This window comes from Anthonomus grandis, chromosome 14, assembly GCF_022605725.1.
Source record: "Anthonomus grandis grandis chromosome 14, icAntGran1.3, whole genome shotgun sequence".
Classification (NCBI taxonomy): Eukaryota; Metazoa; Arthropoda; class Insecta; order Coleoptera; family Curculionidae; genus Anthonomus; species Anthonomus grandis.
This window is the reverse complement of record NC_065559.1, coordinates 19,067,068-19,139,156: the sequence shown is the minus strand read 5'-3', so window position 1 is coordinate 19,139,156 and position 72,089 is coordinate 19,067,068. Positions and strand designations below refer to the sequence as shown.

Sequence of the window (72,089 nt, the reverse complement as noted above, 5' to 3'; positions counted from 1 at the left end):
GCAGTCATATCTTCAAGGGAATCAGTTGAAGATTGAAAAATATTTTAAGCAGACAATAGTAACGCATTTTTAACAAATCCTTCTGTACTTTCCGCATGAAGTATAATGACACATTTGCCTATTGAGCATGGCGTATTCAAAACACAATACGTGGAATTATCAACCCAACGGTATTTAATTACGTCATGCGTAAAACCATGTTTCATCTAAATATATTATATTATTAAGTTTATTTAATTTACGATATAACTTAATACTACGCCAATGTTTTAAAATAATCCAATTAAAATAAATGCAATTTTTTTGCTGCGGCATGGGCATTGATCTGCTATTGAGGACCGATGCTGACGCAGACCTGCATCGGGCGGTCTCTTTGCAAATCCGCCGCGGCATAGTATGCTGCCAGTGTACCGCCATCTTATAATTCTACCGTCATCAGATAATTCTGGGAAAGAAGTAGGCTTAAAACTGGCCTCGGTCTATCGGCCAGACGCTATATTTTCGTCGGCACGCTTTTATCGCTTTTATCGTCATTCAAATAAGATTAAAAAGACTATTGATTGGGTACAGAATTAAAAAAAAATTTTAATAAGTAGTAATTATAATAATTATAGTAATTATAATAATACATAATTAAAAAAAGAGACTATTAATTGGGCATATAATTTTGTGTGTACACGTTGTGTGTGCACATGTGTGTACACGCTGTTATTAATTCCGATTATAACGCTAGCATTTTCAGTGCCAATACCAACCAGGTTGTTTATTGGAAGATTATACTGCTTAATTGTTTTGACAATACTTTCAGCATTTCATTGTTCCAATTCTACTAAGGCTAAGAATGTAGAAATCCGTTTATTCAATTTTTCGTCATAATATATAATCGATATTCCTAATAATTTAATCACGCTTATGTCAGTGGACTCATCAAGTAATAAACTAAATTGTGGAAAGCCTGTTACTACTGATTGTAATAAATCTTTTTTAAAGTAAGGATACACATATGCTTTATTATGCCGCTGCATTTTGTAGCTGCGTTTAATAGATTTTGCAGTTTGGTCTTCAAAAATATTCTTGCAAAGCTCGCCAAGATGATCAATGGATAAAATTGCAGTATGAGCACAAACTTGTATCTAGCACGGTTTGGATGATCAGGAATTTCTAGCAACCATTCCTTTCGAAATTATTGCACATATTTACCTTTTCTTTCAGCCATTTTTTCACTAAAAAGGAAAAAAATATGCAAATTACCATACTATCGATCACAATACTTTGTAGTGTATAGCATACACTATTATGTACTTGAGAATATTCTAAAAAACAAAATGGCAAGCAATTGGTTTCAGTGCATAATTTTTAATAAAATCTTTAAATAATAATTTAAAATATATTGTCATAAAGCTATTTATAGTAGAATTCACTTACCTACGAATATAATATGTAAACTGATTACAAAAATAATAGAAGATAAATAAGCCACAGTAAACTTACACGTTTCTTAAAATTGAACAAATATTCTTAGTTCTATCTCAAAATCAAAAATATTAAATATCACGTGCACATCGATATTGCCCCAGGCACGTTTCAGACACTAAAGCAGACAGAACCAAATAATAAAACGAAACGGCGATTATGACAGAATAAGTTCAGCTGGGATTCCCCGACTTTAATTCCGGAGAGTCGGCGGCGGTTGACCAAAGTGGTAGGCGGTAGGCGGTGCCTAATGAAATTCACTTGTATGAAGTGTGCACGCTTCGACGTACGAAAAATGTTTTTTATAGTTTGTAAAATTATTATGAGTCTAGCATTAATTAATTTTTCTTTGGCTGTAGCAATTGTCAATTTTTGCTAAAAAATCTGCCATCTGCTTTTTAATAATTTTTCTAGCTAAACGTTGACAAAATTTGCTAAATCTAGCAGAAAAATAGCTAAGTTGGCTGCGCGTAATTATAAATAGATTGATAGATGAGCGCTGTTGTCACTATACATAAACTAATTATGAAATTAGGAGAAAATAATACTGTAACGAACACCTTTATTATCTAACAGCCTTACAAAATAGGCCTGTACATTGTCAAGTCCCAATGCTTGTTTGGTGTATTGGCTGACTAAAAACCTTGGCAAATACTTACTGAGACACAAACTTACATTACTTACTGAAACTAGGACTGAAGTTTGAGTTACTTTTTATTCCACCAAAAATTGATGCTGAGAAAAATGAGATCCCATTATCAGACCCAAAGCGCAAACTGTCTGTTCCTTCTGATGTAAACAAATAGCTAGCACAGTACCACTTAGTTCGCAGAGCACGTATTATTATGTCGGACGTTTCTGAAGTCAAAAAAGAGTCCGGAAACTCGGTCAACGATGTCAATTTCAAAAGCTATCAGCTTAAAAGGCGGAAACACATTATAGTCACGTCACGTGAACTCACGTGCTATCATGTTAAGTTAACCGTCGCGTGATATTACGCTAGGAGACACACTTGGGTACGCTAACGTTGGACACGTTGTAGTTCACGTTTGAACTTAGCGTAGTGATGAAGCGAAATAGAGATTCTTCTTCGTTAAGTTCATCAGACTGGGAAGAAGATATAGAAAACGCAGCTGCTTTTATAGTAGCCAATGATGGTATACAGCGAAGTGATTGGATTCACCAAATAATCAGCGTAGAGAAGAAGTGGAAGAATTTCATCAATTAGTCCACGAATTATTTAATGAACATCCAGATCGATTTCACATGTATTTTAGAATGACCAAAGAAGAATTTAATTATTTGCATGGACTTATTAAAAATGATATTAGTACCGAAGAAAGATTGGCGGTGTGTTTAAGGTAAGCACTTACCAATAACTGAAATAAATATTTTATTTTGGTTAAATAACAATAGAAAAGTTTAATGATATTTAGCTAAGTCGACTAGAGACACAGAGTTCATATCTAATAACGTCGGTCTCCATTCCTCGCGAGTTGCCTCTGCTGTAGGGTAGTTGCTTGTTTGTGAAACATTTGTAAATTGCCCATGTCCAGCTTTATCATACTCCTGCGGCGGGAGAGCCGATTGCATGTTAGAGGATTCTGATGATGGTCTAGAATATTCATGAGGTGACGGCAAGGGTTGCACAGAATATGACGATGAAATGTGAAAACAATGGTTGCAAAGCATATGACAAAGATGGTGCAGGTATTGGAGCACTTTGTGCTTGTGCGCTTCTCAATTCAGCTTGAAGGATTGCAGTGCTCACTGTTACTTTAAGTGCAGCTTGTTCGGCTTTTGTTAATTGTTCCGTCATTCTCGCCAAACTTAAAAATAATAATAAAAAAATATATCAGTTTCGTCCATATCTTCAAAACATGTATGTTCATTTTGCGCTGTTAATTTCTCTTCGATTTTTTTTCTGAGAGCAGCATTTTGTTCCATTATTGCCGCCATTTTCTCGGCTGCAGTATTTTTTTTTGTGAACACGTTTTGTTTCTCTTCATGTGCTCTAATGTTTTAGTATTTTCGGCGAGTAATATATCGTCTTCCGAAGGTGTTTGTTGTTGTATAACTGCAATATGTTTTTGGTTCCCTTCATCAGCTTTATCTTCAGCGTCTGTACTGCGTTCTTGTATTTGCTGTTCATCTGCGTCAACGTCATCGTCATTAATTTCTCTTTCGTCGGGAATGCAAATTTTATGTTCATTTTGAGACTTCTGCAAATTGCCGCGCGTCATACAAACACTTACATAAAATTGTAATTAAAACTCAAAAGTTATTTACCTTCGACCTTCTAAATACGGCAGCAAAAATGTCATCTGCTGTTTAAATTTCTATGGCGTAATTTTTTTGGTAGCCTGGCCACTTTGTGTAGACAGGCGTCTATTTCTTGCATTACAGAAACATCGTCTAAGTTTGTCTCATTTTGTCTTGACGTTGTCCGCTAGAAGTAAAATAAATGAAATACATATTACACTTTGTTTCAGATTTCTGGCAACTGGAAATTCGTTTAGGAGTATGGGATTTAATTACAGAATGGGATTCAGTACAGTTCGTGAAATAGTAATCGAAGTGTGTGATGCCATATGGAAAAATTTAGGGCCTATTGTACTGCCAAAACCAACGGAAGAGTTAGAGTTTCGAATTGCGTTGCTGCCATAGACGGCAAACACGTTAATATTCAGTGCCCTATTAATGCAGAATCCACATACTACAACTACAAGGGATGTCATTCAATAGTTCTGTTGGCGCTGGTTGATGCAGACTACAAGTTTATTGCCATGGACGTTGGCTCCTACGGCAGGAATAGCGATGGCGGCCTATAAGAAAAGTCCGATATTGGAAAAATGCTTGAGAACAGAACACTGAACATGCCAGCACACTCTCCACTGGACTCAAATGGACCACCTCAGCCTCATGTCATCGTGGGTGATGAAGCATTCCCACTGAGAACATACTTGCTTCGTCCATACAGCAAATATCACTTACAGGGAAATGAAGCTCATAAAATATATAACTACAAGTTATCAAGAGCTCGACGCGTTGTGGAAAATGCGTTTGGCATTTTGGTAGCGCGATGGAGAGTGTTTCGTAGACATTTGAAAGTACAACCAGAATTGGTGGATAAAATTGTTCTTGATTGTTGCTGCCTCCATAGCATGTTGTGTTCCGATGCATACGAACCTGATAATGTCACTTTGAATATGCCTGATGCTGCCTTTCAGTATCTTGACGGAATGAGACGGAATTGCACTAATGAAGCTTTTAGAGTTCGAGAAGCCTATACAAAATTTTTCAATTCACCTTCGGGTAGCGTACCTTGGCAGATAGATATGGTTCGCAGAGGCAGAGTAGACCGTGATAACAATCAAATGTCTACAGCATGGAACTTTCTAATAGAATAAATTGGTAAAAAATTAAGGACTAATACGTGATCAAAATTCATTCATTTCATTAGAAAGTTCCACTCTGTATATACTGTGTATGTCGTCTACTAATGCGTTTATACATATTAATAATAAAAGAACAAAATCACTGAATTTATCTGTTATTTGTAAGTGTCTACCAATTTCTTTCCAAGCTTCTTGCCGAATCGTCTAGTCCCTGTACTCGGCTGATGAGTGATTGTATAGCACTTCATGATTTCTTACAAGTTCAATTAACTTCTCGTCCATTTTTCATATACTTATATGATTTTTTTACACCAAAAACTTGTGTCAAAACACTAAACGTAATGTCACGTTCCACAACAAAATGTAAATTGGCGGGATAACAGAGGCGTGCGATCATGTGAGAGCAGACGAACGCGCCGTGAATACTTGAGGTGACAACAGTATGATTCTGATACATAAAATTCTACGTGTAAGTGGACTTGCACATACAGTGCAAGTCACGTCAGCTCACGTGATAGCACGTGACGTGATAATAGTCTGTTTCCGCTTAAAAAATTGTCAACCTAGTGGAAAAATTAGATGAATGATCTAAAACCAAACTCATCATTAATTGAAAAGAATATGTTGCATTTTTAAGAAGTTAATTATGCAGATGTAAAGAACCCTCTCAAAAATTAATATATTAAAGTGAAGGGATAAGAGAAGTGGGTCGATAGTTTCATAGATCCTGTTTATCACTTATTTTAAAAAATAAGCTTATTTTTAATATTCGAGGAAAAAATTAATCAAAATTTTTATTTAAGCAAACAAACTGTAAATCTAGTTAACCATAAAACTGTTACAGAAGACAATACTACTACCTCGCCGCACTTAAAATTTAATTACGAGGTTTTACAAAATTCCATGAATAAAACAAAACAGCGGTTTTCACAAGCACGTATTATTAAACTTTCCAGAAAATTTACATGATAAAGTGTCGATTCTGGCGATTTAATTTTCGACGCTTCGACGCGATATATTATACGTGCAACTTAAGAGATTTGTGGTTATTGAATATTAAATCTCCCTTAACCGCCACTTTAAAATGTATCTAGATCCAATATTATTTTGTAGAGGTATATGAAAAGGCCATATTTTGTGGATTGTTACGCCTTCATACTCATTAATAATTTCTGGTTAATGTATAGCTGCTATAACACCGTGTTAACCTAAAAACACTTGAGCGTATATGGCAGCTTTCGACGGCCTCAGCTGTAATTGACTATAAGGCAAGCGTCCGAAAACAATTGGTCCATTAACAGAAATGGCGTAGTTTTGAGTGCTTTCGTTATTACCTAAGATAATGGAATTTGTAACAAGGTATTTAGAATAGTATGGTTTTGAAATATTCAGTACTGTGGGACTTTATCCACAATTTGATTACAGGACAAGCTGGATATGCTTAATGTTGTTTATATACCAGCATAATAAAACTTATTAAGTTTAGAAATATATAATAATTTGAGAGAGGGCTAAATTAATTAAAGAAAGTATGAATATCGATGTGTTCGATTAATGGCATATCTAAAAATTAGGTTCTTAAAAAATCCTGTTACAAAAAGAGAGGAAAGAGATTTGTTACACAAAAAAAGAGATGACTATTGTTAACCTGTTTTATCTCTTAACATCCTTAGGGTCTTTTGTGGGTCGGAAGGGGTGATCGAGTTACCACAGCAATAAAACAAGTGTTGTCATTAAAAGGTATATCACAATTTATTTATTTATTTATCACATTTGTACTCTCGTTTATATATTATTTACCAATAACTGATAAATTTAAATATAAAGTGAATAATTTAATACAGGACTCAAGTTCTGAACTATGGCAATGATTACTACCCCCCAGCACACATATGTGCGGTTTACATAGACTTAAACTATAGAAAATAGAAAAATATAGTACTTATTTTTTTGTAGTTATTTGAATCATTGTTATGTTGTGTTGTTAACTTTAAGAAGTTATAGTTTATACTTAATTTAAACAATTCTGTACATTGTTTTTCGTAATACTGATGTCGGCAAAATAAAGGGTAAAATACAGCTTTTTCAGCAACCATACAAGCAAGTATTGGTAAGTACAGTAAGTCAATCTAGAATAGCAAATGCAGAAGATAGTCAGCATCGGCATATTATATCAGGTACATTTGATTAAATTGCATCGCAATGCAGAAAGTGAAAAGTACAATAGAGATGAATAAAACTAAGGGAAATAGTAGTAGACTTAAAGCTAAAAACTATGACCACATTACCGGAAACCAACTGAGAATTCTAGAAAATGTGGAAACTTACCACCATCCTCAAATAAGTTTCAAATGTGCAGTTAAATCTTTCAACCATTCCATCAGACTGAGGGTGTAGTGGGGTTGTACGGGTCTTATTGATTCCCAGCAACTGGCATACTTCTTGGAATATTTGTGACTCAAAGTTTCTTCCTTGGTCTGAATGTATCTCTCTGGGCGCACCAAATCGACAAATCCAGTTCTGAAACAGCACTTCAGCTACTGTCGTTGCTTCTTGGTTTGGAATCGGATAAACCTCGGGCCACTTACTAAAGTAATCCATAGCAATAAGAGCATATCGGTTTCTGGAGCTACTAGTAGAAAAGGGTCCTGCTACGTCTATGGCAATTCGTTCAAAGGGTGCACCAACAAGATACTGCATCATCTTTCCTCTTGTCCGGGTTCTTGGGCCCTTGCTTGACGAACACTGCTCACACTGTCGGCACCAGCATTCAACATCTTGATGACTGTTCAGCCAGTAAAACCGTTCTCTAACTTTTGCCAAGGTCTTACTAACTCCAAAATGTTCTCCGCAGACACCGCCATGAGTAGCTTCAAGGACTTCCGGAATCCGTTTTCGAGAAAGGACTGTCAGATATGTCTTTTCTTTTCCATCTACGCTCTCCCAGACTCTTTTTAACAATCCATCTTTTATAACCAATGAATTCCATTGAGACCAATAAGCTTTTAGTTCTGGAGATTTGTCAGAAATATCTTTCCATTTTGGTTTTGAAATTTCTCGAGATTTCAGTTCGTAAATAAGTCCAAATACTGGGTCATCACACTGATCTTGGATTAAACTAGCTACATCCCCCACTCTTTAGAACTGTGAAGGCCAATACGATTACAAGTAAATATCCCTGGATACTGTTTTGATTCCTTTTTAAAACAATGTTGACATGTTTCAATACAGGGTCTTCTCAATAAAGCATCGGCATTTTGGTGATATTCGCCTTTCCTATGTTCTATTGTAAAGTCATACTCTTGTAATCGTTGAAGCCACCTTGCTATTTGTCCTTCGGGGTTTTTAAACTGAAACAGCCATTTCAACGAAGCACGGACAGTTCTAAGGATAAATCGTTCACCATACAAATATTTATGAAAATGTTCAATAGCTTTTACTGCTGCCAATAGCTCTCGTCTGGTGACACAATAGTTTCTTTCTGGTTTTTATAACGTTTTACTGAAATAAGCTATCACTTGCTCGCCATCTTCATATTTTTGTAATAGAACGGCCCCAATTCCAACATTACTTGCATCGGTATCCAAAATAAAAGTTTGTCCAGGAATCGGATATGTTAAAATTGGAGATGTGCATAGTGCTCTTTTTAACTGTTGAAATCCTTCTTCACAGTCTGTTAACCAACTAAATATCTGCCACCTAATAAAATTTTTCTTCTATTCTAAATATTTGCCACCTAATATTTTAATAAATAAGGAAGCAGACTCCCCTAGTAGAATCTAGCTCAGTTTTGAAAGAATTGTGTCACATAACGATGACCATTTTTTACATGATTATAATTATTAAATTAGTCATAAGGTATTCTCATAGACATATAAATAAGGAGAGACGCAACTGTTTACATTTTCGGCCGCACATACATCTTTTTAGCAACAAAGCAACGTTGCCCGCCTTCTAAAAACGTCCTAGTATCCATTTACGCGGTACTCTAAAACGTCGATCAATATTTCGTTTACAGATAACGACTTGACAACATAGCGCGGTCGTCACTCCTCCCCTTCGTAATAAAATTTAGGGTTTCATTCATGTTTGGCGTTGCAGTGTTGCTTTGTGTTTTGTTTCCCTTTTAGTGTTTTTTCGTGATATTTGACATTTTTATATTAAAAAAACTATTGAAAAACAATTTGTGATGGTTCGGCAGTGTGTAGTTTGCAAAAAAATTGACTATTCTGATCCAGAACTTATATTTCGGAGGTAAGTGAAATCCCGTTCGTCCCCATTATCTTTTTTTCTCAATGCCGTAACAGTGACGTGCCTACCAACTGATCTTTATTTATTGAATTTTAAAAATGAGAAATTTACATGAAATTTAACACTTTAGTATTGCCAATTATAAGCTATATAATTTATAATGATTAAAAAAAAACATATTTCAAGGGTATATACTTAGTAAATAGCTCTTTATGTAAATAATGAATATTTTTTATGATTCATGACTTTTTAAGTTAACATCAACCTTTATTTAATTTCATTGATATTCCTACTTATATTACCCTAATTCTTGGTAAAATATTAATTATTGTTATTAAGTAATTCCATATTGCACTAGATTGTCAAAATTGTTTATACTTGGTATACATGACATTTTATATTTTATTTTATATAAAATTTTTGTTTATTTTATATAAATATTTTAATTTTTAGTGCTGATTGGGAAACTTTTTCCAATGCTGTCGAAGATATAGTTCAGTTCAGAGATCTATTAGAATCTTTGATGTACCGCAAATAGTCCGTGTGCCGGTGTTGCTTGTATTGTCACATGACATGCATCTTTAAACCGCAAAATTTTATGTGGAAAGAGTCATAAAGTATTATTCTAAGCGATATTTAATCATTTCATTAAATAAATAAATGTTTTAAGCATTTTTTTAAGAATTTATACATTTGATTCGTAAAATGTGCCCACGTACTATTTTGTTAAACGCCTGACCTTAGTCACAGCCACTCAAGCGTGAAAAGTTGCACAGGTCCGGCCTTAAAATTTATTTGTATTTAAAACTTTATTATTCGGGATTTTTGGGTTTAGTTTTATTAAGTTAGAAATTCAGGATAGTTGATATCAAGATAATATTTAATTTAAATATAAGATTTAAGTACGTTAAATGAGTTTAACCAAAAATTTTAATTTCATAAGTTTAGTTTTTAGCGTCATCAGTCCCTTATAACAAGTCAAGTCTATTTGCTTTGCAATATGTCAAGTTGGAATAATGTATTGACTACTAATAACCCACTGCATAGCTTTCATCAAATAGTATTAAACAATTTTAACACTGCTTTTCCTGTTGTCAATATTAAGAAACGAAATAGAAAACCTTGATATACTAAGGGTTTACGAGTATCTGGGAAAAATATGTGCTTTCTTTTTTACATTAGGAAATACGCTATGAACAATGCAACATTTTTAAATTATTATAACAGATACGGCAAGATTTACAGAAACTCAATCAGAATGGCTAAGTGGACCTACTTTCAAAGGAGGATAAATAATTCCTCCAACAGAGCAAAAGAGTCTTGGAAGATTTTAAATGAGCTTAGGGGTAAAAATAATGTCTTGGTTATTCCAAGTACCTTAGATTCCAATGTCCTCAATTCCTTCTACTTTGATATTGCTAGTAACCTTGCAGCCAATCTCTCACAAAAAATAGATCCCAGGAGCTATCTCAGCAATGCGGTAGTAGCCGAATCTTTCTTTTTTGCCCCCACAAGTGTAGAAGAGCTTAAACAGTTAATGGTTAATATTAAGAATAAGAGTTCATCAGGTTGGGATGGGCTTTTTCTTAAAATATTTTCTGTTTTACCTCTTGTTGCTTTGCAAGTCTTGGCCGAATCCATTAACTTTTCATTTATGTCTGGAGTTTTCCCAGAGTGCTTAAAAAGAGCAATGATTGTTCCTCTTTACAAGGGTGGCGATCGCGACTGTCCTTCTAACTTTAGACCTATAGCGTTATTGCCTACTTTAGCCAAGATAGTGGAACGGCTCATTAAGGTGAGGATGGTTTCATTTTCAAATAGATTTGGCCTATTGAGTCTTCAGCAGTTTGGCTTTCGTGAGTCTGTGAGCACAAATGATGCTATCTTTCGCTTTCTAGAGCACCTGTACAACCGACTGAATGTTGGTGACGTTGCAGCAGCGGTATTCTGTGACTTGTCCAAGGCATTTGACTGCATGAGTCACAGAGTGCTGCTGATGAAACTGAAGCTCTATGGTTTCAGGCGAACTGCCCTTGAGTGGTTTCGTTCCTACTTATCAAATCGTGTCCAGGCTGTCAAATTTAATGGTGGTATGTCTAAGGAACTTAATATAAATGTGGGTGTTTCGCAAGGATCAGTACTTGGTCTTTTAATTTTTCTCATTTATGTGAACGATCTGCCACAACTGCAACAAATTTACATTGTTTGCCGATGATACCACCATCCTGTGGCACGACTCTGATGTTTCTCAAATGGAGGCCAATATACGTGCAGATTTGTTAAAAATAAAAGACTGGTGTGATGCAAATTTTTTGACATTTAATGAAATTAAATGTCAAAAAATTAAAAAGAAATATCCTTAAATGTAATACAAATGATATATGTTTAAATAATGAAGCCATCAACATGCCACCGTTCAGTAAGTTTTTGGGTCTTTCCATAGACAAGTTCCTTAAATTTGAAGACCATATTGTGAATGTATGTAGAAAAGTCTCATCAGGCTGCTACGCCCTAAGGGTTATTGCCACCAGTCTTAATTTCTCCATCGCCAGATCTGCATACTTCGCGATTATCGAGTCGCACCTTCGATATGGAATTTGCTTTTGGGGTTCATGTTCAAATTCACTTTTTAGTTCAGTGTTTGTACTCCAGAAAGGGGCCATTAGATATCTATGTGAGGCCAAGCCTCGTGATTCATGTCGCCCGCTTTTTGTAAGTCATAATATTTTAACCCTGTGTTGTATTTTTATTTTGGAAACAGTTTGCTTAGTTTTTAGAAAATATAAACAGGAACTCCACTTAGGAAGCCACTATAATACGCGACAAAACTATTTGTTGAGGCTACCATTCCTCATTTTGAACTTGTCCGTAGCTCTATCATATATGGAGGTAGAAAGTTGTTTAATAAACTTCCACTAGAAATAAGACAACTTAAGACTGAAAAAAGCCTACATACAAGGAAGAAAATATTTCTTGCTAGTAAAGCGTACTAAACTATGTAGCACCTAAACTATGATGAATTTTTAATGATTAGCATTTAAGTATTTTTCAAAGTTTTATATAATTTTATTTTATTTTAAATTAATTTCTCGTTTTTATTCCTTTAATGTACAGTCTATTGGCTTTGTCTACAACTTCTATGTTTATATTGACAATAAAGCATTTTTGAGTTTAATGAGAGAGTAGGTGACAAATTACTTAGGCCCATTTATTCTGTGGATTAAGGCATTAAATAGTTACTTTTTGACACAAAAGTGTAAAATGTTTTGGTTTGTCTTCAAATTTTATATATTTCCTTTTTTTGGGAATTGAGATTTATTTTTACATGGTGGTGATTATTAATGGGGATTGTGGCTGCCATATTCAATGTCCTTTATTATAGTTTTTTTTAATTAATACATATTATGATATATTATTATAATAATATACTCATGAAAACCCCCCATATCTATATTTAGTACCAACTTCTTTTGATACAAAGTAATTATGTAGTCAGAAAATTGGAAGTATATTTTTTAAAATAAACTTTTATATTAAAAATTATCTGGCTGTCTATACTTTATGCCTTTAAAAGACACAAGTTTTACTTATAAAAAAAAACACACTTTACATCCTGAACGTATTTATTAATTTGTTTGCCTCATATTTAGTTATTATGCATATTAGGAGAGATTAGATAAAAATTAACAAAAATAAATGCTTATACTAAAAACTAAAAATCTTATACAAAACACTACATTTTAAGTATACTGGATCCTAAAACTACAGTGAGGATACTAAATACTTTTATAAATTTAACCACTCTTTTGAATCTGGCCCAAAAAGTTAATACAAATTTTGTAAATTCTGTTTTTTGCCATTGTTCTTTAGCAGTTTCTTCCATTAAGGAAGGATTCTTCTTCTGGATCAACAGTTTCTCTGTTGCCGCCATGGATTCCAACTTCATCTCGCACATCAGCATATGGATTCTAAAGCATTACATTATATATACTTTATTGTGTCGCTGAAGGACAAACAGGGGCAGTAAGCTGAAAAAAACAAAACTTTAAACTTGTTTAATTAATAAAAATAGGATTTTCTTACTATGGCAAAAAAGGGACTTTTTTCCAGAGAATGGAGGAAGAAGCAGTCTTCATTGTGTTGCTGAAGGACAACAGGGGCAGTAAGCTGTAAAAAACAAAATTTTAAACTTGTTTTATTAATAAAAATATGGTTTTCTTACTATGGCAAAAAAGGGACTTTTTTCCCAGAGAATGGAAATCATACATCAATCATAAATGTATCATATCATGTTTCGGCTAAATAATATATGGATCTTTCTTCCTCCCAAATTTTTTTAATTTTCCTCAAATATTCTATACACCACCTGACAATTCCATTACAGCAGCTCTTTTGTTAACCATCTTAAGTTTAAATCCAAGTTTTATCAGGTATCTCCGCAAGGTTGAGACTGAGAAATGTTTGTCCCTTGCCGATAAGGTGTCTCTATGGTCAGAACCTCATTGTTTTTGTATTTAGAATACACACCTTTCCTTAGCAATTTGGCAATATCCATGTCAAGTCCCTTTGATTGTCCTGCATCTTTCCTTTTTATTCTGTCTTTAATCCTTTTTTTTACAGGCATGTTGTACTATAGTGAACCCCTGTTAAAAACGCTATTTTTTGCAAAGCACTACAATCATTTGTGAACTGAGTATCATTTCTTAGATTGTTATAGATATTTAGATAAATTTGTTCTTTTAAAACTGCTTGATTTCCTCTGTAGCTTCTACTTCTTTTTGCTTTCTCAATACTAGAAAATGAACTATCAGAACTATGTAAGTCTAAATCACTGCCCAGATCACTCTTATTGTTTTTATCACAAATGTTATTGTCTTTCTTGTACACCCACGGTCTCCATAAGCCCGCACAAACACTTTCCTCTTCATTTGCCAAATTTTCCTGCCTATTTTTCCAGGGTCGAAACATTTTAAGGTCTTTAGGTATAAAACCAAAACAAATCCACAAACACAAATAAAAAAACACTGTTCCTCACAGTAAAAACTGCAAAAAATTTACAGGAATACAGGCCAAATTCTAAATTCTTTACTTTCATAAACGTGTAAAAAGCATAACCGGCAAAACACATCAAATAATAACCTCACATGGCCCCCCCTCCCAACTATTAAAGGTGATAGACCCATCCAACAAGTATTTTAAAGGCGATAGACCCATCCGTAAAGATCTCTTTAAAAACACGACGGAAATAATACAAAAACCCTCCAAAAATTTATTTGGGTACGGCCCCGTAATTCTTAAATTCAGTGGGATAGAGAGAGATACACAATCACTTGCACAGCCTAAAGTAGGAATTGTCAGAACGCAGGTGTTTTATCTTTCTTTAATAGACTGGCTAAAAAGAGGTGACAAGTCTGTGAGTGCTGGAAGTGTTTAAAATATTTTGTAAGATGCTTGGATTTTAGTCCGCGGTCAATTTTTTGATATTATTTTCTTGTGATATTATTTTCTTTCTAAAAATTGACATTTTCGAAAGAAAAATAAAAAATAGTATAAAACATGGGGTTTTACGTATATTTAAAATGATTTCATAGATAGACAATATAAAATTTTGCCATTTAAACATATATATCATGCAACAATAAATATGACATAGGCGCACGGACTAGTTAGTGCGGCATCTGCGACACATCAAAGATTCTAATAGATCTCTGAACTGGACTTTAATACTAAACCCAAGTAGTCTTCCAAATATTGAATCTTTTAATTCGTAAGTATGGCTTCGGTTATTACTATGTTATAAAGACAGGGTGGGGACTTTAAATGGAAAGATGCCTATTATGGCTCTGAAATTTAGTTTTTTTAAAATACGATTTTAAACGTTTTTGGTAAGCCAATGGGCCATATTAGGCACCATTCCATTTAAAGCCCCTGCCTGTACATAAGTATACTAACATAAGCAAGTTTGTTTATTTCTTTTTGTTTTAGTAAGTTGCCTACATTTATATTTTCGTTTTTACGTGCTTCATAATTTGTATATTTTAAGTAGAAAATAAAATGTTACAGTACAAATTGTATTTTATTTTTTTATATTCCGGTTTGGATCTTAAAGATATTCTGACTTATAATAATAAATTCTTATTAGTAATAACTTTTAGACGCCTTTAAACGAATAGCTTTAAATATGTTATATCGCATGTCACGTGATGAGATATGTAAATATGTATGTAATTGAACGTCTAATTTTCTTAACAAAGCATCTATTAAGATTTTGTCTTTATAGCAATCAAATATATTTGCCGTAGCTATTTTTTTTTTGTAATCGTAAAAATCTATCATATAATGACAGATTTTTAACAAAAAATCCATTAAACTAAAAATACAACAAATAACAAAATGGTAATGGCAAGTGGCATGTTTTTGTTAATAAATATCCAAAATATTAAAGATACAAAAAGGCTTCAATAAACTAAATATTTTTAAGAATATAATAACTCACAAAGGTTTTAAACATAAAACACTTAATAATTATCAAAAACTTTAATATTATAATACGTGAAAAAATAGCCACATCGAGTCAAGAGCCGACTTGTTTACCCCCCAAAATCGCAACGACTGCATGCCATCGTTTTTACTTGAGCAGGCACGGTTCCACGATGATTCACCTACGTTCTCGGGTCATTTTTCGGGTGGTGTGATGATAAATTCCCAGGTCTTCGACCAGCCGATATATTCGTGATGCTACACTCGGCCGTGCTACCATCTTTTCCGTCCCGGAAAACTTTTCCCATAGTTACCTGTAAAAACAAACACATACATATTATCAAACAAATTACACTTTGGAGACAGGAACGTTGGAGTCAACGTAGATGCTAGCTAGACATCCCACTAACATCACAAATTTCCTCAGTCTCCTTTATTTATCTAAATCATTTGTCATTAACTAAAACATTTTCCTCAGCTTTCGTGTCTGAGTCACTACTACTACTGCTTTCACAAGCAGCCGTAAAAAGCTTCATACGGTCGACCGAACTAATACCTCTGTATTTCTTTTTTGAACCTGGCAGGTCTTCTACTACGTATCTGTCATTATCAAGTACTTTTACTATAAAGGGACCCTGATACTTGGGCACTAACTTTGCACTTTTACCGTCATTTGCAAGATTTGCCCGTCGTAGGACTACTAAATCCCCTACTAGGTACTTGTGCCACTTCTTTCGTTTTTTATCAAAATAAGCCTTTTGCCTATCCTGATCATCCTGGAGTCGTTTTCCAGCTTCTTCTCTAGTTTTATGGATATCGTTATCCACTTTTTCGTAAGATACAGCCCCACTTAGAAATGAATCGTGCATTCCCCTAGGCTTGTACCCAAATAGCAACTCGTAGGGACTTTTCCCTGTCGCTTTATTAGTCGAAGAGTTCATACTAAACGTAATAAAACTAATTGTGTTATCCCACTTCCTCTCATCTTCATGAGAAGCTGCTATTGATGACAATATTGTCCGGTTGTAACGTTCTATTAGGCCATTTGCACGTGGTGTTGCTGTGGCATTTAAAATGACCTGTATACCAAGATTTTTGGTAAATTCTTTAAAAGTCTCACTCGTAAAACATGAGCCTCTGTCACATATTATTCGCCTAGGTACGCCAAATGTCTGGAAAATATATTCCAAAAAAGTTTTAACTGGCCCAGCCTTTGTGTTTTTCACCGGCTTTACAAATAAAAATTTTGTAAAAGCATCTATTGTCATTATCAAATAAGCATTTCCTTTTGTACTTGTTAAGGTCCTAAATGATCCAGGCGTAAGGTATCCATTGGAATCGTTGCCTTTGGGATTGGATGTAAGTGACCCTCCTTCTTTCCACTGGGTACCTTATTGTATGCACAAGCTAAACAAGCTGAGATATATCGACTTACATACTTCCTCATCCTAGGAAACCAATACTTATTTGCTATATTTTCTAGAGTCCTCTCAAGTAAGGAACATGGTTACAACTCGTCGAGCTATTTTAGGTACATACCATCCTTAAGCTTAAAATCTTTGTGTATCTGTCATCTTCTGGTTTGGACGAGAGAACTTCAATTAAAAATTTAGAACGTTCATCTTTTATTTGAGTTGCCAAAACCCAATCATCATTTGTTATGTCCACCTGAAAGATATCAATAGTTTCCTGTGTTTCCTTGGGTCCTTCCACAGGGTTACGACTCAGTGCGTCTACGTGAGCCATTTTCGTCCCTGGTCGGTACTCAATAGTAAAATTATACTCTTGCGTAATGAGCCACCATCTACCAATTCTAGGGATAAGGTCACGTTTCGTCATGGCCATCCTTATAGCGTTACAATCGGTGACTATTTTAAAGTGTAGTCCCAGCAAGTAAACTCGAAACCTCTGCAAAGAATTCACAACAGCCAAACTTTCTAGCTCGAACGAATGGTATCTTTGTTCTTCTTTGGTAGTTTGTCGGCTATAATACATTACAGGTCTTAGCCTATTGTCGGCTTGTTGCTGCATTAGTATACCGCCGAGACCAAGCTTTGAGGCGTCAGTATGAAGCTCTGTATTTAGGCAAGAATTATAGATTGCTAAAACGGGTCACTCAATTAGTTTTTGTTTAAGTTTAATAAAGGCGTAACTCTGTGCTTCTCCCCATTCAAAACTAACATCCTTTTTCGTTAAGGAAGTCAACGGGCGTGCAACTTGAGCAAAGTCTTTTACGTATTTTCTAAAATAGCTGCATAGCCCAACAAATTGACGAATTTGGTGGACATTTTTAGGAATAGGAAAATTATTAACGGCCTTGATTTTCATAGTGCCCGGTCGAATACCACTGGCACTTATCTCGTGACCAAGATAATCTATATGATGTAAAAAAAAACTGGCATTTTGACAGGCGTAAAGTAACTCCTGCATCCCTAAAAGTTTCAAGTACATCAGCGAGGGCTATTAATCCAGATTCAAAACTTGGGGATGGCACAAGTATGTCATCCATGTATGCCAGAGCTGTTGAAAATCTCATTGCACCTAAAATCATCCGGCGTAACGAATGCTGTTTTCTGTATTGAGTCCTCCGCTATTTTTATCTGGTGATATCCACTAGCCATATCAAGCGTAGTAAAATACCTACAACCTGTGTAGCATTTTGAATGCATGGAATCCCTCTAGCAACAACTTGGTCTTGAAAATACTAATAGTATTTTCTGTGTTCAGAATTGGAAGTCTTAAATCTGACGTAGAAGTCACACATCTTGGAACAATGGATTCTTTTGTAGGCTCAAAAGACTTTCGAAGATCCAGAAAAACGTCACCATCATAACCATCCGAATTTGAACATCGCACCAAGCCAATGTGATTGGGTGGAATTTTAACACTTTTTATTGCTCGCAAAATTATTTTTTTAGGTGGCAAGCTTTCGAGCTGAGTTAATTCTGCCATTTCAGCATTTAAGAGTCTTGCATTTCCATCAGCATAGCTACAGCATTTTTTCCCGATATTTCGCATTGGCGAAGTAACTGCATTTTTCCAAAGTAGTATTCAGTCCAACTCTCATCAGGTAACTTAATGCGGCGAACTAGTTTTTTTATAGCCATAGGAAAATCATGATAGTCTGGAAATGCTTCAATCAGTAGTTGCTTCCATTCACTCCAAGTATGTTTATAATCATCAAGACTATTATACCAAGTTCTGGCTAGCCCTGATAATCTCGACTGCATATGATAGATCGTCGTTTTCTCGTCCCACCTATTGATCTGTGACAGCTGATCAATTTTGTCTAGCCACTTACTACAGTTCTCACCATGATTTCCAGGCGAAAATTCTGGGATACAGTCGGGCTTAATAGATAAGCGTATAGCGCCCCTATTGTCATTTTGTAATAACAGGTCTACCAATTCTTCCAGCTGTTTAATTCGTTTGTTCGATTCAGTTTCGTTTGCACCATAAACATCAGAGCGTGGACTCTCTGTGATGTTAGCTTCAGGAATGGTTTGTATGTTGTCCCAATTTGCCTGATTTAGTGACCTCCTGACCGTATCACGTCTGTGTGTAACGTCTACATCACGTACGTGTGTCAAACGATCACTATTTTGCGATTGAATATTACGCCTTTCGTTGTGGGACAAACTTTCTTCAAATGGCCTATTTGTATTATGTACTTGAACAAAAACTTTTTCTATAGGACGCTGTAAGCGGTTATCTACTACTTTACTAGGTACTGACACTGAGGAGAGTGTTTGATTACCACTATCTTTCGTAGAAATTGATTTGGAGGTATTTAAGTTATGTTCCGGAGTACTTACAGTTGTTTTTCTATGAGTTTTTCTTTGTTTACGTTTTCTTTTGTATCGTCCTGCACAATCACTACTAGATGAAGTACTAGAGCTGCTACTCGTAGAACTAGTAGAGCTACTAGGACGCCTACGCTTTTTACCCATGTTTTGTTATAAAGACAAACAATTTAAAAAAAAAAAAAGTTTCTTAGCTGCACGTACGAGTGCAGCAACAACAACTAACTTTATCCAACAACAACAACTAACAACAGCGAACAACAGCTTACACAACCGAACTAGGCCAAAATATTATTAACTCCAAAAAAATAACAGTAAACTTCAACACAATAAAACAATACATATAGTCACAAAATTACACGAAAACTGCTTCGGATAGAGCGTTTTAATCGCTCCGCTGCACTATAATAACTCACAAAGGTTTTAAACATAAAACACTTAATAATTATCAAAAACTTTAATATTATAATACGTGAAAAAATAGCCACATCGAGTCAAGAGCCGACTTGTTTACCCCCCAAAATCGCAACGACTGCATGCCATCGTTTTTACTTGAGCAGGCACGGTTCCACGATGATTCACCTACGTTCTCGGGTCATTTTTCGGGTGGTGTGATGATAAATTCCCAGGTCTTCGACCAGCCGATATATTCGTGATGCTACAAGAATATAATAATTATGTACCTATGTATTATAACCAACCGGGTAATATACGTAAATTTTTTTAATGTTTCGTATGTAATTAAATAAGAAAAAGATATCTACAATCTTTACCATCGCTAATTAATTTCATAAAATATTTTAATATAAATATTTTTGATTACACCAATTTTTAATTTTTTTTTACGGTTACGCCACTGGGCGACGCCGACGAAATATAGCCGACTGATATGAAATATTTTTGGACTGCCAGATGATGTCATTACGTCTTTCTCCTTTTATTAGTGACAGACGGAGAAGCCAATATCGCCGGCTCATATGGCGGGCGCATCTGATTGCACTCGTAGATACGTGAATCGTTTGATGCGATGTTGACGGTTTTCTGGCGGTCTCTCTCTTCTCTGTCTCTGTTCCGCTTACGTTAAAGCATAAAGACATGCTTGATCGTCAACAAACCGAATTTATGAATGAAACGTGTTGTCTCCCCTTATTTATATGTCTATGGGTATTCTACTTAAGCCTCTACAATTACAAATCAACTTGTGATAAAATTAATATTAAAGAAATAATTTGAAATACACTACTAAAAGCAACTAATTACTAACACTGTCAGAAAAATATTTTACCTGCTTTATGAAAGATTTTAGCTAACAGCTTTTGTAGGAAAGCGGAATCTTATTATATGTCGTAATGGCATTATAAAACAAACAACGGCGAAATAATGTTAGATGATTATGAGGCACAGAAAACAATTTCTAAGGTTCATGACATGTAACTCTGTTCTCTACATGTGAAAGGAAGTGAAGGGAGGGAGAGATGAAAACACACGAAGGGTAATTTCTGCGTAAATAAGGTAGCATAATAAGAAGATATAGTTTAGCAAATCTAATATAATTTAAATCGCAAATCCTTCTCCAAAACTAGTCCTAAATTCTTCCACTATTCAATATTTGAGTAATAATCTCCTAAGTGCAAGTCTAGATTATCATTACTATAATTCAAGTTACTTTTGTTTAAAAAATAGATTACGCCTCATTTAGAATTATTTTAAATAAACTTATTATTTTTTGCATATTTGTTTTAATAAACATTTATAATACGGGAACTAGCGACTGATTTTTTTAGAGAATTGAAATATAAATAACATTTTTATAGAAGGTTTTGAAAGTCATCTAAAGAATATCACAAATTATCAGATGGTTTTGCATGCAGGGAAACATGTCGACTAAATATTTTTAGCTGATTAATTTCATTATAACTACATTTTTACTAAAGCTGGCTTACCAATATTAAATATGCTAATAGAATTTATTAATGAACAGTAGTGCATAGAAGAAAACAATATCAATTGACAATTTCGGGTTTAAGGTATTTTTGTACAATATGATGTTCGGTCTCGTCATGCCCCAAGAGAGCTCATGACTTATGATTTTCTTAGGCTTCTTATTTTTCTTTTTTTAGTCGGTGGTTCTTTACAGATTTCTTTTTCCGCTTTAGAGATTGATGCACTTTCAGATACTCTCAGTTCTTCAACATCTTGGTCATAACTCTTCGGTTTCTTGAATACTTGGCATGGTAGGTCATCGATACCATCCGTAAAAATCATCCAAGGAGGAATAAATAACACAATATTTTATTAAATTACATGTTCCGGGAACGTTAAGTGAAATAGAACAGCTCCAATAAATTATTACATGCCATTCATAATGATATAATGCGATTTTTGGAAAATCAACGCGCGGTAACTCGATAACGAGATATTAAAAAAAACAATGCATACATCATTTTTGTAATTTTTTTTTGAGTGCTATAGGTTGAAAATATTTGAAACATTGAAAAAAAATTATTTTAGGACAAAATTTTGAAAAAGTAAATTTAAGCTCTCTCTATCTTCTATGCCTTTGGTTTTACAGAAAAGATCTTTAATAAGAATTCAAGGCAATTTAATCGTAAGCATTTTTTGTTTAGCACACTTTTCCTTAAAAGCCTTGGTTCTTGCAAAAAATCGATTACAAAATTTCAGTTTTCCAAAAAAGAACGGCGAAGAGCGCAACTTTATGCTTTTGGGCTTTTCATACGGAAAACTAACTTTTGGCAAAATATCAAGATTTCATCTATTTTTACTAACAAAAGATTACAGGTTGACCGTACTACAGCAGGTCATAAGTATGTTTCACGAATAAGATGTTGCTTTGGTATATTGACTATATTGTAAAACATATTCTTACTACACTAACAGCAAAAATTATACTAACACTATTTATTTATTTCAGTATATCAAATATGCCTTAAAGCATTTAAACCATTTATTTAATATCAAAACGAATATTTTAATATGATAAGGTATGTTCAGAGGTATGTCCAATAAATAATAAACCCACATTATGCTATACCATACTATTTAATTTAATATGTTTGAAATGCACGCATATAAATATCAAATGATTGAAATATCTCTTCTATTTCGTTAGCCTTTCAACTTAACCACGATGCTCTCAATAAAAACACAATACAAACACATAATGATTCTTCGTTATCGTTGACTATTATGCAGAAAATTATTTCAGCCATACCACCAATATGCCATTGAGTAACAATAATTTCGTGAGAGAACTTAACTCTTAAATAATCAGTTCTTGGCATTGCAATAATTGAATTTCATCGTACAAAAATACACAAGATAAGTACATATAAATATCTTTTTTATTATAAGGCACATTTTGCATATAGCTCTCTTAAAATAATTAGATCGATAATTAATGTTAAAGAAATTACAAGGTGTCCAAATATGGCAACGCCGCCACTTACAGTGGGAGTCAAAATGTAAACGGGTTCAAGAAATTTCAGTTGCAATGGAGCCGTTTACCGGGGAGCAACGCGTTTTTTGTGTACGTGCATTTTACCAAAACAATAATTCAATCGTGACAGCACACCGTCTATATCGCGCTCATTACCAATTACATGATATTCAATTATCACCTAGCCCTGATGTTATTAGAAAATGGATTAGAATGTTTGAAGCTACTGGATCCATAGTGAAAATTCATAATCCAGGCCGCCCACGAATCGTAAGATGTGCAGAAAACATCGAACGAGTACGTCAATCAGTCAGAGAGAATCTAACCTTATCTGTACGGAAGCGAAGTCAGACGACTACTCTCAAAAGATCATCTTTACATAACATTTTGACCAAAGACATTTTAATTAATTAAAACCGAGGGATTACAATACATGGTTAGAATTTGTCAATGAAATGATGGAACAATTCGTCGATTTCAATAACATTTTATTCAGTGATAAGGCTAATTTTCATGTAAATGGCCACGTAAATAAGCAAAATTGCAGGTACTGGTCTGACGTTAATCCTCGCACAAAACACGAACGTCCGCATAGCCCCAAAGTGGTCGTATGGGCTGCTATGTCTGTTGATGGCATAATTGGGCCGTATTTTTTTGAAGATCAAAATGGACGGGCACTTACTGTTAATACCGAGCGGTATTGTGCAATGTTACAAGATTTTCTTTCACTATCTCTCCGACAGTTTCAAGTTTTTAACTTAAAAACCTGGTTTCAGCAGGATGGTGCGACATGCCATACGTCAAATCGGGCAACTGAAGCTGTTCAACAATTATTCCCCAATAAAGTCATTTCAAGAAGAGGCAATATTAACAGGCCTCCTAGCAGCCCGGACCTGTCGCCACTTGATAATTTCTTATGGGGCTAGCTCAAAAGTAAGTCAAAAGTAAGTCTACGAGAACAATCCAGCTGATACAAATCAATTAAAGCCAAATATCCAGAAGCAAATAAGATTAATATAATGGAAAATGTGTGGAGTATTTATCAATAATCTTCGTTCTCGATTTAAAGAGTGCATACAGCGCAATGGACACCATTTAGACAACATTGTTTTTGGTTCATAAATTTCCATTGACTGTACATTAATTTGCCATAAATAAATGATCATAGAAATATGGTGTATTTGGTTTATGCAAACATCACATTGCTGATACCCTTTTTGGACACCTTGTATAATGGTTTATTTAAAAAAAGCAAACTAATAACTGTTCTCTAGTTATAATCTTTGTTCAATTATTTTTGCTGTTTTTCTTTGTTCCTAATGCATACTCAGCATATCTTTTGTACTTTAATCATTAGGGTAGATAAACGCATTTCTTCTCTAATTGTTACAAAAGCGGCATCTTATTCTTTCGATTAATACCTTTTTCGCGGGTACTCCATAGCAATGAATGCTTTTGTCGGTCTTTATTTTTTGACGCAATAACACTTCATATACCTCATCCCCCAATAAAATGTCTGTTTTAGAGGGCACATTAAAGGAAAAATCTGCCAACATTATATTAGAACAAATATTGGTGATTTTATTCAACAGAACACAATTTAAATTTACAATTCAAAAATTGAAAGTGGTTAACTTGATATTTAAATTCACATATTTTGACACCTTTTTCAGTGCCTTATTAATTTCTACAAGTGACATATTAACCTCACTCACATTTATTTTTAATAAAGACACTAATTCATTAGTAATAAAATTTAATTTGGACCCCGGTCCACAATGCTCGAAGCTCATGGTCATTATCGTCACAGTCATTTATCAAAACTGTGATTGCTGACTAACAAGATTTCGCCTTTACCGATATTTGATTGCCATAGTATTAACTTTTTGATATTTGATTTGACATAGTGTTGACAGAACTGACATAGTATTGAAGATATTTTTCCCCACTGGAGGCAGTTCAACTTAGAACATTAAAAGGCTAGAATTAGCAAAGCCGTGGAACTATGGGCAGTTTGTTTGCTTTGATTTCTGTTTGCTCATCTTTGCAACATCTATGATACAATGATTGCAAAATGCTTATATAGAAATGGAAAATAAAAACACTTTATAATATCATAAAAATTTGTCACTTATTTTAACACACGTAAAACAATACTATTCCTTTTTAATAAAATATGAAGCATTTTTTATCATAAAATATGATACGATACTCTATAAAGTATCTATAATTAATAGATTATGCTTTAAATTATAAACAATATTGCTGTTTATGAACTCTTTATGCGTTTTTTAAAGTACTTCATTAGAGTAAGGGTACTTATCTAATAAAAAGCATTTTTATGGAAATTAAATATTTTATAATTACTATAGATTTCTTTATAAGTTTTTATTATTTTACGTTTATGACGACGGTGGTCTCTTAATATGATGTTCTGACAATATCTGTATTTACTTGTGAAAATATCGGCTTAAAGCGCCCTTTTCGGTGCGGCACAAACAGCACAAATTTTTGCTATCGTAATAGTTGTAACAGCGCAGAAACACTGAAATGACCCAACCTTTTGCCTTATTCAACCAAAAATTAAAGAAAAAACACTGAACTTCACAAATGCCACAACATAAAGCCGTTTGTCAAAATGACATTTCGCAAGATGACATCAAATTATGCTTGCGGTGTTGCCATTTCAAATTTTTTAGAAGCGGTCTTAAGATTAAGATTGTTTATAACTTTTTTTTGCTTTGAATATGTTACTTTTGCGCTTAGAATAACGCATATCTATTTCTACTTTATATTTTTGATCCAAAACATCAATTAGTTAAATTAACATTCTGATATGTTTTGCTATATAGCTGAAAATTTCCTCCTTTGAACATGCGTATAAACTTGACAACAGAGAATCGATGAATATGTTTGTAATACTTTTTTTACAAGAAAAGATTGGATAATTAGAATTTTTTATTTGGTATTTTTAACACATGCAAAAAATATACTGCAGGTGACGCTCTCTGCAAGGTATAGCGATTCCGTAAACGGATTTCAATTTTTCGTTTAAAAAAACCTCTTCACACTAAATTTTAATTTAATATCTTATGAAACTGATGATCTTATGAAATGATTTTATATTTTTCATTTTGACGCCCTGTATATTGAATACCGAGCATAACGAAAGTCGCATTATTTTGATCCATATGTGGCCACAATGTGGCCGGCGGATTGGTTTTCTTTTTCGGGACACCCTGTATATTTTATGACTATTATAGTGTTATTTATCAATAGGTTATTCACCCATTGATATTAGGGGGCCATAAAATGCTCAGGTTAGATTGAGGGATAAGATGGAGTAAGCCCCTCTGTGTATCGAGTTAATGCCTAGTTAAAAGACATTATCTTTAAGGCCATAGAAATGGGTTAGCCTTAATAGGGTGAGCCTTATAAAGGGTGATACGGATGTTTTTAAATTCTCATATTTCAGGATTTTTACCTCAAGAAAATTTACTCACAACACGCTTTCAACAAGACTTAAAGATCGAGTGACAGTGATAAGCGACAGTCATTTCGAATTGACAGCTGACAACCAACTTGACAATCCAAACCCGATAATAATAACCCATTCAGATGTATCACCTGAACCAATTTGTTCCGCAAAGAGTACATAAAGGCGAACCCACACCTGCATAACGCAACGGAAGGATGTGATCGGTCGAATAAATAAAACAGGTTCGATATTATTTTCGATATCTATATTTGTTTGGTCGATATATTTGGATACAAGTTTATTTTAGAGTTGTAAATATTAAAGATTCATTTATATTGATTACTTTTTTTTTAGTAAATTGTTTTATTGAGTTAAACACGCCTCCAATGAATACCCTTGCGAATATTTGTCACTACCGAAGTTCTAATAAACTATTCATAATGATAACTTAAAAATTAAATTATGGAGGTTTTGTTGTGTAAAGAAAAGTGTAAGAAGGAACGTCTTCTTCTAGAACTGTAACCAAAAAAATTTAAGTTTTAGTCTTCCAATCATTTTTTAATGTTGGCTTAACGACATTCGGTAGGCACCCATTAAGAGACCACGCTTTCCAAAAGGTTAGATTAAGAGCACGCGTAATAGCACAAATACTTAAGAGCTTTTACAAAGGCTTGACATCTTCTTCTGTCAATTGCAACATTTTGCACCATATCGTTGAAATTGCTTTTTCGATTAGGATACATCTCCTGATAAATCCTTGGGCCTTCACGAGTATTTATCCGTGTAATGTTTTACGCCATTATCATGTCAGCGCACTCTTCTTTAGTATAAATAGGCATAGTAAAGTTAATTAGTAAAAGCTATAAGAAAAGCCTACAGAAGCGTGTGTATCAAAACAACGATAAATGAATCGAATAATGCAAGAGGGGAAGTTCCAATAGTAGAAATACTTAAGCTGCTAATCAGGCGAGCATAGAACTCACATTTACTTTTTTTTTTTAATCATAATTTATTGTCACCAGAAAATAGTTAGGTATTAATTTCATTATTAATTACTTGTTAGTAATTACTTTAATCTATTTTATTCAAAAAAAATTACCATAAGATTAAAATTCTTAAAAAAATTGGACGGATTATATATCTAACAGTCTGTAAAAATAGGCTGCATATGCATACACAATTTTCCCTTCTTTATATTGCCTTTAAAAAAAATATATTTGGGATATAGGATTCATAAGAGTATACATAGAAAATACTTTGTCTTGCGCCAGTTATTAATTGATTTATTACTATTAAGTTCTTTAATTTTTAATGTTGAAGTAACGAAATAGTAAGCAGTAGCAACACTGCTTAATATTTCAGTCTGGTGTTTTCGATCGTTAGAATGTAAGTAGTATTGAATTAGGAAAGCTATTAATATTGCCAGAATTGCAATTTAATTTTTTTTTCACTAAATTAAAGTCTCCGATTATAATAAATCGTTATAATTTACAAGTTATTTATGAGATACAAGAATATTCTATAGGTTTTCATAGGATCGTAAAGAGCCACTCAGCACAATATATGAATATTGAAAACATGAAAATTAATATTTATAATTTTCACGTTATACCTACTTTTAATGGCGATTAATACACCACCTCACACCAGCTTATTTGGATTAACAATTATATTCAAGATTGTTATGGTCACGATTTGCCCTAGAAAACATTAAACGTGTGCGAGAATATTTGTTTCACTTAAGTAATAATTTTAATAATATTAATTTAATATATGTTAGCACAAGTTAGATAAAGGGATCGGCACAACTTCTTTTTAAAAATAAATTTTATTTAAGAAAAATTACAGATACGGATTTACGTTACTATTGACAGAACAAGTAAGAATGAGGTAAAATACAAAAGTACATATATTTATAATCTGCGATATTCATGGTCGTGGGACAATGCTGACATCGACAATTCCATGGGTTCCCTGGAAGTGACCATGGAAGATGTTCACATAACTCCTCCCTCCTCAAGTCAGAAAATAGGGATATTTTCTGGATTTGGGGCTGCTCGTTCCGCATCCTTTGGTGTCTTTTTCTGGCATCTTTGGATAGCGGTCTTCCCTTTGAGTAGACATATGATGAGTAGTACCAAGATCAGGATTGCTAAGGTACCTACTGATAGCATCTGGTATTGGACCGGTTCTTGGAAATTTCTTGTACAGGTGAAAACTGATTGATTTGTCTCGAGAGCTGGTAGATTTCATTGAAGTATATTTCAGTAAAGTTTTCACTTCTCAGAACAGAAGGATCAGAAAAGTTTACTATTTGTAGTACGAGTGACCTTCCATACTGGATCTTGAAAGTATTACTAAATTTCTTTTGATCAAGTTGGATAGTGCACTTACTGGGCATCTTTAGTAAAGTGGGTCCATCCAGATCGAACGATTGATCCATATTACACTGGGTGGCAATTCTAACTTTTTGCTGGGGTAAAATCAGGACCTCGTCTGTAGTCACTTGCTCAGCAATGGATTCGTCAACATAGGCTTCAATGATCTGGCAACTAGTGGGCTTCACATTGTCCAGGACTTGGAGGATGCGTACGTCACGTGGATAGAACTCCTCCTTGCAGTAAAAGGCATGTTCCAGGAAAGGGCAATCGGTTGCTTTAAACTGGACCTCTTGCTTCGTTCGTGCCAAGTAATGGTATTTAGGGATGATTAATTGGGAGTTTTGGATTATAGGAAAAAGGCGAAGGAATGAATATGTTGAGGTTTCAAGATTGGTACGTGAATAGCAAAAATTATTTTGTTATCAGAGAAATTTACTTGAGTTCCCAAAAATTGATAATAGTTAATTGGGTTCTTAAAAGTTGGCAACTGATCTTTGTTATAAATTGATTTTAAATAGCCCATCATATTTTCTAATTCATAGGTGGATATAATACTATCATGTAAAGCATTTAGTTTTGCAAGCATAATGGCGTCCTCTAAATTATCTACAAAATTAATAAGATTTTGATAATCTAAATTAATTTGAAACAGGTAAAGTAAGAGTGGAATGTTCTTCATTCTAGTTTTCCTGCAAAGATTTTCGTTTTTTAATTTTTGGAAGTCCGGCAATATTTTTATGATAAGAACCCTTTTTAGTGAATATTTTAATACTACTTTGAGATTTTATGGGGACTTTTTTGAATTTTTGCATGTTTTTATTTCTTAATTTTGTTCTTATAAAAGCATTTTTCTCTTGAGAAAAGTCCAGGGGTTCTGACCTCTTTTCGTTACACTTATTTATAACCTTTTCCTTAGTCATCGCATTCCTTTCTCGAATCTTGCTAAATAATAATTTCGTGTTATCTTTATGAGACTGTACATAATTAGATATAATTACGTGGTCGCTTAAGTCAAAGGGATTCGTATTATTTATATGGCCTTTTATTATCTCGAAAGGTGTATGCTTTGTTACACTATGAATAGAGTTGTTGTAACCTAATACGGCACGTTTTATCGGCTGGTCAGCTGTGCAATGACTGTGTTGTTCTTTTAGGCACCTAAAATGTTCGATTAAAGTGGAATGAAACCGTTCTACTGGTATATTACTGTTACTATTTTTTGAGGTGGTGAAATGTAATTCAATTTTATAGAGTTTACAAAAATCTTCAACTTCTTTATTTTTAAATTCAGTACCTGAGTCTACAGTTATTTTCTGAGGCAAACAATAATGACCTTTAAATTAAAATAGGCTTTCTATTATAGAAATTCCGGTTAATGAGATTAAGGGGTAGGCTTGACCATACCGCGAGAAGGAATCAATTATGGTTAAAAAACATGCATTTGAAATTTTAAAGGTATGCATATAGATGTGTTCGAAAGGTTTTGAACTTGTCTTTTTGGTCCTGTGTGAAGGTTCGATTTAGGAATTATAAATAAGAATGCCAAATGCGCTTACACCATTGTATATTACTCTCTTCGATGATATCTGGTATATTAGTAGTTATTTAAAAACAGTGTTCAGTGTGAATTGGTATAGAGATTAAATTATTATGCAGTCTTATTTGCATTGTCCAATTAGAGTAGTCCAATTGACATTGATATTGTGTAATAAAATCTCTACCAAGAATTCCATCTGCTGGTATGGGAAAATTATCCTCAACTATGTGAAAATTTTGTCTTAAAGAAAAATTGTCAATAAACATTACAGTTTTAGTAGTACCTATGGAAGTTATATGTCCTTTTGTAACACCGTTTATCCTGCTAGCATTTGCTCTGTCAACTATTTGGTTTTTATCGATTTTTGTTCGCTTAATTAAAGAAATATCGGCACCAGTATCTACGATTAATGTTATTGTTTCATTTTGTGTCATTTGGGTCTGAACGACGATAAAATTTGACAACGATAGGTCCATGTTAAAAATATTTATTGCTCCCCCAATGGACCTGGTTGGGGTGATAATTCGTTTCCCGAATTATCTGTCTCAAAGCTGCGCACAGAATAGTTTCCTCTGCCTCGTTGAGAATAGCCCCTGTGACCTCTATATCTGCTATGGCCACCATGATAATTATTATGGATAGGAACTTCAGGATTTCTATTAAATCCTCCTCTTTTCCATTGTCCTTGCGCCCTAGGATAATGACCTCTATAATTTGGATTTCCTCTATTGTTGAATCGATTTTGTGTAAAAAGGACTGTAGAATTTTTTGATTCAGTTTCGATGCTAACAAACTTTGTCAAGGCGTCTTGAGTTGTGTTGAATGTGCCTGCTTCCATTATCAACCTGGATCTTTCTGAGGTTGCATTCGATTTTAGGGCTTTAACTGCAATATTAGTTGTATAACCCTCTGCTACATTTACTGGTACACCTTCATTTATGTACGCTCTTTTTAAGCTTGTTGCTAAAGCTTCTATATGTCAGATGCATATTTTGATGTATCGCTGGATCCTTGTTTAAGAGCTAATAATTTTGCCGAAACTAACTGCGAACTTTCACCCTTAATATTGCTTGTTAGTTTTTGAATTATAATTGGTATGGTATCATTATCGCCAATAAGATCTCTTGCTTTACCAACTAATTTAGTTTTAATAAGAGCCACGGCATTTGCTTCGTGCCCTTCGCAATTTTCTTGGATTAAAGTTAGTGCGTCAATAAAAGATCGAAGTTTATCCGCTGAGCCATCAAAATCATTGCACAAAACCCTGCTGGTGAAATTAAAAAAATCAATTTTAGTCATCGCCATTTTGCCAGTTTCAATTTTAATTTCAATGTTTGTATTTTCTTCGTCTGAACCCTCTGAAGAGTTTTCACTGTCAATAATATCCTCCTCAATCACGTTTGGATCAATTAGTTCAGTGCACGATGTAGGTATTTTATACGAAACATTTAATACTTGATATACCCTCACTACTTTATCTCTTGAGACGGAAAAAATTTTTGTAATCATGTAATACAAGTTGCACAAAGGTATTATAGTATTTAAGTAAATTATCCCTAACTTCTTTTTTAATTTCCTCTGATTTAGGTATTTTTTTCTTAAGAAGAAGTCTTATAAGACTCTTTTTGATTCGTTAGTAATTAATATTTTTAAATTTGATAACTTGGTATAAAGTTCTTCCCAAGTTGACATACATTGACATATGAACATTGAACATAAAAATAACTAAATTGAAATAAACTAAATTTAGCCTAAATTACGGTAAAAAAAATCTAACATAATAGTAGTACATGAAAAATGTAAACAAAAATCCAACATAAAAATTATTATTCAGCTATATATATGTAATACGTAACTGTATAATATATTATTTAATATATTATAATATTATAACTTTCGATTACTTTATGAACTAATAAAAAAAATAGTTTTACCCCCAAAAATATTTTAAAACTGCTAAATAGCCAAAAAAAATCTTATTCTAAATATACACAAATAAATAAAATTACATACCAACTATAATATAACATTTGTGTGGTCCATGTCCTGGGACGGATGCAAAATCTCCATTACATCTCCTTCTTCCATCTTCCAATAAACACATTGCTTCTTCTTTCACTAACACGAACTCACAAACACAAACCACTATGTAATAGTCTTACTTAGACATCACCAACTGGAGCTTTTAGCATAAGACTTCTTGACAAGTCTCTTTTCATGTTTCTGCGGTAAGCCTTCCTAATTTTTAGTAACACCAAGGTTATAACAGCCACAGTGATTATATAAAGCAGAATACGGATATCCATAGGGACATTTATAGCTTGTTCTTCCACTATAAAATTGGAGTTTACAACACCTGTGTCCGTAACTTCAGCATGCTTGGTGTTAGTAGTACCCATATTGACTCACACTGTATGTTACTGTACATTAGCACACTTTACAGCAACTAGCTCCCATACTTTTACTACTCTTACTGAAAAATGCACTAAAAAATGGTGTGGCACTGGCAGGATCGCCATGTGAAGGTTCGATTTAGGAATTATAAATAAGAATGCCAAATGCGCTTACACCATTGTATATTACTCTCTTCGATGATATCTGGTATATTAGTAGTTATTTAAAAACAGTGTTCTACATAATTGTCGTGCATACGTGTGCAATAGTATTGCATAAATATTTAACAATAATAATAATTTATTCTATAACAAATTAATATACAGTATGATACTTGAAAATAAATAACATATATCACTATTATATTATTGTACCACACCTGTCTCAAGGTTTATTGACCAGGTGAATAGTATTGTGCAACTTGGGAGTTGATTTTTCGTGATTAAGGTTGGGTCTCAGGGAAATAAGAGAATAGTATTGACATCGTTCTGTTGGCATTATGGTGTTTAATTACATGGCGTCCTCTCTCTAATTATTAGTAACTCACCCTATCCGACTGTAGCTGGAGCCACCATAATCTTGCCATTCTTTCTTTATTCTCTTTCTGGCACATTAGGGTCAGTAATCTAATGTTTTTTTTAACCCTACACTGTGTATTATAATTATATAAACAAACAAATACTTACCTATAATAAGACACGAGAGAAAATTACGATAATCGTACTAGTACAGTAGCCACCCCAATAAATAATAAAATAATATTTGTTGATGTAAGTGACATTTGACAGCCTTTTTTATTTATGAATTAATCCGTATTTACATATTTGATATTCTTGATTTGCGTGTGGAAATTTGTGTTTATGACCTAAAGAGGTAATATAATTCCTTCTAGAGTGCTTTAAAAGTTAAAGAATTTGGTTAATTAAGGCTTTAAATGTGAATTAATAGCATATATAATGATCAACGTGATAATCAAGTTAAGCCAGGTATAATTGTGAATTATATGTAAGTAGAAAGAAATTCTTAATAATTTTTTAAATTTTACATTTTTTTACTTCATTCTCACTTTTTTATCAATAATTGGTTCAAACTCAATATGCTATGTAAAGTCAGTTTTGGATTGGGGTTATTGGTAAATGACTAGCACTTTTGAGATGTGAACAAAATAAGTAAATAAATAATTAAAATGTGTTATTTTTTTAGGTCATTATCGAGTGTACCCAATCAAGTGCTCCCAAGTTATTAAAAATAAATGTAAATAAACAGTGTGTTAGACAGCTCACATAATTTATTTAATTTTATTGTATTAGTAGTCTTTTATTAGTTAAAGCGTTGTGCTAGTGCAAACGTTAGTTCTAAAAATAGTCGATTTGTTTATGTGTTATGGTTTAAAATAATCTAAAATACCTACGCTATAATATATTAAGGAAATAATTTTAATTTAAGTTATAAATAAATGAACCAAACCTAAAACATTTAAATTAAATTAGTAGCTGTTATTTAAAAATAAAGTAGGAAAAATGTTTAGCCTAGAATACTTAAATGCCAATATTGTACATTTCTATTCTGTTTTAAAAATATCATAAAATATTTTTTGCTCATTTTTCGCTCAGTCATCCCAGCTCGCTTTTTAAATTTACCTTATACTTTCATGTGACAAAGAATTTCTCCAAACAGTATATTTCAAAGGGAAATTTCGGTGCTATAAAATATATAATATGTACAAAGATAAAAAAGGTTTTCAACCAAGTATTCGAGCGCATAGTGGAGCATACCCACATGACACTCCGGAAAAGGGACCCAAAAGGCAGGCACACAAAAACTTCGTAAATTAAAGGGCAGAGTCAAGTATAATTAAACGGCAAAAAGGACCTCTTCAACAGTCATTAACCGACTTATTTTGTAAAATCCCAGTTATTTTACGTTTACAAAACTATTTTTTTAACGTTAATGAAAAAGGCTTTCGCCTCAAGGGTTTACTTTAGAACTTTTAATTTAATGGATTTAAGCTTAAAAAAGTCTTAGAAATTAAAACAAATTAATTAAACTAGTTTACGCTTTGTTCTTATAGCCTTTAAAAACACACGCTCTAAATACATTATATAAGGTATCATAATTATTATATATTTATATTATTATAAATAAGATTGAAGTTTAATTTTTGCACTGGGTATTGGGAAGTATTGGGAAAAATTTTTATTTTTAGAAGTTTTTATTTTTATATATTTATCAAATCCTTTATTACACAGATTCAATAATGAACATAGCATACGTCACACTCAAGCCTAATCTAGATATAAAATAATACTTTTATAATATCATTATCAAGCCAAACAGAACATATACCATAGCAATACTTATTAAGGTAAAATTGAAGACAAAAAACTACAAATTAAAGACTAAACTGATACACATATAATATATATTGACCAAACATTTTTGGTGGTAGATGTTGTCCACTTGCATCGCCCGGTTCAATACCACCACATAGGACTTAGGCAGCGTGAAGTCGTTCCATGGAACTCACGTTTCGCCGCCATGTCGATGTGTCCGGTTTCCAAAGGGGAAATGGAGAAGAAAAGTAAATGCATAATGGCGCCCTCACGACCAAAACTTTCCGGAGGTAAACTCGCCTCCCATTCGGATCTCCGGGCGGAGGCTGATCGGGGGGGTCCATCAGACGGATTAAAAAGCCTAAAAATCAATTTCTGCAACATCAGAGGCCTAAACACCAATATTAATGCAGTACACCAACACCTGCAATCAAATAAGCCTCACATTCTGGCATTGGCAGAAACAAAGGTAAAACCTTCAACAGCAAATGTTCACCTCATTTATCCTGGATACGATCTACACACTCGATTTCGACTAAACTTTGGATTGGCAGTATTTGTCAAGAACGATTTGAGTTGCCAGCGGGAGGAAACGCTTGAATCTGCGGACTTCGACGTCATGTGGTTCAAAATAATAGCAAGTGGTGCCACGAAATTTATCTGCTGTATCTACAGACCACCAAGCGACACCCAATATAGACGGCTCTTTTTGAACCTAGTTGATTGCATTAACCATCTGCAAATTGACTACCTAAGCGCAGAAATCATCGTCATGGGTGATTTTAACGTTCACAATATCAACTGGCTGCGCTTCTGCAAGAAGAACGACGATGAAGGACGAGAAGCTGAGCTATTTGCCACCATATGCGGGCTTACGCAGCTTGTGGAGGAACCTTTCAGAATCCCCGATCGAGACGGCGAGTTCGCGAGTCTCCTAGATCCTAGATCTGGTCTTGGCTTCAGACCGTGACTCATACACTGTATCAGTACATGTCCGCCTAGGAACATCGGACCACAAATTGATAACAGTCTCTTGCCAGTTGGAGGTTAAAACGCAGGATCCTCCGATGCCGCGGAAGGTATGGCACTATACATCAGCAGAGTGGAACAATCTTCGGGAATTTTATCGCTCATTCTCTTGGAAAAAAGTCTGCTTTAGAACCAATAACATATCAGAATGTGCAAACCAAATTACACAGACGATCTTGGCAGGAATGGAAGCTTATATCCCTTTTTCTACTAAATGCGGATCAAACAACAAGCAAGGGTTCAACCTGAATTGCAAAAAGGTAGTAAACACTAAAAACGCAGCATATCGCAAATGGCGTCAACATCCTTCCATCGAAAATCGGAGGAACTTTTTAGCCTCCAGAAATAACTGCAAGCGAATTATTGATGAATGCAAAGAGAGTGTCAACAACAGGATCAAAAACAAACTGCTAAACTGCCCAAATGGAACAAGATCTTTTTGGTCGATATCGAAAGCCGTTAGTCAAGGATTTGCTAAGTCGGCCTTGCCACCCCTAACAGCAGATGATGGTTCTATCGCGGTAACAGCAAGGGAAAACGCCAACTTACTGGGTAAACTCTTCGCGTCCAATTCTACTCTGCACTCGCAAGGCAAAACACCGCCATATTTGCCAAGGGTGAATTTATCGATGGGAGAAATTTCGTTTCCCCAACGAATTATAAATAAAATTCTTAAAAGCGTAGACACCAATAAAGCTTCTGGACCCGATGGAATTCTAGCCCTAATACTAAAACGTTGTGCAGACGAATTGACTCCACCCTTATGTAGACTGTTCACGGCATCGTATAAGCAGGGCCAATTTCCAACAAGCTGGAAAACTGCTCGAGTGCAAGCTGTACCCAAAAAGGGTAAGAAGACGATGCCCTCCAATTACCGCCCGATTGCACTTGTTTCGGTAATATCGAAGATTATGGAGAAAGCAGTCTAATCAGCGATCATCAATACGGCTTCTGAAAGCTTAGATCCACCATCGATCTTCTCCGTCCACAAGTGTATGACGTAGGCCATGGAGAAGCACGGCGAGTCCCGCTCAGTCGCTCTTGACATTTTCAAGGCATTTGACAGAGTGTGGCATGAGGGACTACTAACCAAGCTCTTCTCAATCGGCATACAAAACTCATTATTAAATTGGATCAAAAGTTTTCTTGAACAACGAATAATCCAAGTAGCCGTCGATGGATACCTCTCCGACAAATTTTAATTTTAACGCCGGAGTCCCTCAAGGATGCATTCTATCCCCCACCCTTTTCTTGATATATATCAACGATTTGCCAGGAACCACTGTCAATCCAATCTACAGCTTTGCGGACGATAGCACATTTATTTCCACATTTAAGTCCGTCAAACCAACGACAGCCGCAAGTTCTCAGAATCTTAAGCAGCAACAAGTAGCTTCAACCAACAACGATATTAGAACAATCTTGAAGAGGGGCAATAACAATTTGGTCAATGTTAACGCTAAAAAAACGCAGGCTGCAGTATTTACGATGAAGACTAACCTTGGTGGCCCGGAGCTGGTTATGGCAGGGAAAACATTGCCAATGAAATCATCTTTACATCTTCTAGGAGTCGAGGTCACCAACACTGTGTCCTGGCATGACCACGTTGCCGAGGTCGAGAGGGCGGCTTCCAAAAAACTCGGAGTGCTTTTCAAAATGAAAAAACTTTATACACCAGAACAGCTGCTGACTCTTTATAAGGCTCAAATACGCCCTTCCCTCGAGTATTGCTCGCATGTCTGGAGCTCTGTACCCAAGCATACTTTAAACCTGCTGGATTCTATACAGAAAAGAGCTATTCATCTTATCGACAAACCAGAACTGACAAAGAGTCTGGATAGTCTGGAGCACAGGAGAAAGGTGGCTGATCTCTGTTTATTCTACCCAATTATCACGGTAAGTGATCCTCTGAGCTGGCAGGCCTGATCCCACCCAGAGCTGTTCCGGCAAGAAGGACGCGTCTAGCAGTTGCGGCTCATCAACATCGAGTCCACCTGCCTACCCCAAGGATGTCGCTGTATCGGGATTTATTCATCTAGAGAACATCTTCTTTGTGGAACGGGCTTCCACCTCACATATTTCCCGACGCATACAATCTACAGCGATTCAAGATAAATGCCCACAAATATCTTCGCGCAAGCACCACTCCAAGAGTGACCATAGGACTTTCCTGTTGTGGTTGTATTTACCATAAAAAAAAAAAAAAACCTGCGTATGAATTTTCAAGTTCAAAGATTTAAGGAGAAAAAATTATTATGGCAGTATAAAGGATTATCTAAAAGTAGTTGTTTTATTTAGATTTGTTAATACTGCTGATTATTTTTAAGCTGATTGGTAACTTATTAAGTGTCTTGGGCGACAAGAAAATTGCACTCTTCTCAAACATAACCTATGTTATTGGTCAGCATACCTATATGATGGTCCGAGTTTCTTGCGCGAATTTATGACTGTAGATTTTTGTGAAAACTAAAAGTTTATAGAAATATAAGGAAGAAAAAGGATATACATATGTATAATGCTTTCCAGATAAAGGGGCAGCATGTTCCAAAGCACCAGTCCCGTCTAGGGCTTTAATCATAAGTTTTTGGGGAATTAGTTAATGCTTCAGTTCAAAAGAAGCTCCATAATTAATGATTTCTAAGTAAATGAAGAGTCTAACTATAAGCAAATCTACCTTACGCGATAAGTTGCTTACAACAAAGCACAATATTTCCAGGCCAAGCTTTTTGCGAGGTTGGAACCTCAAGTTAGTGTATTGTAAATGTGTAAGCTAAGAAATTTAGTGGAGTCTTAATTTTTTAAGGATTTTTATTAGTTAGGGGATTAACTTTAAAGTGCATAACAATAGAATTTTAGAGGGCGTTTAACAGTTAACAAGTCTGCTTCCACCAGTTTAAAAAGTTCATAGAAAACTCCTTGTAGCTTGCAACTGCATCGATGTTCTAATTTCGTACAATGATTAACGTTTTCAATACCAGCCGTTATCTATCCACTAAAGAATGTATTTAATTTTTTCTAGTACTTTCGGTTTTGTTGTCTTCATCCAGTTTTTCTCCAACACAATAATCTTTTTGTCCACGTCTTCTGTCTGACGAAGTGTCCTACCCAAGACCATTCAGTGTTGGATATTTTTTCAATGATGTCAGTGAGTATCGTTTGTTGACGAATGTTTTCGTTTCGAATATCGTCGCAAAGGCTGATGCCTATCATAGTTCTTTTCATAGCTTACTCTTAGTCTGTAAGCGCTTTGTACCATTACCGTCATTGCCTCTAGGCCATACGCATTGACTGGCAAAATGCATCTATCCCTTTTTAGACTGTTCGGAATTTTGCTCTTAAATATATAGCACAGTTTACCAAATGCCGCCCACTTATGTCTGATTCTTCTCAAAATTTCAGCTGTTTTTTCCTGCTGTTCTATACTGAGTCTCATGGTTATATTTCAAATATAGATACTTTTTAATGTTTTTGATTTTTCATTGATTGACCATACCTTTTTGTTTTTTCTTAAAATTTCAGTTTTTGAAAAGATTCGTTTAAAGTTCCACTTTTGCATATACATGATTCAAGCATTCTAAAGTTCCTCTGATGATGAGGTAATGATTACAGCGATTTGCCGTTCAGCCCAATACCATTTTGCTCTCAATCCAGCATCTTGAAAACGTCTTCTAGCAACAGTGTAAAGAGTTTTGGAGAGACAGTAACTTCCTGTCTGAACTTCTCTTGCCATTTTGATTTACTTCATTCTTATCATTTCGTCTAATTTAATAATCATTGCAACTATTTTCTAGACGAATGATATTATTCCCAAATATCTATAATCTATTCTGGCATTATGTAAGGCTTCTAGAATGGCGCGTAGTTCTATAGAGTCAGAAGCCTTCTCATAATCTATGAATTCCTCGTACATAGCAAAGTTATATTGGGTGCTTTTCTTTATATAACTACGCGGATGGCTTGGAAATGGTCAACCGTACTATATCCATTTGTGAAACCTGCCTGCTCTGAATGTTGGTAGAAATCCAACTTTTCCATTAAGAGGTTTGTCAGCACTCTTGTCAATAATCCATAGAAATGAGATAAGAAAATGATATAGCGACAATTTTAGAGTGCCGTTTTATCTCCTTTTTTGAATAAGTGGATAAGTTGGCTACAGCTGTGGTATTCTCTGTTTAATAATGCACCTATCAATGATTTCTTATATTCTCTTCAGTAGAGATTCTGCACCTAATTTAAGCATTTCTGTTGTCAGTCTGTCTGATTTCTCCAGGTGTCTTGTTATTTTTAATTTGGCACAAGGCCTTTCTTATTTCGTTGACTTCGGGGATTTCCTCTGAATCCAAGTTAGTAGTCCAATCTATGTAGATGTACTGTAAGCATTGTTTCTGTTGTTAATGCAAGGTTGACCTTTAAATCCATGAAATCCTATTTCTGCCTCTTGCTTTATTCTTTTTGAGTATTTTGTGGAATTTCTTACTATACTTTCATTTATCATATTTGTGTTATAAGTCTTGATCCTTTACGTATGTACCTTGTGGATATGCTGGGGATTCTAGTGCTTTTCAATTTTGTTGTGGTTTTTCTGGTTCTATTAGTCGGGAATATCGTGTATTGTACCAGATTATCTAGTAAGAATTACTCTGCGTTTTGCGCGTTGGATAGTCTTTGGTCTATATCCAGTTGGTAGTCAAGAATGTTCTCGGGAGTGAGATTTGGATGTTGACTATTAGTATTCATGAGTTAGTGCATATTCTAACTCTAGCTGTTCTATGACTGACACATCCTCAGTAGCCTGCTTTTAATTATATAGGATATGATGATGATTAAGATATTATCTACAAATTGACAAATGTGGGAGTCTTGTCTAGTTATATAATTCAATACGTTAATACAGACATAAGAAAAACAAGTGGGGAGAGAATTCCTCTCTGAGGAACTCCAAATTGCATATCAAGTCTTGAGGACTTAAAAGGATTGTTTTCTATTTTATTTAGTATGTTTTTTATTTAAACGCACTTTTCTCTATCTGATATATAAAACATTAGCCAGTTTAAAAGTGGTCATGTGCAAACATGTGGTAAATACCATAATTTGGTGAATGATTCGATATTTAAACTATTATGTGGTATGCAGTTAAAGCAGTAAATCATAGACAAAGCAGTTTTTTCAATTTCACTGACCGATAAAAGGGAACATTATCTTACATAGTGACCCATGGTAATAATAAACTTCTTACGGTTTATAAGTTTAGTAAGATCTGAATCTCAACGAAGTTATTGCTTGTTGCATTGTTCCGTTTACGATATGATAATTATGTTTGTTATGTTAATCGCTGTTTTATTTCAAAATACAATCGTTATTTAAATGTAAACATTATTAACCTTAGTTCTAAGGTAAATAAAAAGACTGAAAAGCTTTGAAAAATTTGACAAAAAAATTGTGTTAATCAAGATGCTAAATTAATTTAAATTATGAAATGCTGGAAAATATTTCTGTGTTGATATTTAAAATAATATCAAAAAATCTTCGTATTTTATAATTTAATAAACAGGGATTTAAAACAGATATTCCAATGTTATCGAATTTTAATTAGCGCAGTCGATAGCATTGTCAGAGAATTAATATTGCATTAATCGCAAAGATCGCAAGTTAAGAGTATTTTTAATTCAGCTGAATGCATCGTGAATTTAACTAGATTTTATAACAAACTCAAGAGATTGGTACCATTTGTACAGTTTCGCGAGGAATTGGACTTTGAAATAATAGAAAAACTAAATTACCACTTAAACTCTTTCCTTTTCATATAATCAGATTTAGAATACCATGAATCACTTGATTTATCCCATCTTCCGATGTTGACAAATCAAGTGATGAGATCAAGTGAAATGTTTTCGATTTTACCTTGCGCAGTCGGTAGGATAGTTATACACTACTCATTTTATATATACTAATAATGTTATCCTTTTTAGTTTCATCCTAGTTTGCATTTCATTTTTCTTTTTAATATTTTCATTATGCCTTTGGAATTTAGTGAAGCGATAACGCTGTTCGTTTTAGATTACTTCAACTTTATATGTTTTTTTTACGAGTTTAATATTTTAATATATAGGTTATGATTTAATTTGATTTTTAATTCATGCGGCAGAAGTCGGGATAAATCACACTGATCGGACATTTCCTACGGTACCCTTCTTAGCTTTCTCTACGTTCCATTTTGAATTCTGTTTAGTAAAAGGGGCTGGAAAGTTGAAGAAATGCTAATGATTTTTAATTTGTAACTAAAATTTGCTGTTTTAAGGTAAGATACATTAAGTATTTGATAGCTAACCATGGTCTAATAGTTAAGCTGAGAGTACACATAATATCAATCAAGAAATAAACAGGCAAACAAAAAAGATGCTGAAATTGACATCCTCCATACTAACTCTTTAACTTTTTCAAAAATAAATATTAATTGTATAATTTTTAGAATCACTATTTTCAGACGTTTTGAAAAAAACCATGTTGGTATTATGGTTAGGGGTAGTTAATTACCTTAAGATTTATGTGTGTAAGGAGTAGGGAGTTAGTAAATAGTAAATATAACCAATTGCCATGGTATACCCCACAATGTTACAAATGCACTCAATCTTATTAGAGCAGCATACCTTGCGCCATTAGTTCTAAATCTGGATAAAGACAAGACAAAAATCTAAAAATAATTCTTTACATTATTACATGAAATTAATTAGGCGTAAATAGTTATTATGATTTAAATTACTAAAAAAAAATTCTATGAATACCAGCTGATTCTATGAATATCTAAGATGAATTGAATGAATGACCAAGCAATATTAATTTTTCTGTAGAACTGGATGATTCAGGCATAACGTATGTCCTCTATTTACTAACGCACAAAACGATATCGGGCGAAATTCAAATGTAAGTATTGGCTTAATGGTAATTGTAGAGTTGGCACTCACACTCGTAAAGAGCTGTTCATAATATACACTGGACAATTTGTTTAAAGGAAACCTAATTCGCAAATTGGTAATGTACTTCCAGTTGGAACTATGTCAGAAAGTACCATCATTTGGAACCTGGAAGAAAAAATCAGTGATAAGAGATCGGCTGCCCCACGCATCTCGTAACTACTATAATCGCCCACAACCACGGTCTGAAAAAGACCAGAATCAAGTTTCTGTTGGGCGCCAAAAAACTAATTCTCTCAAATAATTGCATCGTTGCTGGCGGAAGAAGGACCGACAAACCCATCTTGAAAGCCGGTCGTACTTACTACAAATGCAAGGTGAAGAGGAACTATTGACCGAAGGCACATAATGTCGCTATAATCTCCGTTGAGCATCCTCATCCTCCGTGGTGGTAACCTTCAACCCATTGGTAAAGCTTCGAGTGGTAAAAAAGAAATTTTGTCCGGTCGTAAAATTTCGTATTGCTTCCAGAAGGACTGGTTATAACTTAAAAGCCTTCGGTCTTATAATAGGCATGTTCTGTTTACATTTTTCGCTATTGTTTTTGAAAATTGCTTTTTGCAAAATCCAAAAAATCTTTTAAATTTTATGCCATTTAACACATGTTAATATTTTAAATTATAAGAATAATATCTACTCTTCTAAGTGATACTACAAAATAAAGAGGTAAATAAATGTCTGAGATAACTTATTTTTAAAACATATTTTTTCTGAAAGGATTATTTATCATAAGGAAAATATGGTTATATAATTGGGGCTAAACGGTAAATTTATAACTTCCAGCCGCAATGTCTTCGTTCTATTAAAATCCCCCAAGAAATGTCGTTCATTAGCCAAGCTAATGGCAATTAAAGAACAGCGAGCGGTAATGTACATCTATCTTCATTAGAAGACACTACTGGATAAGACTCGGATTATTGCGCCACTTTTGGGCTATTACTTGGACACACTTTATTTCGTAAATTGTAATTTATCCCAAGTGACGAATATTAATTTTTAACGACTGATCGATTTTTAATTTATTTTTCCTTTAAATTATTTTATTTTTGGAGAAAATGATGAAAGAGAATTAAATTTACTGTAAGATGGGTGTTTTTAAGTTTTTGAGTAATTTTTTATATCGGTCACATCAACATTTGGAAAATGTGCAAAATTAGTGGTATCTTCTTCGTAGTCGTTTTTCTAAAATTTGGTAAATATTGACATGATTTTTTTTCAGCAATAACTACTACATTTAATATGCTTTGCAATTACATACTTACTTCTGTTATAGTTATTTGTTTTTACAGCAATATCATGGGCAAAACAAAGAAAACCACAAAAATTGAAAATTTTCAAATTTTATATTTTTTTATCTTTTAAGCACCAATGCGGTGAGTTTCCCTAATATATTTCCCTTCTATCTTCCCTAACACAACAACTCCACAAACTTCCATTAGAGAAGCCGTAAACAAATAACATATCGCGATATTCATTCTTTAAGAAAAAAGGCAGGTTTTCCTTCTTTGGTTAATGGCAATGAATCCGCAAAAGAAGAAAATTCACAAACCATGTATTACTTGTTTATAAAACAAAAGCATAGATATTTACAATTTGACAAGAATTGTCATTAAGTTTTCACTTCAACTTAAAGTAGTTAAATAAGTAACTTGATTTAAACGTGCCTAAAAATAATAATGCCTAGTTTCACAAACATTGAATATCGGAACATTATTTATTTACGATGTCACAAATAAGTTTCCGTTTTTTACGCTTCGTTTTCCTAATAGACGGCAGAAATACATTTGCAGAAGTGTTCAGACGCTGTGGGGAAACTAGTTCCTTTCGAGATTTGCGGATTAGAGAAAGTGATCAAAATGGTCAACGCTGGAGACAAGAACCTGCGATTATGAGAGCTGTTAAAAAAGATAGATCTATAAGTACTCGCCGCATTAGTGATGCATTAAGGATTCACCATTCCAATGTACATGAAGTTCTTAAAAAAATAATTATCATCCGTTCCATTTGAAAAAAGTCCAGGATTTATTGCCAGTTGATGGTGAGGTGAGGCTTTAATTCTGTAGGTGGTACTTGAATAAGTTGCAAGAGTGGGGAACCGACAAATATTTTGGACAGATGAAGCAAGAGCCGGAATAATGAATTTAAGAAATAACCATATATGGCATACTGAAAACCCTCATGTGACTGTTATTTCACATTTTCAGCATGATATAAGGGACAGGAACTTTGGTCTCAAATGGACGGATGCCCAGCTCATAATGACAGAATTGTGCAAAATTGTTACATGCAGATTTTGCCCTAAGCATGTAACATGGGGATTTCATATAAATTCGGGCAAAAGTTTATGGTTTTTGGTATCGGCTTGAAAGAGTTGTGTGATTTACAGTTTTTATAAATGGAATTTGGGGTTTGATAGCAATGCAATTTATTTTTTTAGGCTTTTGGGGTTTGATTATTTTTAGGAATGTATTTACCTACCCTATCCTGTCAGCACACCTCTGTGGAGTTAGTCGTATTATGTTTCCTTAGTCCCTATTCATATACCTGGTGTTGGGAACTTTCTGACCTTTGGTTTGTTTGTTAAGAGTTTCTATGAGGCCGGTATATGTCTGGGGTATGGAGAGACTAGAGGGTGCTGTTGTGCCACAGATTGCGCTATGAGTGGAGTAAATAAGACCTTTTAGATGGTAATCCGTTAGTGTTGGAAAACTTACAAATACTTTCTTCTATAGCGGAATCATGTTGGGCAAGGTATCCTAATTGATTTGAAATTGGCCTCCCCAGTTTTGCTTGCTATATTTCCCTTCAATTTTTCAAGTTAAGTTTTAGTAAATAAACGTGCCTTGACATCTGGTTTCTAACCCTACTAGCCGATTGACAGTAATGACTATTGACACACTTGTTGTTGTGGAAGTTTGGCAGCGTTGCTGTTTCCCATTAAAGTTTGGTTTCCATGTGGCGGATGACGGAGCGTCATAGATCAGGCAGAGCGATGTAAGAGGAAAATTGGAATTTCGTAGCCCTGTTGGGAAAATTTTGTTAGTTTTCCATGCTTTAGTATCCGAGCAGTATCATTTTGCTGTGATATCGCGGAATTTCTATTTTGATAGAGTGAGGCTCCGCGTAGTTTGCACCAAGAGGCAGGGTCAGATCGTGTCGAAGAGAGAGAGTAACAAGTTTACTGCCAGTGTCACCTGTCACTGTCTGGTTGGTTGACAGTTCCTTGTCCAGCCTGTAGCCATCCCGTTATCAGAAAGAACAGTCGACATTTTGTGGTTTTAAGGAAAATTTAAGTTCATCTTGCCGGTAATTCGGTTGAATGGAAAAATATTCCTCCCAAGTTTTGGGGTTTAATTTGATGAACGTCTAGTGGAAAATTGTAGCCGAGAGGATTTCGGATTGACCTAATATTTTAGGATTTGGTCGGCTGCTCCCACACCATTTATGGGATTTCAAAATTTTCTTACCACAAAACGAGACTCTAGGCCTCGTTCACCACCTTAGGTATGTAGCAACATGTTGGTAATTGCCATAGAATTGATTATGTGTTTATTTTACTGATTTTTTTTGTCCTCTATTTTAGAGGCCTCTCTCCTTTTTCTCATTCTCTCCCCTATTCTCTGGTTTCTTCTGGTCATCCCAATACTGTTGGACACCGGCTGAAGTGAGCCTCAACACAGCCTGGACTGAGCATTGTACTGTGGCTCTGCGATTTTGGATTGGAACTTGCCTGAAATCGACTTGCCCATGTGGTCGTTACCCTGGTTGTAGCTGACTGGTTCCAGAGCTGTCGAGTTAAGCTACCTTAGCCAAAATACACAAGAGATTAGAGGACACGCAAGTTTTTGCACATTTTATTTTATTTTTCTCTTATTGAACGGTTTGATTTAGGGTTGGGGGTTGATTTATTAATTTTAATTTTATGGGTTTATTTTCTTTTATGTAAAACAAAAACGTTAAGGGGTTCTTGCTAAGTCTATTAACATTAACCTGAGGGTTTTCATTTGAGTCGAGCATCGACATAATTGATCTTGACATTGAGCCTGGATCACCTTGTAAGGGATCGGCTATTTGCTACAAATAACATATTTAGTTATAATGTTGGTTGTTGGTTAATAGGTTTTATTTCACCAACATACCATTAATAGGCTTTCGAATTCGAACCTTACTATTTAAAAGTTTTATTTAGATTAATGTGACTTGACTAGAGTTTGTAAAAGGTATTTAGGGCCAGTGAGGTATTGTGAATTAGGCTCCAAACATATACTTCTTGTAAACAACACGTGATCACGTTTTGGATTTTCCCTTTGAACAGTAGTTCAGTGCGGACTTGTTTTTTTTTACTAATTTCTCGCCTTAAGCATACCTCAAGTAACTCTTAATTCTTTTATCAATTTTTTTTATTTACTTAAAATTACTACAGTATTACATTTTGAATAATTATCTAAATTTAAATATCTCAGTGGAATTTAATTTTTTTTATATATAAATGAAAGTGACTATGTAAATTCTTGGATGATTATATCAATATGGTGGACCTATGGATTGTTATTTGAGTTTTTCCCAAAATATTTTCAGCTTTTAGGATCTAGGTACAAGCATAAATATAGGTCATCATTTTCTTGATTAAGGGAGGCTTATATTACCATCATAATATATCAGGGTTTGGTGTAAAATTATTTAAATCAAGTGGCGCTCTTATTAAAATTTCTCCCACTACCTTCTCCACTCTCTAAAAGGTGGCGGCCACCAAATCTCTAAATCTTTTAAAACAAAATTTGATTGTCTGGACTTAGTATTTTTTTTGTGGTTGGATAGTAGGTATGACTCACACGGGTTGGAATTAAATTGGTTTGAACCGAGTTACGCGCTACAAACTAGCAAACTGTTTTACTAACTCTCAGTACTACCACTGGCAAGAAGGCGATTCTGATAAATTAACTCCTGTTAAAATCATAACTATTTTTCTGTGGTATGCTTCAAATGAGTCAGCTTCGTTTCGAGATGTTTCTGACAGATTAGATAGATAACATAACTAAAAGCACATTATTTAAAGTTATAAGAAGAGTTACATATTTTTTAAGCAATTTGTCACCTGATGTCCTGATGTCATAAAATGGCCTACTGACATAGAGAGAGAAGAAATAGAGGCACATTGTGCAGCTAATAATTTTCCTGGTGTCATTGGAGTGATAGATGGAACACATATAAGGATTGACAAATTATCAGAAGATCCGGATTCCTATTTAAACCGGAAACATTTTTTTTTCAATTCAGATAATGCCTTTTGACATATAGTTGACTCCATCGATATTTTATTTTGGTCACCTGTTAAAAAACTTGTAAAACAATCCTCGACAATAACATTGTTTGACAAGTGGAAAAATGGTTTTTTGAGAGCTGACCAAAATAAAATATTGATGGCGGCAACTATACTTTACAACTAGGCTCAAGTTGTGTGTGACCATAAAAGAAGAATTCGGGATATATTTGTCGGTTATCCAGGATCAGTACATGACAGCCGTGTTCTGAGAAGCTCACCTTTATACAGGTCCAAGCAGGAAAAATGTGGAGAATCATATATTCTTGGTGACAGTGGGTACCCTTGCCTAAAAAATTTATTAACCCCTTTTAAAGGCAATGGTCGTTTGACTAGGCGACAAAGAAATTATAATTATGTTCTATCAACAAATAGATATGTTATTGAACATTGTTTTGGTATCCTTAAACAAAAATTTAGGCAACTCTACCATATTAAGCTACGGGATATAGAATTTATTGTGCATTTTATAAGAGCCTGCTCTGTCTTGCATAATATATCTCTAGATGTCGATTTCATCTTGATGTACAAGCCTTAGGTGGTTTACTTGCTAATGACAATAGAGATAACTTATTTAATGAAGAAGTTCAGCAGGATAGGGATGACATGGCTGGTGCAGTCGTTCGAGAATAGGTCATGAATAATTTAAGGTTTATTCTTGAATAATAAAGAAATATACGAAAACAAAATTTGGTGTTTTCATTTTTATTTGTAAGTAAAGAAAATATTCTTTAAAAATTAAATTATAACAAAAAAAATTGGTCAGAAAAACAGGTATGTTAAACCCTAAACAACAACTTATACAACAAAAACAACTTATCTAACAAAATCAATTTATACAAGTACAACACTTTGTATTTATACCAAAAATAAGCCGAAAAAAAAACTTTGCATATTCATATATCTGTAGGATTGGGGTTTCTTCCTTCACATTAGACAACAGTCATTATTTGGTATAGGTTATGAAAAAAAAACAAAATAAATATTCTTTAAAAACTAAACACGAAAATCACAAAAAAACAGGTTGGTTATACTACTCGGTAATGAGTATTAGAAATATTGCATTACACATTAATATTTTCTCTGTTTAAAAAGTGTTCAAGCAATATGTTAAGCTTTTCTAACAAATTATTTTGCCTGCTCTTTACCAAAAGTTTTTTCTCTTCTATCTCTAATCTTTTAATATGATATTCTGTCCTGTCCCTTCTAATCTCTCTTAAAATATTAAATTTTAGTCTTTTATTTTGATTATCACAGTTTTTTTGCACTTTAATACCTGTCACAGCATTTCCTTTTGACACTGATGGGGTCTTGGGTGTAATATTTTGTATAGTATGAGGTGTAATTGAGGGTGTAATACTGTTTTTTTTTTTGTGTTAGCCTCTATACTGACATCCATTTCTATTACCTCCATATATGGTTCCATGAATTGTTTTGAAGTTCCCGGAATGCTTATATTTCTTTTTTTTCCAAAGATTCTTATCCATAACATCTTCATATTCAAACAGCTTTCTTCCTCTACCAGTAAGTCTGGAATTATCTATATATTTTTTATAATTCCTTTCAAGGACTTTTTACCTATTGTCACAATTACTGCCTGTAATTTTTGTGTTTGTAATTTTTTGCAACTCTTTCGCAATTTCTTCAAAAAATTTTTTTAATTTTTTTATTTTTAAAGAACCTACCTGAGTTCTGTACTTTTGATAAGAGGTCTAAAAAAATTAGTGTACTTTCATGGGTCCATCTGTGACTCTCCTCTGATGTTGAAGGTAGAACCAAGAATTCTGATAACTCTATAAATAAATTATTTGTTGTCCAATTATCAACATAATAATTTTATAAAAACTACCTACCTTCCTCATTTTGTTGAATCATCTTTTTTTTTGTTATAATAATATAAGCCTATATTATTATTTATTATAAACAAACAAATACAAACATCTAAATAGATATTATAACCGATTCCAAGTGGTCTATCGGTAATTACCGTTCCTAAATGGTATTAACCAAACACGTCCAAGCGGTTATAGTTATAACCGTGTTAAGATACGTGACGTCACCAATTAGCCCTTTATACGTCATCAATTTGGAACAGTAATTACCCACGTCTGGAGCTGTTTTCTAAACGTCAAATGTCAAAGATATTGAAATAAGTGCGGGAAAAAATAAAAACAAACAACAAATTATTTCCTTTTTAAAGATCACAAAATTTATTATGGCTAATAAGTTTTCTTTTTTGATACTTATGTTTAAGAACACGATACACTCACAACGGTATGTTCCTCGTTCGACACCAATTGGTTCATTTCGCGCAATGACGTAGTCTGGCAAGCAGCGTCTGATTACCGTCCAATTCCTATCACTTTCTCGGTTCGTTTTATGGCGTTTGTATAGTTTTTCTGAAATTTTTGGAAGCTGGCGAGTTTTATTTATTTACGTGTTCCGTGGTTATTGTGTATTATTATTTATTTATATTAGAAGTGAATTTAAAATTAGATAAGTCATTATTTTATTAAGTTGTTTTTTGTTTTATCAAAATGTCTAGTTGTGCCGTGGCTAGATGTTAAAACTACAGTCGAGTTACAAAAGGAACCAATATAAAATATTTTAGATTTCACGCTCTAAATTTACAGCTAATTCTCCTGGTAGAAACGCTTACGGTACCAATATAAAGAATCAAACCGATTTACTTTTAAAAATGTCAGAGTTTATTATGTCCTTAAGACTAGGTAAACACAAGTCAATTATTCAATTCCAAAAAGGCATATTACTTTCAAATAGCTCCCTTGTACAAATGTATGATTACCTTAAAAATAAATATAATATCGAATATATTGTAACTTCTCGCTTAAATCAAGATGTTCTCGAGAATTTCTTCTCTTATATTAGAGGAATGGGGGGTCGAAATGATCATCCGTCTCCTTTAGATTTAAAATATCGACTTAGATGGTATATTCTCGGGAAAAACTCCGCAGCAACATTTACTGAAAACAGAAACACCATTGAACAAAAAGAAGCTGCTGCATATGAAGTGAATAATAAAAATAGAAATAAAGAGTTTTGCTTAACACAGAAGATGTTTTCAGTTTTGGTTGGAAAGCAGGATGAACCAGCGAATAAGACTAACAACCTGCAGGACGATCTGAAACCATTTATTTCAGAGACATTCACAGTACCTTTATATCTTGAAGAAGAAGAAACAGCTGAGAGTGAAATGATATCACTATTAGATAACTTTGAAGTTAAAGAAAAGATTCAAAACGAATCTTTAAAATACATTGCTGGTTTTGTAGCTTATAAATTTAAAAACAAATATAATTTGGGTGAGCCCACAAGAAATTTTTTAAATGTGGACGAGGTACCAGACTGGCTGCAGGTAATCTCTAGGGGATCACTATTTACTCCAAATAATGAGCTATAGGAGCTAGCTCAAAAAATGGAACAAGAGTTCTTTCAAATGCATGAGACATCTCTTTCTAAGGAAAAACATATATTTAAAGAGCTGGCAGAACGGACATTGTCTAAAGTGAATACAAGTATTCCACTTGAGGTAGTATTATGTCTCAGTCGAACTAGGACATAATATATAAGACTGAGAGACCTAAACCGAAAAATAAGTTTCAAAAACTCTCAAAGGAAACTAGATAAAAAATTGTTTAAAATTACAAATTATTTAGTAAATTAATAATTAGTTGTATATGTACTTTTTTTATTTTTAGGTTTAAATGTTTTCTGTTGGTGTTTTGTTATTAGGTATAGAGATTGTAACTTAAATCAAAAATCTGATCACCTCTAAATAAATATTATGCTTTAAAAATTGAATTTTGCATTCTTGTATTGCACGGCCTTGTCTCTGGGGTATCTGCTTTAAAATATTTGCTGCTATGATAAAACATTTTTTTAAAACTATTTCGAAGGCCAGATGTCAAATTCTAATTTTTTCAGGTTATTATTATATGCACAATGTCTGTTTATTACATTTGAAATAATAAAAGATTAAACAATTTAATTTATCAAAATTGCCAAATAACTTTTACAATGTTTAAAAGTTATATTAGGAATTTTTAATAGGCCTTTAATATAAGCACTATTAGGTATAGTATTTAATTAATTTTTAGTCTTGAAGAAGGAACAAAATAGTACCGAAAGCTTGACTTTGTTAAATGAATATCTAAAATAAAGACAAAAATTTTGACCTGATTTTCCTGTTATTAATTCAACTAAAACAATAAACTAAATATATCTGTGGTATATACTTATTTCTCATTAATATAAAAATACAAGGCTTTTGAACTTGTATAATTGGCAAACAATAAATAATGTGTACCTACTAATTAATAATATTATATTTTAATTAATTTAATAACTATTAAATACTATTATTATATACCAAAAATATCTAGTATCCTTCAAAAAATGGCAGAAATATCAAATATACCATCTAATTATGCATCGCGCCTGAGAACCTTGTCTGCCGCATTACGTCACGCGATGGCCGGGAAGGCCGGGCGGATGCGCAAGAACATACCGTTGTGAGTGTATCGTGTTTAAGAACTAATTACATATAACATTACTGGCGTCTGGGGTATTATTTACAAACAAACAAAACAGCGACAGCTGACAAATTACGAAGTTTCTTCAACCAAACACGTCCAAGCGGGCACGATTGGTTATGTTATAAAGGGACTGTTCAAGGTCAACCAAGGGCTTAACCACGGTTAAAACCGATAGATCGCTTGGAATCGGTTTATGTCTACTTGTTGAAAACAGGGCTGGGATTCTAAAATCACGACTCGATCTCGATACGATCACGACTTCGAATTCGATCGCGACTCACTCGTGACGACAAGGGTGATTCTAAGTTTCAATCGTCGGCTAAACTCGTTTTATTCGATTTGATTTAGGTTTCTTGGTACATATTTGTTATTTTCCCTAATATTTGATAGATGGAAACGTCAATTAACACTACTACGTCAATTAATACAACAGTAAACACTAAGAATTTTCATTTATTTTGTTAATTTTTTTCGCCTTCGTGTTTTTTTATTTAAATATATGCCTATATTATTTCTTTAAAATAAAAAAAAATCGTTTAAAACCACCACTATCCATTGGAAAATAATAATTCAATTCATGGAAAATCACAAAAACTTGTTGTGTTCATCCACTTTTGGTTTTAATATGGCAACCTGGGTGCAATCAATAGGACCTACAACACCAGGGAAATTGAATCTCTCTATAAATGTTAATTTATTAATTTCTCTCATCTCTTATATTTGAAAAATTAATCGGTCAGCAAGGTGATTGTCAATAATTTCAGTAATTTTATGTATTCAACGACTTGCAGTAGTTTCGCTAATTCCAAATTTAAAATCTTGTCCAATGCTTCTTTGGTAATAATTTGTGGCATAAAATCTTGACATACTAAAACTGCCCATTCTAATTATTAAATATTAATTATTAAATATGCAGGTCCCGTCTGGTGCGCGGACTTGGTGCGCGACAAAAATTTACTTGAATTGTTGCAGCGACGCGCTACACGATCTACATATGGTTTGCGTATACCGAGACCTACCTACAGCGAGAGACTTTCAAATGCAAACTTGCTAACTTTTGATAAACGAAAGCTTCGTGGTGATTTAATTTTTACATTTAGAATCCTGTATAATTATTTGGGCTGTGATCTAAACGAACTATTTGAAAGAAATCGGGATATTAGACTTCGCGGTCACACTTTAAAATAAAAAAAAAACAGATGTATAAAACAAAAACACGTCAAATGTTTTTGCCTAATAGAGTGTTTGATGTTTGGAATTTATTACCCGTAGATGTCATAACTGCTCCTACTCTAAACTGTTTTAAGAATCGTCTGGATAAATTGGACATGTTTAGTGTTTAAATTTGAAAGCTGACATTTGAAGATTTATTGAAATATATTGTAATGCCTACTTAGTTCATAGAGCTATGCAGAATGTAAACTCTTGGCTTTTATCTAATAAAATAATAATAATAATAAAGAAAACTAAATATTTAGGAATAGTTATTGATCAGCATTTAAAATGGACAAAACATATATCATATCTCACAAAAAAAGTTCGAACCTTAATTCATAAATTTTATCTTCTTAGAGAATTTCTCTGCATTAAACTGATCAAATTAGTATACAAATCTCCATATTAAAGATAATTTTTAGGAAAGATCGGCGATATCCAACTAAATCATTGTATAACAGAAACATCTGCAACTTAGACTGTTTATACATACATACAATTTTTGTACCTATATACATAAAAAAGAAACACTAAAAAAATCGTAAACCATCATCATCAAATAAGAGCAAATGTTAATAGACACTTAATTAAACCACCAAATAAAAAAACTATAAATTTAAAATTTGAAAATTATTTAGTACCAAAATGTTACAGCTTAATACCAAATAAAATTAAAACTATAAGTAGGATTAAGATTTTTAATGAGAGGTGTAAGGACTTTATTGTAAATAATTATGAAACTTTTTCTAAACTTATGTCATAGGGTAAAAAAATAGAACTTAATTTCACACTTGTAAATAAATAGGAAATCGAATGAATATATAATACATTTACGTTTTTAGAAAATAGTATATAAGTAATATTTTCAGTGCACATACAGAGGCATTAATCTCTAGATGCCAATTAAACAAAATTTTTGATAAAAAAACAATGTCTATAGAACTCAAATGTATTCTATGAATATTTAAATTTAAATAAAATTTGATTTGATAGTTAGATTATTGACTTAATTTTTATAAAGAGGTTTAAAAAAAACATATTTTCTTCTTAATCATAGCAATTACACCCCCTAGGGACAAAATTATAATTTAAAAAATTACCTTTTTTTGGTCACTTTTATTATAGAGTCGCCTAATATGGAGAGGTTTCCTAATTTGGGGAGATCTGAAATTTTAGACGGTGAGGGTATACGATTGCACGCACTCTATTTTGTAGAGCATGTCTGGATGCCTACACTGCAGCAATGAACACCTGTTTTATTCAAAACATGAAAGCGTGATCCCACGTTATCTGAACGTAAATATTTATAAAGTTTATTCGTGTTATCGATTTTCATTAATAACTACGGCAAGGTAAGTGATTAAGGATTTGTTTTTTTATTGAATGAAGCTTTGTAGATAAAATACTGATGCTTTACGTTTATTTTAAATAATAAAAAGTTAGTATTTGTTTTTTGAGGTTATAAACATTAGCGGACTGGGTCTCCTATTACGGAGAGTTAAGGGAGTCCTAATTTGGGGCTCCCGATATTAGGAACCATTTAGTAATGTATTGCAACTAAGTATGTCGTTTTTTTATTTGCAGATGCCAAAACGAAAGACATGGGACCCTGTTCAAATGAAAGCGGCGGTACAAGCTATGCGAAATAAAGAAATGGGTAGCTATAAATCATCTCGGGTCTTCAATGTTCCACAGACAACCTTAGAACAATATGCTATAAATAAAGGCACTTCTCCTGATGAGGTAATTAAAACCAAAATGGGTAGAAATCCGATTTTACCGCAAGAATTAGAACAAGAACTGATTGCATATTGCCTTGAAATTTAAGAAAAATATTTTGGCGTTTCGCGAAGAGATGTGCGATGCATGGCTTACCAGCTGGCAAAACTGAACAATTTAAAGAATCCATTCTCTAAAGAAACGGAGCAAGTTGGTAAAAAATGGCTCCGAAATTTTATGAGACTACATAAAGAACTCTCCGTCCGAACTCCCCAAGGCGTTTCCTACGCAAGAGCAAAAGGGTTTACACGCGAAGCTGTTTCGAGGTACTTTGATATTTATAAACCCATTATGGAAAAGATCAAGCATTCCCCATCACGTGTGTATAATTGCGATGAAACGGGGATTACAGTGGTTCAACACAAACATACAAAAGTTGTTGGGTTAAGGGGTAAAAAGCAAATAGGTGCTTTGCAAGCTGCCGAACGAGGTTCACTTATCACTATAGTTACATGTATGAACCCAGCGGGTCACTTCATTCCTCCACTAGTGATATTTCCGCGTAAAAATATGAAGCAAGAACTTATAGACGGAACACTTCTAGGGTCCATTTATGCCTGTCATCCTTTAGGCTGGATCCAGTCGGAACTATTTACCGACTGGTTTAGACATTTTTTAAAGCATGTAGAGCCCACAGCAGATAATCCAGCTGTCCTGGTACTTGATGGTCATTTTACACATACCAGAAATATTAAGGTAATTAACCTAGCTCGCAGTAATCACGTTTACATAGTGTGCCTCCCTCCCCACAGTTCGCACAAGATGCAGCCGCTAGATCTTTCTTTTATGTCACCATTTAAGACTTACTATGCACAAGAAATCGAAATGTAGCTTCGAAATTATGCTCATAGGGGAGTAAGTTTATAAGTAAACAGTTTACCAGATTGGGCAGCTTTTTGGAAATGCTTACCCAAAAACGGCGACTGCTGAAATCGCTGCAAAAGGTTTTGAAAAGCGGGCTTGTTTCCCTATAATCGCCATAGGTTTGATCACACGAGTTTCTTAACACAATTGTTGATCAAACAGTTCCAAATCTACATATGAAAGCTCTACAAAATGATCCCATTCCTGATTAGAATTTAGAAAATCATCCAATAGTGTCAACCAGTTCTACAGAGGACATATCTAAACCTGGTCCATCCGGCCTACAATGTCAGAAGTCTTGTTCTGGTCAAAATTAGTTAGACAGTCCCGCAACACTGGCAACTACTAGGCCACAAAAGTTTAAAGAAGACATGTCTAATCCCGGTCCTTCCGGCATGCAACCTGAGCGGTCCTGTTATGGACAAAGGCAGCTAAATAGTCCTAAAATACCGGCAACTCCCAAACAACAGAAGTTTGTTATTCCTAGCGAAATAAGCCCTGTGCCAGTCTTGAATCCGGACAAACAAAGTGCCCGTTCCGGATCAGAACATATTACGGGGACGCCATATAAAACGTATTTGGAAGAGTCACAAAACAAGAAAACTAAACAAAACCCAAAGCTCAAAAAAAGAAAGCTGTAGCTCCTGTAAAACCAAGTAAGCCCAAAAAGGGGAAAAAAGTTGACTCTTCAGAAGAATCATCTGATGAAGAAGGCGAAGCCCAATCAATGGATGACTCTGCAGACGACCCAATGTCTGATGAAGATGAAGATGCGGAGTGCATTTACTGGAGTGGTCTTTATTCAGATGACGACGAAGGTGAAGACTGGGTTCGCTGCACTGTGTGTTACAAGTGGCCCCACACACTATGCGCGGATCTTGGTCGTAAGGCCGTAGTGGTGTTTAAATGCCCTACTTGCAGCAGCAAAAAAAGAAAAGTTATGTTTTGAGGACTTTAATTTATTTTTTTTATAAGAAAGTTGTTTTTTAATAAATGTATCTTAGTAGATGTTAAAGTTATTTTCTTAAAAACAACATCCATATTTTTTTAAATACATTTTGCAACCCATTGAATCGATAACTTGATTCTGCCAAGGTGTGTGTGTATGAAAATTCGACCTCTCCAATTTAGGTGCCCACAGGTTCGTAATTTGGGGAGATGCATTTTTTTACATATTAGGTATACTCCCCATATTGGGCGACTTTTCCTCTATTCAATTTTCTCCTGAAACCTCCTGGATTATTAATTGTTACTTAAATGTTTAATTTGAACATTTTCGGCTAACTTATAGTTTAAACAAAAGATAAACATCGTATACCATTATTATGGATACATTTGTTGAATTCTTATAAAAGGGCTGATTTTTATTAAAAACGAATATTTTGTTCCCTATCTAAAGGATGTTTTAAATAAAAATATGCTTTACTCCATTTCTCTAAAATATGCTCCCGAGTATTCTAACCGTACCAGAAAACTTTCCACATTTCCTAAAAATAATATTTATTAACCTTAAATTTCTCTTTTGATAAGGCCACATTATACTAAAGCAATAATGATTATATCTACGACTCCTTTTAAACACTACGGGTAATATAGCGCGTATTATACGGCTGCAGCGAGGATCGTATAGCGCAGCACTGCACATTGTTCGAAAATTAGGTTAAATTTACCCCATAGCGGCTTGGTAAGGATTTTCACGGTGTGATATCGAATTTTTGCGGCGAATTAGGAAGGCAAGGCATTAGCAGTAAACAACCCCAAATGTATCTAATAACCATAACGAAACTCTAAGTTATAATAAATGCAAAATCTGAAATCGTTATTCGGGTAAACCGAGTACTCCATTTTGCATTCGCACTCAGCCAGTTTCACAGCGTCGCGAAAGGGATTTAAGCCGATCGGGAGCCATAAAATCAAAAAGAGAAGTATTTCTCTATTTGAAAACTTTATCAAGTGGGACTGTTTTTTTTACAGCACAGGGAGTCGTAAATTTGTTTTACTCCTTACTTATTGAAAGTTTTATTTGGTCGATAAATGAGTTTGAAATCATGGCATTGTTAGAAAAGTTGCTCTGGTTTACCGCTACTAATTAAACAAAACTTTACTTTTATTGTATTATTTAATATTATCGTGACAAACTAGAAAATATATATGCATAACGTAACGTACTATTCAACAGTTCTTCTTAAACTGTCTTCTCCCTTTTCGTATTATTTGAGCCTAGTGCCTAATATAAACAAAACTAATCTCCTTAAATCTCCTTAAATCTCTCTTAAAGTATCCTTGTCATTGTGCTGTAATAGTAATCAAAAAGAGTTGGCATCTTTATCGCCAAGGTATAATTTTCGCAAGGCTGACTTTTTGTCTATGTATTACCTTTTTCTAAAAATAGACTGGAGCTTTCTGGAGTCTCACACTGATATTAATAAAGCAATTGATGAATTTTATAGAACTTTATATTCAATTTTTGATATATGTGTTCCTAAAGGCGGAAAAAAATGTAAAAAATATCCTGTTTGGTTTACAAAAAATATTATAAATAAACTAAAATTCAAAGAAAAAGCTCGGAAAAAATACAAATTAAGCAAAAATCAAGATCATTATCTTCAATTTAAAAAACTTAGAGTTAAAATTAAAAAGGATATAAATACCGCCCACAAAAAATATTTAAAGGCAATACAAGACAAAATCAGTGTAGACTCTCGATCTTTCTGGTCATATATAAATAATAAGAAAGGATCTGTGCATATACCCAACAAAATATTTATGGACAATTCGGAATTTAACTCTGGTGAAGAAATAAGTAATGCATTTAGTGACTATTTTAGTAGTGTTTATTCGAGGGAAGAGGGTAATAACCCGAATACATTAGAAAATATTTATTCACCAGAAATAATTTTAAATAATGTAAATATAGATGATGTAATTGATGTTATTAAGAAATTAGAAGAGAACAAAGCAATAGGTCCAGATAATGTTCCAAGCTATTTGTACAAGGGATTTTGTGATATATTAAGTTACCCATTATGTTTTTTGATTAATCTAAGCCTTAAAACAGGAATTTTTCCCAATGCTTGGAAAGTAGCAAAAATATGTCCAATCTTTAAGAAAGGCAATAAAAGTGAAATAAAAAATTACAGACCTATTGCTGTGCTCTCAGCACCAGCTAAAGTGTTTGAAACCATTATTTTTAGAACTATTTATCGTACTGTTAGATCTAGCATATCAATATTTCAACACGGATTTTTAAAAGCTAAATCAACTGTAAGCAACTTATTAAGTGTCACTCAAACTATATCTGATGTGCTGAATCAGAGAGGTCAAATGGATATTGTATACACAGATTTTGAAAAAGCTTTTGATAAGATATCATTTAAAATATTATTGGATAGATTAGATAGAGAATATGGTTTTCATAATAATTTGGTGCATTTTATTGAGTCCTATTTGTATAACCGTAGACATATAGTTGTGATTGGGGGACATAGTTCGCGACCATTTACTCCTACTTCTGGCATACCACAAGGCTCCAATTTGGGACCATTATTTTTTCTTCTTTTTATTAACTCTCTGACGCAAGTAGTAACTCATGCTACATGCTCGCTGTTTGCTGATGATCTCAAATTATATTATCAAATAAATAACATAGATGACTGTAGAATGCTACAAGACGATTTAAATAATGTTGTACAATGGTCAATAGAAAATAGATTATATTTTAATGTCAATAAGTGTGTAGTTATGTCTTATAATAGAAAACAAAGAGATATATTATTTCCTTATAAAATACAAGATAGTCTATTGACTAGAGTAGAAAAGATTTAAGATTTGGGTGTGTTATTTGATAAAAGATTGACTTTTAATCTACATGTAAACGAAGTGGCAAACCGGGCATGCAAAATGTATGGATTTATTGGCAGAAGTACTAAGGATTTCGTGAGTGTTTCCTGTCTCAAGCACTTGTATGTCTCATTTGTACGTAGTTTGTTGGATTATGCATGTATAGTGTGGTCGCCATATTATAACTGTTACAAATATACGTTGGAGCGGGTGCAAAATAAAATGCTCCGCTATGTCTATTTTAGAGAAAGGGGGGTATATGACCGTGAGGTGTCAACCACGACATTACGCGAAAGATATGCCCTTCAATCATTAGATAAGAGGAGGCAAAAATTTGCAGTTATTTATCTATATAAAACAATAAATGGGCAAATAAATGATCCTATATTTCTTTCAAGGTTGAGTGTGAATGCTCCAGCGTATCTTACTAGAAGATGTAAGACATTTTATATGTCGGATGTAGCTCTTAATAATAGACATTTGAGTTTACCATTATTTAATTTGTGTGAAACTTATAACAGAATTCAAGAAAGCATTGATATTTTTAATACAAGTTGTGCTGAACTCAAATGTCGGTTAGATATAATTTTATAGTTAGTGCTGGCCAGATTAAGTTAGTATTAAGTATTATTTTGAATTATTTTTAAAACATTTGTTATTATTATTAGTGTATTATTATTATTATTATTATTAGTATATTAGTATTATTATCTTTATTATTATTATTATCATTAGTATGTACTTTGTAATAGGACCGTTTACTTAGTAAACTTCTGTAAAGTACATGAAATAAATAAATAAATAAATAAAATAATCTTAATAATAATAATAATAATAATATTATTATTTTGGAATTTGGAATTTGGCAATTTGGACTAGATAAATGCCGTACTCTCAATATAATCCGAGGAAAAATTCAGCCAGGAGAATATCAGATATTCTGCATCTGTCGAGACTATCGAGGCCATGGGCGAACACGAAATTTACAAATACTTGGGGATGAAACAATCACAAACGATTGAACAGCAAACAATGAAATGCGAACTGACTAACGAGTTTGTGAAAAGGGTAAGGCCGTCGTCCCACCAAAGATACGCGACGGCGACGCGAAGGCGATACGATTTCGCCTGGACACATTCAGACGATATGCAGTTGCCCCACCAAAGATACGCGTTTCGTGTTTCCTACGTTTAGTTGTTCAGTTTAGTTCAAAATGTCATCGAGTGAAGACGAGGATGTGGTTGCAATGTATTGGTATTTGCGGAATAGAAAAAAAAAATAAAAAGGCAAAACAAAAAAAGTTGGATGCATCCTTTTATTGAGAAAAATTAATCTTAATTACCTGCGCTGTTTGAAGCTTTTTCAGTCAAATCTTTTCGCGAATATTCTGATAGCTTATAATTATATAAACAAGCATGTTTTTCTACAGCATCTACTAATTTTGAATTAAAATCCAGTTCAGCATTTTGTTGTGTCATAATAAACAAAAAAACAAAACTTCGATAAATAAAAAAAAAACACCAACACACACAGCTCGAATGTTGCTTCGCAACTGACACGTCCAGTCTCCCGGCAACACGAAGGCGACACGCATTTGGATGTGTCTTCGGCGCAGCGTTGGTGGGGACAAAATGATTTTAAAACATGAGTTCGAAATGAAAGATACACGCTGGCGACATCGCGGAGATGTGGCGTCGCTGTCGTGTATCTTTGGTGGGACGACGGCCTAAGACAAGTTTTGAGTACCAATCTCAACAGCAAAAATATGTTTAAGGCACTTAACTCCTACGCATGTTCAGCTCTTAGTTATTCTTTTGGGGTAATTAATTGGAGTAGGACAGACATAGAAAGGCTACAAAGAAAAGTGAGGACCCTACTTACTAAAACGCACAACCACCACCCTCGAAGTGCCACTGAAAGAACAATGCTTCCCCGCCACCTTGGAGGAAGAGGATTAATAGTACTGGGTAAACAACTTGAAAAACAAATCACTAACTTAAAATCCTAATTTTACAGGCAAGGAGAAAATTCCACGCTGCATCGCGCAATAAATCAAATAGACGATTTCACTCCTCTACAACTTAAGAGCGAGGAAGCGCGCAGCTACCATCATACGGATCAGGAGAAACTCCGCATCTGGATGGAAAAGCGCCTTCATGGGCGGCATCCTAATGAGATCAGCCAAAATCATGTCGACACTGCTTCGTCGAACTATTGGTTGGTATCAGGCAAGATGTTTCCAGAAACCGAGGGCTTTCTACTCGCCATCCAAGATCAGGTTATACCAACAAGAAATTATCTCAAGCACATCGTCAGAGATCCGTCCGTACAAAACGACAAATGCCGGTATGGATGCCAAACATCAGAGACAATCCAGCACATAACAGGAGGATGTCAGGCCTTTGCAGCGACAGAATACAAAGAACGGCACGACTCAGTTGGGAAAATTTTACATCAAGAGCTGGCAATGAAGTTGGAACTTATTACAACAGAGAAGGTTCCGTATTATAAATATACTCCAGAACCCGTAGTGGAAAATGACCGATATAAGTTATATTGGGACCGCAGTGTACTTACCGATCAACATGTGAGGCATAATAGACCAGATCTTATTTTAATAGATGAAATTTCCAGGAAAACAACTCTAATTGACGTAGCCATACTGAACAACAATATTCTGCAAGAGAAACACACTGAGAAAATCGCCAAATACAGAGATCTAGAAATTCAAATCGGAAGGCAATGGAGAATGGATAATGTTCAACCATCCCAATTGTTATATCGACAACGGGTGTAATACTAAAGAGTCTACTGGAATACCTTAAACAATTAGGAACTGGCGAACATCTATATAAACACATGCAAAAGGCAGTACTACTGGCAACTGCTCGCAGCACCCGAAGATTCCTAGGAGATAACTCTACATTTCAGGTCACTTAAGGGTACCGAAAAGACCCCCACAGACCTTAATCCTTTTGATATCGGAGGTATCTGGGATAAGTAAATGATCCCCCCCCCCCCCCCGTTAGAGGGAGTGCGAGCCTTAACTGGCTGTAAATAATAATAATAATAATAATAATAATAATAATAATAATAATAATAATAATAATAAAAACGTTTATTAGTCACTCAAAAAGCAAAAAAAAGAGGTAAACAGACAGTGAACAACACTATGTTATTTCAATATAAATAAGAAAAATTATTCGTTATTAATAAGGAATATTATTCGTTACCCTTAAAATTCGTTATAGAAATAATACCCTTAACAATATAATTATTTACACCCATAGTAATAATTTATACCTACATACATAGTAATATTGGAAGTGAGTGACCATTAGGCCATTATATTCAGACTTTCAGGGGTGACTTTCAAAGAGTTCTCCCAAATTTTGTTGAGGCCTTAGAATTTACAAATCGTATGCAAAAAAAAATAAACAGGAAAATTCACCAAAAAAAGGAATGGTATAGAAAGAGGAGAAGGGAAGGTTAAACTATTACATCAATTTTAAATTCCATCTTTGTATATAATATTAAGAAAAAAAAATCTTTGTTTTATTTCATTATAAAATATTAATTTGCACATTAATATTTATAGTTATTTTTAATTAGTTAGAGAAAATTTATGCGTTGAACAAATGCCGCTTAAATTTTGCCTTAAATGCTTTCTCAGACATCGAAAAGTCTTATATTTTAAATTTATTTACAAGGTGCACTATTACATACGAAAATGACTTTTTAAAAATGTCTTTGTTGTGAGAGGGAACATCTGTTCGATGGGTCACCTTTCTAACTAGATATGGTGGAGTTAAGCACCTTATAAAAAAAACAGACTGCAGCAATCGTCGATTTTCCATATTTAGCCATGCTGCGTCCTTTAGCTAATGAGATATATTATGCTCTTTTCTTGTTATGCCAAATATAAGCCTAAGGCAAGAATTTTGGAGTTTCTGTATTCTATATGAGTAATACTAATGAAGACAGGGCCCATAGGTATCGCAGAAGTTTGTTGGTGATAATACAAAGAAATCGCAAAGCATTTTTTTATTGTTGGCACTGAAAAAGTGTCTCTGGGAAAAAATAGATCTTAAAGCAGAATATCCAGTTTTCAATTTGAGCGTAATATGCTCTTTAAATGTTAATTTATGATCGATTACCAGACCAAGATTCTTGGCACTGTTTTTAAAAATAAATTTCATCGTTATTAAGTTTTTTAAAATTTTTTAAGTTTTTATTAAATTTTTAAATTACTCAAAAGGGCAGCTCTGTAGCTATCGCTATAGAAAAGAATAACTGTTGATTTAGCAGAGTTAGTTTTTAAATGAAGCTTTTGAATTTCCGCCAGTAAGTTGCTAAGATCAGTATTCATTTTCTGATTGGCTTGAGCAACATCAGTGTGTTTAAACGAAATTTAAATTTGAGTGTCATCAGCGTAGTCATAGTGTTTGCAATATTTTATTATTATTGTAATTTGTGATGTATAAAGTGTATAGAGCAATGGGCCAAGAATACTACCTTGGAGAACGCCAATAATTACATCTAGGGCTTTCGAAATTTTGCCATTTAATGTTTATTTATTTATTTATTTATAATCTTTTAAGGATACAAACAGGTAAACCTATAACAGTATCCACATCAAAATGTATACTAAGTTAACTAAAAACTAAGAAATACTAACTAAAAAACCAAAAAAATTCATCAAGAAAATTTTACCTACTTTGGAACTTATATAAACATATAAAAAAGAAATGTTTTCTTAAACTTAAAAATCTAAATCTCTGACAGAAGGGCGCTTTTAATTATTTGCTTCAGTTTTATTTCAGACAGGTTAAAAAAATCCAAATCTAAATCAGAATATAAAACATTGGCCTCACGCATCATCCTTATTATAGGAGAATTTTGAGCATGCAAAGTGTGTCTAAATGGGACCTTGAACAAATGGTTTACCCTAAATGCTCTCGGCGCTATATTAAATGAGATTTTGCTTAACAAATGAGGAGACTCTACTTTACCTGTTAATATTTTATCAACAAACATAATATCAGATAAAATCCTTCGATCCTGAAGAGTTAAAATATTATAATGGTTTTTCACAGATGCTATACTAGTAAGCTGAAGCTGGTTACCATATTTGAATAAAAATGACTTCAAAAACCTTTTTTGTACCCTTTCGATTGCATCTTTATAAATTTGATAATTAGGACTCCAGATTATTGAAGCAAAATTAAGCTTGCTGTGTACATAAGCATAATAGAGTGTCAAGTATGTATTTGGATTTGAAAATAAGTTAGATTGTCTATTTATGAAAACTCTTTGAAATTGTTAAATCTATATGTTTTTCAAATGTAAGTTTATTGTCAAGTATCAAGCCCAGATCCCTAACCTCGTTTTCTCTATTTAAGGCACTGTTACCAATTCTGTAATTGTATTGAATTTGATTTTTATTTCTAGTGAAACTGAAAACATTACATTCATTTGAATTTATAAACAAGTTATTTATGAAATGTATGATAGTATTTATGAAATTGATCTAAGTCCTTTTGTAGCAATTCACAATCGTGCGGAGTTTCAATTTGTTTGTAAATGTTTAAGTCATCGGCGAATCCAAGAACCATAGAGTTTGAAAAACAAAGTTTTACATTATCAAGATAAATAAGAAAGAGCAGAGGTCCTAGATGGGATCCTTGCGGTACCCCAGAGGTAACTTTTATATTCATAGATTCAACCTCATTTACCAATACAGAAAAAGTACGACCTCTTAAATAGGATTCGCACCAGTCCAGAAAAATGCCATCCACACCGACTCTTTTTAATTTATATTTCATTATGGTATGATCAATTTTGTCAAAAGCTTTACTAAAATCGGTGTAGATAGCATCCACCTGAACTCCGCTATCTATGTTTTCTCTAATGTATTCCGTATATTCAAGAAGGTTAGATTCAATGGATTTATTTGGTAGAAATCCATATTGCTCAGAAATTAGCAAACGTTTTACAACATTAAAAATATATTTATAAATTATTTTTTCAAGAACCTTGGCAGAAATACAAAGCTTACTTATTGATCGGTAATTGTTAATTACTTTTTTTTCAATGTTTTTAAATATTGGAATGACATATAAACGTTTCCATTAATCCGGAAAAACACCGCACGACAGTGATTGAATAAAAATTAAGGTCAGGGGAGGGGCGAGACCCATTGCACAACTCTTAACAAAAAAGGATGGAAAATTATCTGGGCCTGCGCCCTTTTTGGGATCAAGTGTTTTTAATGCTTCGAGAGTTTTAGAAAGATAAATAGAATGTAAAAAATTGTTATTAGTATTTAAATCATCGCTATTATCGTATACCAAAGAGCTAGGTCTAACAAAAAACTCCGGCAAACATGTTAGAGATATCTTGATTGTTCGAGGACTCCCTATCCATATATTTTATTTTAGCTGGGATACCTGAGTCTTTTTTATTTATAGAAACCATTTTCCAGAATTTTTGACTATCATGCGGAATGCCACTTTCTAAGGATTTTACATAATTCCTTAAATCTTGTTCTATAAGTTTTTTAGATCTACTCCGCAAAAGCCTAAAAGTATTGTAGTCAGAAATATTATTGTAAATTTTCCATTTTTTTGTGAAATTTATTTTTTTCTTATACAACCTTTATTGTGGCCTGTGTAAAGTAAACCGGAAAACGTGAATTTTTCTGTACGATGGGTACCTTCTCTTCAACAATTTCATTTAAAATATTATAAAAAGTGTTTAAATTATGATTTGAGGAATTATTAAAAATATTTGGTCAAGGTTTGTTTTTTAATACATTATTTATCTCCACATAATCTGCCTGGTTAAAATTAAAGTAAGAAAGTGATTTATGTTTGAATTTTTATATTGTTAACCTGAAAGTTAAATTCAATGGCTGGATGCTTAGGGTCCTCCACAATCAAGGGGCTATCACAATGCAACAAATTTGAAACACGTTCTTGATTACATAATATTAGATCTAATGTATTATTACAATCATTTTTTAGGTAATTAAATTGTATTAGACCTGCAAATGAAAGATTTTCGATGATATCGAAGTATTCCTTAAATACTTGAAAAGGGGTTACCTTTTCCCATCGCCCAGTTGAACAGTTCATATCACTGCAAACCAAAATTACATTATTTTTATTTATTCGTTATTTTAATGATTCTAATTTAGTTGAAAACTATGAATAAGCATTAATGTCCTTTGGAGGGAGGTAAACACAACAAACAAAAACGCATACATTCCCCACACTAAAATTAATCCACACATCCTCAGCTTCACTGAAAAAATGGCACACGGCGACTGCTCCCAAATCTTTTTTAACCGCTATTAGCACACCACCCCCATCCTTTTTTAAAGAAGCACTAGATCCGCGATCTCGGCGGAAAACATCATATTTATCTAGATCTATAAATTCGAAATCGGATATATTTCCGTTAAGCCAAGTCTCATTTATACAAATTATATCGTAGTTTGATGATTCGATGCTAATCTTAAGATTTAACAATTTAGTCCTAAGACCTCGGGTATTTTGAAAATAAATACTTAGTACCGTGACGAAAAAAAAATTTATATAAACGAATAATATTAATTGATATTGATTGTAAAAAAAATGCAAACTTTTATTGCCAAGAGATCAATTATTAATTAAGTGATCCAATACTGAGGAGTCTTTGACATATATAATTTTGGACTTATCATTTTTGCGTAGAAGAATGTTTCCATTTTTGGTCCAGACAAACCTATATTGATGCTCCCTGGCAAACACCCTTGTATTCTTCAATAAAAGCTTTTTTACCGAAGTGATATGTTCATTAACAAACACAGGTTTTACCTTACCAGGTAGCAACAATCCTGGCTGAGACCTGTCCACGGTAGAGCGGATTTTATTCTTCACCGCAGCCAAAAAGTTATCTTTATCAATAGAAGATACAAACCTAGCCATAATGGGTTTTGGGATATCTGGGTTTCGAGACGGAATTCGTTGAATATAATTAACTTTGTTTAGGTCGCACTTGAACCCCACTGCAGAGAAAATACCTTGCAACTCCGTGACAAGATTTTCATTTTTAATTTCAGGCAAATTATGGATTTCCACATAATTTTCCCTAAAAACTGTTCCATGTTTTCGATTTTATTACTGAGAACAGTAATTTCCGCTTGGTTTCCGGTCAAACAGATAAGAACATATTAAAGAAACGGCCGACTCGTAAAAGCCTAAAAAATGTAGTAATGCTAAAAGAATTTTGTGATTTACCAAAACAAAAGCCTTGGAAAAATCTAAACGAACCAACACAGTGGCTAGGTTAATATTCAGAGCATACAAAATATCGTCAGTTACTTAAGTTAGTTCAGTAGTACAGCTGTAACCTTAACGAAAACTAGACTGATATTTCGGTATCAAATTATTAAAATTTTACTAATTCAGAATTTGTTATTCCATAACTTTTTCCATAACTTTTAAAAGAACAGGAAGAATACTTACAGAACGAAGATTGTTAAATTCAGTGGGTTTTTTTATTTTAGGCAAAGGAATGACATCCATAATTTAGGAGAATATTTTTTTTCTAGGCAGACATTTATAATGTGGGTAAGCAGATTAATTGTTGTGAGACAAGAAAGCAAAACAATAGATATATTCAAATTATCCACACCGAATGCTTTGCTTTTTATATTTTGTAGAACAATATAAGTCCTGGCTTTTGATTTTGATCATTGCTTCATTTTTATAACATTTTCTAACTAATGAATGTATAATTTATATAAGAATAGAGCAATTAAAAGTGAATAATTATTAAATTGCAGCATTTATTGACTTGTTATTAGTAAGCAGATACCTAAACAGTAATTTGAAAAAAAAAGTAAGCAAATATCTAAACTTATTTTTCGATATATGGATTAAGTTTTTAGATTCTGTATTTGGCAAATTTATAGGTTTTATAAATGCATTTAAATAACTAAAAAGTATTTTCTTCTCTTTCACCTATGATTTTATTAGAACTGTTATATCACGCACTCAATAAAACACTATAAAAGAATCTTTGTGTCCAAATTTAGTCAGCGCATTCTGTATTCAGAATAAGCCTTAATTTTCTTTATAAACATATATGGAAAAACATCTCATTTTCAAAATACTGGATGCTAAAAGTTAAACGTAAAAGTTAAACAAATTAAAAAAAAATGTCAAATTTTTAGTCATGAATTTTAATTATCTGAAATATTTTTATAAAGTTTGCTACACGCCTTCAGAGTAACAAAAGGCACTTTTTGATCTAAAAGGTTTTTACAGAAATTCTATTAGTGGTCTCCGTTTTTTAAATAAATATTCCTAATAATAATAATACGCCATTGCTTTTTCTAAATACAAAAAAAATCAAATTTAGTTTGGAGTGAAATTGTTTCCTTGCCTTGTTTCGTACGATGCGAGGTTTTTGAGAGAAAAACATATTTATTTATTTATTTATTTATTTTTTATCCATTACATTATTTATTTACCAACTTTATAGTAAAAAACCAATTATAAGGCCCCTACAGACACACACTGATGACTTAATTCATAAACGCGCGTTTGTAAACGCACACTCAAAAACGTCCGTATGTACAGTTGTATGCAGATATCGACAGCATTGATGAACGTGCGTTCACAATTGGCGTGACGTGCAAATTTCTGTTCTCGACAGAAATTTTAAACGCACGTGCGGAGACGCGCATGCAAGCCTCAACGTGTAGATGCCAAAGAACGTGCGAATTCGACATACATTTATAGGTCAGTATCGTTTCGTTGATAGAGAAGCCCAGAAGACGAATAATAATTGAACAAGTAATTAAAGTTTCATGATGTCTGACGTCAGGACAGTGACTCGGAACTTTACCCGAGAATTTATTGAGATGTACAGAGCACATCCTTGTCTCTGGCAAAAAAAATCAAAAGAATATATAGATAAAAACAAAAAAAATGTGGCATACGCATTGTTAACGGAAAAGTTACAAAATATTCAACCTAATGCTACAAAAGAAACGGCCATAACAAAAATTAATACTCTGTGCGGTGGTTTCCGAAGAGAACATAAAAAAGTATAAGACTCAAAAAGAAGTGGATCTGGGTTTGAAGATGTATATGTGCCATCCCTGTGGTACTACGAATTATTGTTATTTCTTAAAGATCAAAAGATACCAAGGCAGTCTGTTTCAAATATTGAAAATGAGGAAGTGAATGACAACATGAAAGAGACGTAAATGGATGATAGAAATAGGAGTGAAGAGGAGAATGAGACAAAGGTAAGTCAATAAACCAATAATTTATAATATTAGTTTTTAATTTTTTTTATTTGGATTGTGTGTTATATGACTACACTATTAATTATAATATCTAATGTATCATTCGTTCTTGCCAACTCAGAGCCCCTTCTTCGTTAAAAAATTTTGTAAATTCTTGTCGAACATGACTTGCTTCATTACTTTAGTTCCTGCTATGGCTACGTTGTAGGCCAGATAGTTGCTCAGGATTTGCTCTACGCCCCATTTGCACCGTTTCCTCTGTATTATTTTCTTGATCTAAAGAATCCAATGGTATGTAAGACTGGCGGCATTTGCGCCTCAAGAAATTATGCAGGATGCAGCAAGCCATTACGACTTTGTCTATCGATTCTAATTGTAGACCGATAGCTGACTGAAGTACTTGAAATCTTGCTGATAGTATGCCAAAAGAGTTTTCAGTTGTGCATCGTGCCCTTGATAAGCGGTAATTAAAAATTTTTCGAGCATGATTCAGGTCGTTTTGACTGTAAGGTTTTAAAAAATCACCTGATAATGCAAATGCTTCATCTCCAATGAATACAAATGGTAGCGGCCTGTTACTGTTTCATGGGCATATTGCAGGTGGTAGCTCTAATGTTTTATTTTTTAATTTTGTGTACAAATGAGTGCATGCTATGACTCCTCCATGCGATATTCGACCATTGGTACCAAAATTACACATTATAAATTAATGATTTACATTACATATAGCCATGAGAACTAAACTGTTATAACCCTTGTAATTGTAATAAAATGCTCCACTACCCGGTGGTGGTTTGATTTGAATATGCTTGCCATCTACGGCTCCAACGCAATTAGGAAAGTTGCATACTTCTTCAAAGCCTTCGGAGATACTTTTCCATTCTCTTTGTATTGTAGAAAACTGTAAAAAAATAAATATCAATTAATATCTACGATATGTATATATAAATACAATACATATATATAATGGTATATGGTAATATAATATAATATAATATACTAATTCACTAATATGTGTGTATTATTTTCAGACAAGTAATGCCGTATCTCAATTTGAACAAACTGAAATGGAGATAAATTCAGAACACAGTATGGCGAGCCAGCCCAGCATGTCAAGATCTTCCACTTCAGCACCATCCAGTCAATCATCAACGCCTTTATCTAAAAGGTCCAAAAAATACAAAGCAGCGCACCAAAATATTAAGAAAGCAGATGAAATATTAGATA

The 72,089-nt window shown here is 33.6% G+C and overlaps 1 long non-coding RNA gene and 2 pseudogenes across 1 annotated transcript; 1 reads left to right on the top strand and 2 right to left on the bottom strand.

Moving 5' to 3' along the window:
- Positions 1-2,926: 2,926 nt before the first annotated feature.
- On the bottom strand, positions 2,927-5,184 carry LOC126744727 (uncharacterized). The gene is made up of 3 exons (XR_007663297.1): positions 5,045-5,184; positions 3,763-3,922; positions 2,927-3,695 (listed from the first exon to the last, which is right to left on the bottom strand). It is a non-coding gene; the product is annotated as an uncharacterized LOC126744727 (long non-coding RNA).
- A 12,255-nt stretch (positions 5,185-17,439) lies between these two features.
- LOC126744775 (60S ribosomal protein L8-like) lies at positions 17,440-43,791 on the top strand (annotated as a pseudogene).
- A 27,188-nt stretch (positions 43,792-70,979) lies between these two features.
- LOC126744774 (uncharacterized) overlaps positions 70,980-72,089 on the bottom strand; it is a 1,745-nt pseudogene continuing 635 nt past the window's right edge.